General features: G+C 44.1%; 2 protein-coding genes across 6 annotated transcripts; both read left to right on the forward strand.

Moving 5' to 3' along the window:
• Nucleotides 1-2,483: 2,483 nt before the first annotated feature.
• On the forward strand, nt 2,484-40,689 carry EGFL6 (EGF like domain multiple 6). Of its 2 annotated transcripts, none has more exons than XM_035029719.1 (11): nt 2,484-2,650; nt 7,002-7,094; nt 11,099-11,218; nt 13,830-13,949; nt 16,303-16,437; nt 18,420-18,542; nt 27,202-27,528; nt 28,578-28,658; nt 30,288-30,392; nt 32,998-33,263; nt 40,240-40,689. In XM_035029719.1, exons 1-11 carry the CDS (start codon nt 2,518-2,520, stop codon nt 40,348-40,350), a joined length of 1,614 nt encoding a protein of 537 aa, XP_034885610.1. In that variant the 5' UTR covers nt 2,484-2,517; the 3' UTR covers nt 40,351-40,689. The 2 variants fall into 2 exon arrangements, with proteins under 2 accessions (XP_034885610.1, XP_034885611.1); XM_035029720.1 differs by having other exon boundaries at nt 30,291-30,392.
• A 6,064-nt stretch (nt 40,690-46,753) lies between these two features.
• Nucleotides 46,754-55,266, forward strand: TCEANC (transcription elongation factor A N-terminal and central domain containing). 4 transcript variants are annotated; one of them, XM_035029721.1, is made up of 4 exons: nt 46,754-46,791; nt 48,714-48,840; nt 51,810-51,975; nt 54,189-55,266. In XM_035029721.1, the coding sequence occupies exons 3-4, from the start codon at nt 51,960-51,962 to the stop codon at nt 55,235-55,237; spliced, it is 1,065 nt and encodes a 354-aa protein (XP_034885612.1). In that variant the 5' UTR covers nt 46,754-46,791; nt 48,714-48,840; nt 51,810-51,959; the 3' UTR covers nt 55,238-55,266. The 4 variants fall into 4 exon arrangements, with proteins under 4 accessions (XP_034885612.1, XP_034885615.1, XP_034885613.1 ...); XM_035029722.1 differs by lacking the exon at nt 46,754-46,791 and adding an exon at nt 46,792-46,877; XM_035029723.1 differs by lacking the exon at nt 46,754-46,791 and adding an exon at nt 46,873-46,893.
• Nucleotides 55,267-71,489: the final 16,223 nt, after the last annotated feature.

Below are 71,489 nucleotides of genomic sequence, written 5' to 3' on the forward strand. Positions count from 1 at the left end.
GGTGATGGTTGCATAACATAGTGAATATACTAAAAATTACTGCATTTTATTATGTGAATTATATCCATTTTAAAAATGCTACACAAAGATTCTTAAGTACATCATTCTGTGTGGACTAGCACTTACTTACTTGACACACTTTATGTTCAGTAGTCTGTAGTTTCTCGTTTGGGAATTGTTAGTTATGTGCAGACGGGGTCAAGATTGCGGTATCCCCTGCAGAATTGTTAGTAATGTCCAGATTAGATTATGTAAGGTGACTGTATTATTATGATACTTACCATGCTGTCCTCTGCTGCAATATATCTGTTTATGATGGTTTGGGAATTTAAGAGAGTAAAGATTGGGTCTTTTTCATCACTCTGCGTGCCTAAGACAGTACTTGAGATATCGCAAGTACTGAATAAATGTTTCACTTGCAGTAGAACTTAACAAGGGACAGTTGGCAGTGCCTAGAGACGTTTTTGCCTGCCACAACTGGAGAGTGGGTGCTTCTGCCATCTATAGGTAGAGGCCAGGGATGCTGGTACATCAACCCTGGCTGAGATGCACAGGACAGCCCCCAACAGCAAAGATTTCTCTGGCCCAAAAGTCAGTCGTACAGAGGTTGAAAAACCCTGTTCTAAATTGTTGAGCAGGGTGCCTATGTGGCTCAGTTGGCGAGGCATCTGCCTTCGCCTCAGGTCATGATCCCGGGGTCCTGGGATTGAGCCCCACGTCAGGCGCCCTGCTCAGAAGGGAGCCTCCTTCTCCCTCTCCCACTCCCTCTGCTTGTGCTCTCTCTCTCTCAAATAAATAAATGAAATTTTTTAAAAAATAAATGAGCAAATGACTTACAACCGCCAAATTAGTTTCATCAGAAGATGAAAAAAAAGGTCCCTTTAAGGAAAATTAAATAATAAAATCATCCTTGCATTTGGTAGTTCTCAGTTGATGAAATGTCGCAGACCATATCTTTGTGGCTCTTAACTGAAGAACCACGTGGGTGGGAGAGGCAGAGCGCAGGGGAGAACTGCAAAGCTGTGGCACTTCCCAACCTTGACTAAGGATTATTAACTTGCAGAGAATTCAGTCCTGCAGCAGAAAGCACATGGTCAAAGGTGCATCCCTTGTCTGTTAAAGAGCCCAGGAACCATTTTACGTTTAATTTAATCTGCCCAAGGAAACAATCCCAGCCCTCCACAAAATACACAACTCAAGTCTTTTCTTCCAGAAGCTGGTGGCAGCCCCGCCCACTACTAACTAGGTCAGTAAGTACGTAACTGTGCAGTGAGGTCCATTCGTGGCCCAGAATGCTGAGGGGCACTTGGTGGCCAGGTTCACTCCTTCAGGTCTCTGGATCAGGGGTCGGCAAGCTAAGGCCTGCAGGCCAAGGCTGGTGGCCCTCTGTTTTTTCATGACCAGTGAGCTAAGCCTGGTTTTACCCTTTTTTTAAAAGATTCTATCCATTTATTTGACAGAGAGCACAAGCAGGGGGAGCGGCAGGCAGAGGGAGAGGGAGAAGCAGGCTCCCCACTGAGCAGGGAGCCCAGTGCAGGGCTCGATCCCAGGACCCTGGGATCATGACCTGAGCTGAAGGCAGACACTTAACCGACTGAGCCACCCAGGCGCCCCTGGTTTTACCTTTTCAACTGGTTAAAGCTAAACCAAAGGAAGAATGATATTACATGACACGTGGAAAGTATATTAAATTCAAGTTTCGGTGTCCATAAATAAAAGTTTTATTGAACCCAGTTATGCCCGTCTGTTTGCTGTTGGCCACTGTTGCCCGTCTAGCTGCTCTTGGGCATGGACAGAGACCACTCGACCCTCTTGATGGCAAAGCCTACAATATTTACCATCTAACCTTTTCTGAAAAGCATTTGCCAACCCCTGCTCTACGGTTAAAGAGTTTAGCAAATGGTGTTCCGAGGAGGCAGTGAGGAATGAGAAGCCACCCTGGGCTGGAGTCCCTGACATGTGGTTCTACTGGGGACGTGGCTGTACCCCACTGGGCTGGCGCTTCCTCATCTGGGCACGGGGGGCTTTGCTGGAGGTTCTCTAGAGCCCTTCCAGCTCCGAACCGTCCGGGGTGTGTGGAGAGTCCAGTTTGTGTGGTGGTTCCCAGGTGGCCGATGAGGTAAACGCACAGCAGTCTTGTCAGGGACAGAGCCACGGGGCCACGGCGTCACATTACCACACTCGGCGCTGGAGGGGACACAGACCTGGACCGCCCCTGTGTCTGTACAGAGCAGATTGGAAAATTGGCGCTCGACAGGGTTTGGAGACAAGCTCTTGGCCACTTTGACGCGCCCTAGTTTTATAGATTATGTAAACGGATTCTTTTAACCCCGGGGAAGAGAGAAATGGACAACACCCATGATTGGAGAAGGCTGGCAACCCCAAATTCAGGCTTTCTGAATCTAATTGAGCCCTTAGGGCAGGTTTATTGAATTTCACCAGGTAATTGTCATCTCTCCTGTTCATTTATTGGCAGGAAAGAGTCTCTGTTGCCCTTTTTGTGTTCTCCATATTAACATGCGACTCTTTACCCACAGTCCAAAGGATCATGGGCTGTCCACGTCTGCGCTGCAGCCCGGGGTCTGTCGCTATGGGACTAAGCTGGCCTGCTGCTATGGCTGGAGAAGGAACAGCAAGGGAGTCTGTGAAGGTAATTGTGTGAAAACTCAGACCACCCTGGGATCGAGTCGTAGGCCAGTGTCCTTAGGTTTTTATCCGGGACACCGTAAGCTGTCACCAAATTGTCCACCCATTGTCACCAAATCCCTTAATCTGTTAAATAGGATAAACACACAACCACATGTCCCATACACTTTAGGTGCTACTGTGGATCATGCTGGATTATACACTGTAAAGCACAAAAATGTTAGCTTGTTTTGGTAAGAATAACAGTACTACCTTCTTTCTGTCTCTGCCCCAAACTCCTCTCTAGCTGGTTCAAAAATATCTGGATAGACCACAAGTGAAGACAGAACCTGATAATATCCAGAATCTATAAACCATTGAAAAGCACTGATAAGGCTCCTATGGGCTCAGTATCATGCAAAACCTTCCACCAGCAGTTTCCTGGTGACAAGATGACAGGAGTATCAAGATACTAGAAAAGATATTTGAAGAGCATTATTGCCTACCCAGATAAAGAAAGTTAGAACATCCCCCTGGGGCTCTGTCAATTCAAAAAGAGGGTGGGTCCTCACGCTGACTGGGTCTATAGTGTCATGATCAAGGGCATTGTCTTGGGGATGTCAGAATGACGTGGGTGACCTTGGGTGCGTAGGTAAGCTGGCTGAGGCTCCACTTCATCAGCAACGTGGAGAGATTAATCCCTAGTTCAGAGGGGAAAGAGTGTAAGCATTAAAGGGTATGCTCATTACCTGGCATGCATAGAAAATATCTCCTAAATCACCCTTGACTCAGAAAGGACAGATGACTCTCCTGTCCCTTCAAAGCACATGTGATGCAGGCATTACATGTTGCTGTAGTCTTTTTCTAGACACAGCACATTTTTATGTGAAGGCAGTCAGGTGGAAAGGGGCAAAAACCACGTGGACCGCATGATTTGGAGTCTTAGAGTTACACGAGCCTCAGCACCTCCTGCCATAAAACTTACATGTCTCTGGTGAATAAATGAGGGTGAGCTTTGGCTTTCTGGAAGGTCTACTCTGTAACTAAATCAAAGCAATTTGGCCACGCCGCAGACAGCCGGTCACATTCTTGATGTTTTTGTGGACAATGTAATACCATAGGCAGGAAAGAATTTAAAGTGAGCTGTTAAAAGAGCATGTGCCGAGGGTTCAAGCACAATCAATGCTCAGTAGGCATGTTTGGCAAGTCCAAGAGCTCATCAGCACCCCCGCTGCCCTGGTGAAATGTTCAGGTATTAAATTGCAATGATGTTTGTATCTAAAATCTGTTATTGTATTATATCCAATTTGTATGGTCCTTCTTGACGGTAAAGTCATCTGCTTCTCGAAGCACCAAGTAACGGGGTGATGAGCCCCTGATTGCCAGATCTCGGATTCCTAAGTCAGAGCGTGGGCTGTGTGGTAATGAGATGAGAACCCGTGCCCACTTGCCCGAACAGGCAGAGTTGCACCCCAGCCTGGGAGATCCCAGTCCTCCCGGACTCCTCTTCCATCCATCTGTTCACCCTTCGTTCCTCCAGAGGCCCTGACTCCATGCTGGAGCTTTCTAGATCTTGGCTCCTGCCCTGCCTAAATCTGCTCCCAGGGTGGGATGGCTCAGCTCTGTATCATTAACCTTCAAATGTATGTCACTTAGCAAGATGTGGTAAGAGTAGTCCCTGAACAAATCCCAATGAACAGCTGCAGATGGAGGAGTTAGAGGGAGGATTGAACAAGAAGTCTAGCTAAAGTACACTTAAATCTCAGGCCATTTTAGACATAAACTAAATTTCCCTGTGCTGTAGGTTGGCTGTACAAGTCACAGATCCAAGGTTGCTGGAAATTGAAAACATCTTGCTGGAGCTTTGACCTTATAGCAGCAAGGGTATTATTCACCATTTCTCTTATGTTCTATTTGGCGTTGATCCTGGCTTTCCTATCTGGCCCACATTGGAAATAACTTTCCAGGGAGCAATCAGAGGCATTCAAGGCTTAAAAAAGTAAAAAATTTATTTTTCTAACATCTAAACTTAAAGCTGCATCTCCAAGAGCATATCCATAACAAAATAGACACTGGAAAGCAAAATTCTTTTTTGTCTCCAGGAGGGAAAGAATTTTGCTGAGAAGCATTTTTTCCTTACCTTCTCACTTATGATTTATTCAGAGCCATAAAATGTTTCCCTGTTAAAAGGTCTATACCGGTTATTTTATTTACTGTTCAAAACTATTTGAGTGTCTAACATACCCACAGCACTATTAAATGCAGCAGGAGAAACAAAGATGAATGTTTAAGTCCCCGTTCTGAAGGGGCTGGGTATCGGGTAGTAGATAGAAGTGAAGGATAGAAGCCAAATATATTATTTCATAAGATGGAGCCTGATTGATTTCATGGGGGAGGCCTGCCCAAGTTCTGTGGAATTCTCAAAGTTGAGTGGAATTCTGATATGGCCGGAGAAATCACTGAAGGCTTCTGGAAGGCGGGCTCATGCAAGGTAGCTCTTGAAGGATCAGGAGGATATTAACCACTGGAGGGTGGGGAAGGGGTGCCCCAAGGCAGGGATAACAAGACAGGAAGAGGCAGAAAGGGTCCAGTTTAGAGAACAGCAGACAATCTAGTTTGACCACAGTGTTGCCTACATGTAGGGAGCAGAGTAGGCCAAAGGTACAAACTAAGATGGAAGCCGGGTCCTGGTGATGATACCTGTATGATACTCAAAGGGCAACAAAGATTATTTGGTGACTTCTGTGCAAGGCATGGCATGATCGGAGTCGTGCTCTTGGAATATCAGTTTAATGTCGTATCTGACATCAGATTTCCTAGGAGCAGAGCCTGTAAAGGGGATTCTTGTATCAAACATCTGTTGCAGGGTGCTCTGTAGAGAAATCTGTAAGGGAGTGAGGAAACTGGGGAAGGAGCCAGGCAAAGATGTAGTTTCAAGAGAAGTCTAGCTTCAGCCTGATCCCACAGGGAGTTCTACACCACAGACTTTGTCCTGCCCCGAAAGCAGGGGCTAGGCTGTTAGACCCCATATCAGTTAAGCACCAGGTCACAGGCTGTGGTGGGGAGAAGCAGGGGCGGGGGGTGTGGGGGGAGAGGTGCAGTGTAATATCCCAGATCTCTGTGGGCAGCATGATTTCCATTAGCTAGATGAGTGTCTGTCCAATGAATGACTTGGGTGGTAGAAGCAGGGATAGGATGTTCTCACTGATGAGTTTGGGGACAAGAGAAGATAGAGATGAACGGGATTTTGAGTCCAGGTGACTGGGAGATAAATGTTAACATTAACAAAGAATAGGGTTTGGGGTCAAGGGGGAGATGCTGGGGTTGAGCCAGGGACTCAACGGGAAGGGAAGTAGACAGCATTCCCGGGCCATTGCTGAGTCATCTTTTCAGGTGCTGGCTAGTTCCTGAGCTCCTACTAGATCCAGAAGCTGCTCAGGGCTCCTGACTCGCTCTAGACTCCTCTCTCATTCATTTTTCTTTTGTCCTCTCCCCTCCTTCTCTTTGGGTTTTCCCATATTCCTTTTGTCCCATCCACTGCCTCTTCTCCCTACCTCCTCCCTATGAGCCGGACTCAAACATCCCATCATCTTTGACTATTTTTTCTTGCCCCCAACCCAGTCAAACTTTCTATTCTTGGTGTCTCTCCCATCACTTCTTTCACCCAGCAAATATTTATGGAGTGCCCAATTTGTGTCAGGTGTCTGGATACAGAAGTGAAAAAAAAACAAAACCAAACCCAGAAGAAACAAATCCTGCCTTTATCACGCCACCATCCTCCTCCTCATGATGCTTCTAGTTCCCATCCTTAGGGCTAGAAGTTGCGCCTCCCTGCCTACAGTCTGTGGCTCCATTATTTTGGCTGATCACACACAGCTTTAAAAATAGAGTTTGATCATTCAAAAGCAAAATAGGAGAGAAAATATGGAAGACAAAGAAGAGGCCAGTGACAGAAAGAAGGAGGACCTTGGCACTTGACCCAGGATGGCTCTGGAGTCCCTTCCAGCTCCCACATCACAGTTCTTTTATTAAATGTTTTTGTGTTTATATGCAAAACTAGCTGACTGTGGTCTGGGAGGCTTTGTTTTTCTTTGAATGTCACTAGGAGGCATGGCAGTGCTAAGCAAAGTTATGATAAACTTGGATAAACTCGCACTCAGTTGGGGTGGAGGCGTGGAGGAGAGTGATCTAGTTCACAAGCAAAACACTCTCCAGTATCCCGAAGGGGAAAACAGACTAGAGAGGAAGCAGATCATCCTCTCTGTGCCCCCATGGATTTCTCCGCCATACAGAAGGCTGCTGAGTTTGACCTGCGTGCGTTTCTCTGTCTAACTACTCCTGTTCTTTTACCGTCAAAACACCTTTCCCTTCCACAGCTACGTGTGAACCTGGATGCAAGTTTGGTGAGTGTGTGGGACCAAACAAATGTAGATGCTTTCCAGGATACACCGGGAAAACCTGCAGTCAAGGTCAGTACTACAGGCCGGGGTCCAAGTACAGACGTACCCCAGAGCTTTCAGAAGCTACGCAATCATTGCAGCAGCGTTTGTGATAGACGCTCCCGTGCCCGCCATTTTGTAGGTTGTAAGTCGAATCTTCCAATGAAAGGGTTTCAGACCTAGGTCTCTCAATCAGTCTCTTCTAGAAAAGTATAAAAGTCATTCTGATGTTTTTGTTAAGATGCCAGATCAAAGGCCTTTTTTTCTCCCATCAAATAACTTTTATTTTCTAAAATGATTTTCATTGTGTTTTTCCACTACCAAAGTAATGCATATTTTTTACTGAAAAAAAAAAAAAAAAAAACCCAACGATGCAAAAGGATCTAAGTTAAAAAGTGGGAGTTTCTGCCCCCCTCCCCCCTCCCCAGTCCCTCCTTGAACTAGTGTGAACAGTTTGTCCTCAGTCTCTGAAGGGCCCTTCTCTGGGTTGGTCCATTCTTACTGCATGTACGGGTCAGCACATACAGAGTTAGCTTGTGCTTCTTAAGGCTATATCCTCAGCCCCGATGCAAACGCTTTTATCATTTGTGTAAAAAATACTTCGTTTAACCACTCTCATCTACTTTGTCTCCAATTTCTCGCCATTACAAGCTGTGCTAAGTCAGACATCATTCTACACATATCCTTGCACCCTTGAGTATTTTTATAGGATAAACGTCTGAAAATAGAATTGTTGGGTTGAATGACATGCATGTTTTTATTATAATTGACATATTTTAAAAGGTACTTTAGGACTTATCATAAGCTGTTTATCCGAAGATATTAAAGAGTGTATTTATACTATTAACACACAGTGGTTCTCAACTTGGGCAATTTTATTCCCCAGAAAGAGTTGCCAGACAAAATATAGATCTCAAGTTCAGATTTAAATTGCAGATAAACAACAGATAATTTTATACGGTGCGTAGGTCTTAAATATTGCATGAGACATACGTCCCACGAAAAAAGTATTAGTTAATTATCTAAAATTCAAATTTAACTGGGCATCCGTATTTCTGTTTGCTCCATCTGGGAACCTTACCCCAGGGGACATCTGGCAAGGTCTGAAGACGTTTGGGGGTGCTCCTGGCATCCAGTGGGTGGAGCCCAGGGAGGTGCTCTGCCTCCTACAGTGCGCAGGGCGGCCCCCACCGCAGAGAATGATCTGACGCAAATGTCAGCAGTGCTGAGGCCAAGAGACCCGGGCGTGAAGAAGCCTGCTGTAATTAAGAAAGTGTCCACAGTCCGATAATGCAGTTGGGCTAAGAGCACATCAAGTTCAGCTGTCCTTGGGGCTGCCAGCCTTCTGGAGGGAAGGATGGAGTCCCAGAGACGGGCAGGCAGCCACTCCACTGTGCCACCCCTAGCCTCACTGCCAAGCCCCGAGGTTGGCCACATACACTGAAATAGCTACCAGCCCTGCAGCTCAGAGGGGAACCTCTGAGTCTCTGCTGTCCCACCACCAGAAGAGGCCAGCACCCTAGGGTGCTTCTGAGAACTGCACCCACCTGCTTGATTGAGGCACGTCAAGGATCGTGCTCTCATAAGTAATGATCCAGCACATCCCTTACCAGAGGGGTTCACACCAGAAAACCTGTTTCTCTGTATCATCCTGGATTCTGTACCAACATATCTTCTGCAGAGGTTTGGAGGAGAGAAGATATTTTTCATGCTGGTTTTCAATTCCCGGTAAAATGTTAGTGTTGAGGGAGTGGTCTAGTTGGCTCAGGTTCCCGCAGCTTTCCTGGCCCCTGGGTGGCATGATCAAAGTCCTTATATATCCATAAATGGTGACAGGCCTCAGCCCTCCACTGTGGTGTCTTTCCCCCAAATCCTTCTTCCACACGACGAGTGAGTCACCTCTGAGTTAGGGCCAAGGGATGGGGTATTTCTGGATTTCCCATTAATGTCCAATTAGCTTTTTCCAGTTCTCCCTTTTGAAGGGGTTAGAACCCATGCAGGAGAAGGTAGAGTAGAGGGGATAAGCAATGGACGAAGAGCTTTCAAATGTCCCACTAAGACGTCAGAAAATTCCTCTACAAGGTTCTTGTCAGAGGTGAAAGCAGCCACTTCTTTATTTTCAAGGGTACGCTTTGCCTGTTGCCCTGCTGGATTTTGGTCTTACACAGAATTTGGCTCTTTTCTCCTTCCTATATCTTCCTTGAAGAAGTTAAGCCATGAGGCACCCACATGACCACATTTCCAAAGATAAGCTCCTCTACCCATGATTGCTTTTTTTTTAAAAGATTTTGTTTATTTGGGCTCCTGGGTGGCTCGGTCAGTTGGGCGTCTGCCTTCGGCTCAGATCAAGATCCCGGGGTCCTGGGATTGAGTCCCTCGTAGGGAGCCTGCTTCCCCCTCTGCCTCTGCCCCTCCCCCTGTTTGTGCGTGCTCTCCCTCTGTCAAATAAATGAATAAAATTAAATTAAAAAAATATTTTTATTTATTTGAGAGAGATAGCACATGAGTGGGTGGGCAGGGGCAGAGGGAGAAGCAGACTCCGCCCGAGCAGGAGCCAAATGTGGGGCTTGATCCCAGGACCCTGAGATCATGACCTGAGCCGAAGGCAGACGCTCAGTGACTGAGCCACCCAGGTGCCCCAAAAAGTCATTCATTCTTAGTATTTAAATTCTTTTTAGGAAGCACTGAGACACACAGAGAAGAAAGTCACCCTCAATCTTAGTCCCTGGAGATAACCATTATTGGCATTTAGAGCATAGCCTCCCAGGCTTAAATGGCGTCCTACAGCCTCACCACCGATACCTGCCTGTCAGGGCTCCCTCTGGAAGGGTGTGAGCCCACACAAGTTAGTCGATGTGGGGCTGCCCAAAACAGGAACAACTGAAAGGAGGCATCGCTGTGGGCGCCTGTCATAGGCAGCCTGGGACAGTACTAAAGGCTAAAGTATCTAAATTGTATTTCTAGCTTTTTATTCTAATATTATACACACAGAATTGTGCATATATCAACAATGTACTGCTTAATGAATTTTCAAATACATCCACATAACCAAGAAACAGAAACTCAGTAGCCTTCCTGAAGACCCCTCCTGCTCCCCTCCAGTGACTTGCCCCCCACCCCCAAGGAGCTCTGTCTTGACCTTCTACACCACAAATTAGTTGTGCCTGACTTTTTTTTAAGATTTAATTTATTTATTTGAGAGAGCATTAGTGGGGAGAGGAGCAGAGGGAGAAGCAGACTCCCCGACATGGGGCTCAATCCCAGGACCCTGGGATCATGACCTGAGCGGAAGGCAGACACTTAACCGACCGAACCAGCCAGGTGCCCCTGTGCCTGGCTTTTTTTTTTTTTTTTTAAAGATTTTATTTTTAAGTAATCCGTACACTCAATGTGGGGCTCAAACTCACAACCCCGAGATCAAGAGTTGCATGCTCCACTGACTGAGCCAGCCAGGCGCCCCTTGCCTGATTTTTAACGTACTCCTTTGTCTCCAGCTTCTTGCACTCACTCTTGTGGTTGTGAGCTTCATCCATTGTGGCTTGGAGCTATAGTTTGTTCAGCCTCATTGCTGTATAGTGTTCCTTTGCACGAATATACAAGTCATCTCTCCTGCCCTCTGTTGGGAGATGTTTGGGTTCTTTCCCAATTGGGGCTATTAAGAATAGTGCTACTGTGATCATTTTAGTACATGTTTTCTTGGTGGGCGCACATCCATGTTGCCGTTGGGGATCTAGTCGGGAGTGGAATTGCTAGGTCATGGGTATCCATGTCTCTAGCTACAGTAGATTCTGCCAAACAGTTTTCCAAAGTGGTTGTGCGCATTTGCCTCCCCTCCGCCGGTGCATGATTGTCCTGTTTGCCCCACATCGTCATCAGTCCTTCAGAATGGGGTTTTACTGATGATTGGAGAAGAGGTGAGTCATGCCCCGTGTACCCACCCCCACCTGTGGGATCCAGGGAAGCCAACCCAACTCTCCATCTTGATGTTTCCTGATCCAGTTAGCCTCTCTTCATGTTCTGCCTGCCCCCTGCAGATGTAAACGAGTGTGGAGTAAAACCCCGGCCATGCCAACACCGATGTGTGAATACGCACGGGAGCTACAAGTGCTTTTGCCTCAGCGGCCACGTGCTCATGCCGGATGCCACATGTGCGAGTAAGTTCCAATGGCCAGGCTGCTCGCGCTCATCCTTTGAGACTAGATGTTTGCCATAGGAACAATTTTTTTTTTTAAATCATGGTAAAATAAATAGAACATGAAATTCACCATTTTCAACCGTACAACTCAGTGGCATTTAGTACACTTACAATGCTGTACAACTATCACTGCTGTCTAATTCTAGAACATCCTCATCACCCCAAAAGAAAACCCTGTGCCCATTACCAGTCACTCCCCATTCTTCCTCCCCAGCCACCCCCACCCACCCCCCACCTCACCCACTAATCTGCTTTCTATCTCTCTGGATTTGCCCATTCTGGATACCTGCTTTTTAAAGAAAGAGGCTAATTGGGGAAAAATAAATTCTATATCTCTATATATGCAGGGCGTATGGGGTTTCTTCATGAAAATAAGCATATTGTTTTAGGGAGGTGATAACGTTTAAATTCCATCTTGGGACATCAGTTCTTCCCACCAGCTGCCTTTCTCACGCCCCTTGCCCCATGCTCAAAGATTAGTGACTCTTGTTGGAAATACATTCCGATTCACGTTCCTGAAAAAGAAAAGTCCTTCTGTGATAGAGAGAAACCCATGTCCCGTGGGAGGTAAGAGTATATCCAGTCATTTATCCAGAGGGAATCAGGTTTAATATTGCAGCTGAAAGGCAAACCCATCCTCCCTGCCTGTCTCCCTTCCTCCCCTCTTCCCCGCTCCCATCTCTCTTTCCTCTGTACCATAGCCCCCACCAAACCTGGAAGCTTATGGCTTTTGCTAGCTTCCTAGGGTTACAGAGTTAGGACTCCCTAGCCCATCTGGGACTTTGCCACAGTCACACAGTCTTGGCTAGTGCATAGTTTGCTGCTCCCCTGGCTTGTCCTTGTGTTTTCCATCCTTGGCAAAGGGCCCCAACACCACCAGTCACCTAGATCCTCTGTTGGCAAGAAGGCTTAAGAGATAAAGCAGACACTCGAAGTCTTTTTAAAAAATCCTTATTGTCATAAATTAAGAGACAAATATGTATATAATATATATGATATATATAACATAATATGTAGTTGAATGAATTCTTATAAGGCGAGCACCCGTGTAACCACTACCAAGGGGAACTTTACCAGAACCCCCCCCTCCATACCCCATCACGGGAACCACTATCTAGGCTTTTGTAGTGATCACTTAACATTTTTAAAAAGATCTGTGCTAATGGATGTTTTGAAACATTCCATGAGAGCCTAGTCAATGCCAAAAAAGGTATGTTTTCCTAAATGCAAGGATAGGATTAGGTAAATATTGAAGACTAATTTTAAAAGAAGGCAACTAAAGAGAAAAGAGAATAAAGGAGAAATGTTATCATTGGTAGGTGTTTGTTATATTACCTGGATGTCTGTGTCTATTACCTTGATGTGTGTACCTTCTTTGTCTAGTTCTATACGTGGAAGGGTTGCTCGGGCCTCCCTGTTTAGAGCTCAAAGTGTGCAGGGAGTCCTGGACCCCTCTCCTGATTTTATTTCACTTGGTTCCTGGCAGTTTCTTTCATCCCGCTGGGTGATCGGCATGTTATGGATGGCTCTGGATAAAGGGAGCGTATTCACTGCACTTCCCTGTTGGAGGCACCTGTGATCCATATATAGTAGACTTCTCCTAAGGAAATGCATTTTTGTGAGATAAGTTGTGTTTAGCAACAAGTGACAAAAAGCCACCTAAATTATCTCATTTACCAAAAAAGCTGGAGGCAGGCAGTTCCAGAACAGCTCAGCAAGGACTTACTCTTTGCCATTTTCAGGGTACTGATTTTATTCTCACGCTTGTGACCTCAGAGCCACAAGATGGCTGCCCCAGCTGCAGACATCACACATACATTTAAGGGAGGCCTTACAAAGGGGAGAGGAGTAATGCCAGTAAATGAATGACTCTTTCACGCTTGTCCCTTTCATCATGCAGCAGCATCTTTTCCAGAAGACTCGCTCCCTCCATCAGACTTATCTTTATATCTCTTTGACCACAGCTGGGTCCTATGGCCACCCATTGTTGCTGCAAGGGAAGCTGGGATGAAGACAAGTCACTGACTTTAAAGCCTCAATGATGGGAGTGGCGAGAGGAAAAGGGGTCCAGGATGGCTTTGGGGTAGCCAGTCAGTCGTATTTGCCACGTTTTAATACAGGCATGGAAATGACCAGGTCTCACGACTTGAGTGGCTCTCATTGAAGCTAGGTATGTATGGAGAGATCTGTAGAATGGATTTTGTCCCCCTGATGACTCGGATTGATCATCTCCATCAGAGGTTACATTTCCTCCTAGAGAGGCCAGCCGGGTGACATAAAGGCGTGATGAGAAAATGTACAAGAGGCGAGAAGGATGCAGCCTTTGGTAACTGAGGGGTGCCTGCCCGACCTAAAGACAGGCAAATTTAACACACTGGCCCACAGAAGAGACCGTGGCGCCACCAAGACACCACCCTTGCCCAGATTCCATTTGGGTCTCAGACAGTGATGCTCATCCTATAATACATCCCATATATGACACCAAATGTCCTAGAACGCAGAGATCCTTTCTCAGTGAGGGCTTTTTACTGGCTCAGGAGGAGAAGGCTAACACTTGCATACGTTTTCAGACTCCAGGACGTGTGCCGTGACGAGCTGCCAGTACGCCTGCGAAGACACGGAGGAGGGGCCGCGCTGTCTGTGTCCGTCCTCGGGCTTGCGCCTGGCCCCCAATGGAAGAGTCTGTATAGGTAGGGCAGCCCGGCTCGCCTCCACTCCTCCTCCTTCCCCCTCTACTGAATTCCTTCTCTGTCATTCCGCACAATCTGCTTGTTGACTAGACTGAAAGCTCCTGAAAGTAGAGATTTCTGCCCATTTCTGAGCCGATTGGCCACATAGACTCTAGACACACTTTGGGATGCTAGAAAGAACACTTCTCTGTTACTTTGGGATTGTCTAATGCCCTAGTGGAAAAAGGATAAAGGTAATTTTATTTTAGTATATTTACCCTGCATGTTTCACTTCAATTACCATAGAAACCTGCTACTTACTGTCATTCAGTGAATGAAATCCCAAGGGCCATTGGGCTCCGTTTTGGGTTCCAGCTAATATTTTCCTACAAAAATGTATTTACGTATTTTTCGTTTTTAGATCTAAGACTATTGAGAATAGTATATCCTTTCTACGTTGTTTAAGTTAGCAAGTAACCAGCTTCCCATTGTCTTTAAAGGTTGCTCTGAAGTATTCCAAAATCATTTCTGCTTGGAGATGGTGAGCAAATTAAATCCATGATATTAAAGGAGGAGATAGAGCCCTCCTTTATAGCTTTGAATTTAATCAAATCAATGGATTAGAACTTTGTCTCTTGCTCTCCCCCGTCTTATTTTGTGTCTTAGTTTTGGGCCCCACAGAAGCTGACCCTGAGCAAGTAGTTGATTTGGGAGGTGATCCCAGGGAACTCTGGTTGAAGAGGAGGGTGGGGGAAGGCCCCAGCGCAGGCTGAGTTCAAGGAGCAGGTTAAGCATCTGTGCCCCTCTAGGAGACAGGGGAAGCTGCTTCCAAGTTTTCCTCCTGGGTCAAGGGCGCTGGGGATTTATGCACCAACTCCTGTTCTTTACTGACTGGGGGTGGGGCGCTGCTCTGGAACATTGACTCCCCGGCACACCCAGCCCAGCCCGGATGAGGGTCACAGGTGCAGCCTTAGGCAGGTACGGACACACTGAGTGCCAAGGGCGATGGGTGGGGCACCCCACGAGGCGCCCTCAGTGACTGATGCAACACTTTCGGCCTTAGTTCCCTGGTGGATCTGAATTATGTTCAGTAACCAAACTGTATATACTCATCCTTCTGTACTTATATGCAAGTGAGCACATAGCATTAATAAGGGATATCAAGCCAAATCAGAATGTTCAGCGAGTTGTTAATCTTTTTTATTTAAATAAGCAAATATCTGTACAATTTAATATTCTTACTCATTTACTGAAGTAGAACCATTCTCAGTGCTGGACGTTTATTTATCCCAAATGTGCATACCTTGATAAGCTGCATTTAGAAAGTTCAGCCAAATAGGTCCTAAATCAGTTAAATACTTTTTAAAAAATCCCTGTACAATTAAAATTTTGGCCCTGCTCTTTGAGAGTAATCAGATTTAATTAGATTCACAGGGTTTAGCATTCCTCGGTGAAATAAGATTTATATGACAAGGCTCATTCTTGACCCAACTGAAGTCAATTTTTACCCAGCTCTGATTTGAAAGGTGTCATTTTTATTGAAGGGAAAGATGATCTACACAAAAGTGGTCCCTGAAAAATTATTTTCACGTATTTAGTATTTTAAGAATGCAAAGAGAACAATAAGCCAGCACCAACTTGCATGTTTAACCACAGGTCCAAATTAACAACATAAAACATGTATTCGATTTATCATTTTAAAGTAAAAGCAGAGCCTGAGTCTGGATATTTGGGTCAGCATAGCTGCCAGCCCCTCAGTAACCTGACTCTCAAGGAAAGCAGGGAAGCCTCTCGTCTGCTCAAGTTGCATCACAACATCATTACACTTGACCCACAATTTATGTTTAAGTGCGGTTGTAGGAAACCACGTCTCTAGTATTTGGGTCAGTATCGTGGGAGCCTTGGGGGAGCTGACCGATGAAATAATTCTTCCGTAGAAGACAACATCGAAGGTGTGTATCCGGTTTGTTTAATGTGTAGTTACCTGACTCAGTTTTCAAAAGTTGTATACGCCATACAATACACATAGCCAGAGAAATATTAATTCCATCAACACGCATGTCATGTCTCTGTGCCAAGTGCCAGACATCCGCTCCCTGCCCCAGGAGAGATGGGGATGTGAGTAGTGACAAGACAGTGAGTTGATGTCTCGAAAACAATATGTACAACGTGACAGAAACACGTAAAGGAGGAGCTGTGAGTGTGCTGAGGGCATCTAGAACACTTCCCGGGGGGCGTGATGTGGGCAGCAGAATAATCAGAGTTTTCCACCAGAGAAACTGTGTATGTGTGCGTGCGCATGTGCGTGTGTATGTGTTTTCGAGGGAGAGTGCTTTTCTTGCTATCACTGACACCTTTTGGTTCTACCTCCTAGACATCGACGAATGTGCCTCCGGTAAAGCTGTCTGCCCTTATAATCGAAGATGTGTGAACACATTCGGCAGCTACTACTGCAAATGTCACGTTGGTTTCGAACTGAAATATGTCAGGGGCCGATATGACTGCGTAGGTAAGAGTGCATGGCACATTTTCCTTTTGCCCTCTCCCTGCCAAACCTGTAGGCTTTGTCTACAGGTATTTGGATGTCAATTCAGTCTAGTAGTTGAACAATCTACTGTACTGACCACTTGGACAATACAGAAGAAGTCACTTTTTTTGTTTGTTTGTTTCTGGCTTTTAGGGAACTCTGGTGAGATGAATTAGGTGAAGCCAGGTCAGTAAAAGTTTAAAGTAAGGGGCTGTCAGGGATATAGTTTTGCTTTGTGGAAATACCTCAAATATCTTGAGATGATTTTTGTGGATTTGTTGAAAATTCGGTTGGTTTTCTTTTTAATGTTTGATTCCCTGGATACATATCTAAAAATGGGAACAATAAAGCACAAAAGGAAGAATAAAAAGGTCTGTTTGATCTTGATCTCACTGATCTGTTCATAACAGCATCCTTCAGGGGAGGCTTTAGAAAAATGTGTGAGGGAGATGAAGGTGCATGCTCTTTCCTCGTTCGGCCCTGTCATGGTTCAAGGTCCAAATCCCCTAAAATATGCCCTTTCCAGGTCACCGAAGCTACTCTGATAAGATTCTGTGTCTCAGTGTGAAATAAAATATTTTGGCCTTCAGTGAAGGGATTCCAAGCCTGAATGAGCAAGTGAAGGGGGGGTGTTTGGGAGCCCTGGGACGCATTCACATTGCCCTTGATGTAACGCAGGACAGGGCCTGCCCTACCGTGAAGGGAGATGCAGACTCCCTGTAGATGCCTCTTCATGTAACGTGGAGCAAATGTGTGTACGATGGGGAACGCTAATGGGTTGGGGGGGAAGTAGGATTTCTTTCAACCCTCCATCCAGAGCATCCCAGGACATGTCCTGCGAAACCATGTTGTGGCAACAGTTGGTTCCAGGGTTTTGAACCATCTCGTGAAGCCTCCACAGCTCTTCACTCAGATCTTTCTAAACACAAAGGCTGGCCTACACGGGCTCATAAAATCCATGTTTCTCGTGGGCTCGGCCCCCAGGCCCTGCTACAGACCCATCGGGAGAAGAAGCCTGTTCGCTGATACCTAGGAGGTTCCACTGGACAGGGCGGGAATGCACATGGAGAGCTTCCAAGAGAAACACATCTTGTGATTCTAAGTGATTAAGATTAGCATCTGAGCTCCTTTGGTGGCTAAATTAAAAACAATGGACTATTTTGTGTGCATATGTCTCCCAAAGCGTGGAGAGCAGGTGAGATGGAGAAGAGCTTCTGGCTAATGAACTTCTCACTAGGGTAGGATTCGGCAAACTTTCCTGGTCTCCATCCAGCAGACGAGCTCAGACCAGCCTGACCCTGCTCCTGGCAGCCGTTGAACAAAATGCTGATGAATTCAGATGATGTCAACGGTTCATAGCCCACCTTATCCTTTTTTTTTTTTTTTAAAGATTTTTATTTATTTCAGAGAGAAAGAGCACAAGCTGGGGAGACAGGCAGAGGGAGAGGGAGAAGCAGGGTCCCCACCGAACAGGGAACCAGATGTCGGGCTCGATCCCAGGACCCCGAGATCATGACCCAAGCCGAAGGCAGATGCTTAACTGACTGAGCCACCCAGGCGCCCCCTTATCTTTTGTTGGTTAGGAGTCCCAAGCCCTTCCACGTGTAGAATTTATTTTCTGGTACTGTTATTTAGTTCTGAATTAGACGGATGAAAAAGTTAAGAAAAAACCCTGAACGTCTTACAGATTTCGGTAGTGTTGATGAATAGTCGAGATGCCATGGGGGCGGCGGGCTGCAGGGAGCCCCCCGCTCCCCGTGTGCTGGTGTCAGGCAAAGGCCGGGCTCTGGGCCAAGGCCTCGGGCGTTTTGAACACCTCTCCCTTCTCAGGCCCCACTCGGTTTGTTTGGCAGTGTTGAGTGGTCGGCCCTGGAGTTGCCCAAGTGGTAGTCTTATAGTAAGGGATAGTCTTTTAGCAAGCCCTGCTGCCACAAAGTTGTTCACGGGAATGTTCACATTTTTAGATATAAATGAATGTGCCGTGAATACCCATACGTGCAGCCTCCACGCCAATTGCCTCAATACCCAAGGATCCTTCAAGTGTAAATGCAAGCAGGGATATAAAGGCAATGGACTTCAGTGTTCTGGTAAGTAGCATTTGCTCATGGCGTCTTAGCTATTCTCACTAAAGCGTTCTCTCCATATCTCCTTCCTTCCTCCCTTCATTTCTCTCCCTGTGTCTGTCTATCTCTGTCTGCATACATGTGTGATAGTGTGTGCATGCAGTATTCGAGAATTTTCACTCTGCCTCAGTCTTGTCTTTTCTGCTAATCGGACTACATCTTCATTACTCACCGAACTTGTGGGCACTAAGCTTAAAGACCAGCAAAGATTCTGGATATTTCTCTGGTCACAACTTACTTTCAAATACTGAAAATAAGCTTTAAGGACAAATGGTGCTCTGCAGATGTTATCTGTCAGGATGGGGTAGGTTATGGTGGCAGTAACAAGCAATCCTAAAGCATCAGTGCCTTAGAACACAAACTTTTTAACCAAACTTCCTCCAGAATACACAACCAAAAGAAAGTATGATGAAGCTAACATCACTTTATCTGTCATCCTCAAACCTACATTCACATTTTTTAATTTTATTTTTAATTTTTTTAATTTTTTAATTTTTTATTTTTTTAAAGATTTTATTTATTTATTCATGAGAGACAGACAAAGAGAGAGCGAGAGAGAGAGGCAGAGGGAGAAGCAGGCTCCCAAGGAGCAGGGAGCCCGATGTGGGACTCGATCCCAGGACCCTGGGATGATGACCTGAGCCGAAGGCAGACGCTTAACCATCTGAGCCACCCAGGCGCCCTCACATTTTTTTTAAAGATTTTATTTATTTACTTGAGAGAGCACGAGCAGGGGGAGGGGCAGAGGCAGAGGGAGAAGCCGGCTTCCTGCTGAGCGAGGAGCCCGACGCGGGGCTCCATCCCAGGACCCCAGGATCATGACCCGAGCAGGTTTATCTGGCTGCTCTTGTCCCTTTTATTTTTTTTTAAATATTTTATTTATTTGACAGAGAGAGACACAGCGAGAGAGGGAACCCAAGCAGGGGGAGTGGGAGAGGGAGAAGCAGGCTTCCTGTTGAGCAGGGAGCCCGATGTGGGGCTCGATCCCAGGACCCCGGGATCATGACCTGAGCTGAAGGCAGATGCTTAACAACTGAGCCACCCAGGTGCCCCTAGATTTGTTTTTTTCTTTTTAAGATTTTTTTTATTTGACATTTTAATATTTTATTTATTTTTAAGATTTTCTTTATAGCAAGAGCAGGAACACAAGCAGGGGGAGTGGGAGAGGGAGAAGCAGGCTTCCCGCGGAGCAGGGAGCCCGATGCGGGGCTCGATCCCAGGACCCTGGGATCATGACCTGAGCCGAAGGCAGATGCTTAACGACTGAGCCACCCCGGTGCCCCTGCTCTTGTCCCTTTTAGCACTGACTCATCGTGTGCCTGGATTTGTTCACTGACCCGACTCCACTCTCCTGTGGACCCCTTAGCAGAGTCCCCACGTCTTCCAACACGTATGACTGCAGGTTGTGCCTTGACCTGTCATGTGCCCTTGGGCAGCCAGTGCTCCTGACGACACAGCAGAGCAAAAACAGAGTGTCCGCTCCGTGACAGACATTGAGCAGCGGAGGCGTAAAGGTTCACAGTACCCTGTGGGCTGTGGTTGAACGCCACTGGACGAGAGTGTGTAAAGAAGGAAGAGGAGTCAGGAAATCACATTCTCTGAGGAATGCCAGAAGAACTGGGCAGCATTTCGTCTGGAAGAAACAGTGTGGAAAAGTATAAATGGTGCCTATAGATCTTTGAAGGACTGTGAAATAAAAGTGACTTCCCAGGGGCCCCTGGGCATCCTTCAACCAGTGGGCACTAGGGGTCTGGATAAATACCCCAGATGGTCGCAGGATGGGACAGTTCTGAGCTGTGTTCTACATTGGCCCCCAGATGTCCCCAGCAGGACTGAGCCCCTTACCGACGGTGATTTCCTGCCCATTGAGGCACCATCTTTAGCTTTTCCCCCCCTCCCTGTCTTGCTCTCCTCCTTCCCCCACACCTGCCTCCTGGGATCACCTCCCAAATAAACCCCCTGCACCCAAGCCCTTGTTTCAGGTTCTCCTTGGGGGAACGCTCATTAAGACAAGTACCTCTCAAGTGCATTGCGAGATTCGAATTGAGGTAATATAGGTAGAGACCTTAGTTCACCTGAGCGCGTAGTAGATGCTCAATAAAGTTAGTTATGGTTATTGATATTCGTGCCATTTCAAAGAGCTGTGTGCTAAGGGCCAGCTACTCTGTAATCTGAAATTCTGTGAAGGTAGATGCACACATGCTGTGCATACAAAAGCCTCAGGAAAACACTTGTCTCAGAAAGCGAGCAACTCACCTCTGCATACCCACCCCTGGCCCCAAGCCTAAGAATCAAAGCAAGAAGTGCCCAGAATAAACCTGGAGTCATCTTCCTTCCTGATCATTGAACCCCCTTGAAACCACAATGTGTTGTTTTTTTTAAGATTTTATTTTATTTATTTATTTATTTATTTATTTATTTTAGAGAGTGTGTGAGCTGGCTGAGGGACAGAGGGAGAGGGAGAGAGAGAGAGAGAGAATCTCAAGCAGACTCCCCTGCTGAGCATGGAGCCCAACGTGGGGCTCAGTCTCCTGACGCTGAGCTCATGACCTGAGCCAAAATCAGGAGTCAGATGCTTAACTGAGCCACCCAGGCGCCCCCACAATGTGTTCTTCGTGTCCAAACGAAGGCAACGTCCCTAAGCATGCAGCACGATAGCTCTTTGCAGCCCACGTTTTCTGTATTGTCCCGCAGCATTTTGAAATTATAAATCCCACATCAACACAAACATTTCTTATGTCAAGAAGACTTCTGTTTTTCTTTGACCCTCCAGCTTTAGGCATATTCTTGGGTAAAACAAATTTTTCTTTATTCTTTGAGACCTCAAATTCCTCACAATGTTCTGTTTGATACCTTGAAACCATTCGTTTTGTTACTGCCCATTCTGCAGCTGAATTTTTTTTTTTTCATCTCTCACCAGAGTGTTTATTTAAGAGAAAACTGTGTTTGGGTCGTTCACTGTATATTTGTCCAGCCCTTTCCATTCTGCTTTGATTCTTTGTAAAATAGATAGCCATGTCTCTGTTGAAAATTGATCTTAACAGGCTCTTTTTTTTTTTTTTTAAAGATTTTATTTATTTATTAGAGAGAGAGAGAGAGCGAGAGCAGGAACACAAGCGGGGGAGTGGGAGAGGGAGAAGCAGGCCTCCCGTGGAGCAGGGAGCCCAATGCGAGGCTCGATCCCAGGACCCTGGGATCATGACCTGAGCCGAAGGCAGACGCTTAACGACTGAGCCACCCAGGCGCCCCCCGATCTTAACAGGCTCTTAACCACACTGCTTAAAGGATGGCCCCAGGGCGCCTGGGTGGCTCAGTTGGTTAAGCGACTGCCTTCGGCTCAGGTCATGATCCTGGAGTCCCTGGATCGAGTCCCGCATCCGGGTCCCTGCTCGGCAGGGAGCCTGCTTCTGCCTCTGACCCTCCCCCCTATCATGTGCTCTCTCTCTCTCATTCTCTCTGTCTCAAATAAATAAAAATAAATAAATAAAAAAATAAAGGACGGCCCCAAATTCACTCTTATGTGCACGGGAAAGTCATGCAAACAAAATTGAGAATCCTATCCAATTAGCATGCAGCATTATAAAATGTTACATTGTAAAATACATTTGTATGCACATGAATTACTGTTACATAATATACAGCACTGATATAGCAACTTTTATTATGAGTTCATTGTTTTTGCAAAAGTCCAGACTCTATGTTGCAATACAGAAAAGGAGTTAGGGGGCTCCTGGATGGCTCAGTCGGTTAAGCGTCTGATTCTTGATTTCATGATCTCAGGGTCGTGAGATCGCGCCTGGTATCAGCCTCCATGGAGCCTGCTTCAGATTCTCTCTCTCCCTCTCTTCCTCCCCCGTCCCCAAGGAAAAAAAAAAGAGGAGTTAGTGGATTATCCTTATGCTCATACGTACCCAGAGGAAGGAGTACCCTAAATGTAGACATGTATGGTTTTTTCCTGGTCGAACATATGTGAGTATTGGTAATACACTGTTAGATAATTTGGTCTTAATTTGACAGTAGCTCTACTCATTGTAAGCAAATCAAAACTTCAATATCACCCAACTTGGGCAGTAAGTCAATTTAGGAATGGAAACGATGTCATTTTGTTACCAGGAGCATGGCTTCTGGAATCACGTTACCTTGGCTTGACTATTGGCTCCCTGGCCTACTACCTGTGGGCTGTCAACAAACTCGATTTAAACTCTAGTGCTTCAGTTTCCACATCTGCAAAATAAAGATAATGGTATCTGGCCCTTAATATTCTTTTGATGATGACATGAAATAATCCCAACAAAATAAATAAATGTCCATATAAAGGGTTTAGTTCCAGCCGAGATTATGTTAAATGCTTGATGATCGTGCACTAGTCCTAGGACGGGTAGTGGCAAAGGCTTCTTTACCAGAATTCAACAATTGTTCCCCTTAAAAGCAGTTTCCTTGGTCATTAGAAATGTGCTTCTGATTTAATTCCATTTATAGACCACATATTCAAGATCACAGGCGTTGCTACAATGGGCCATTCCAACTTGCTTCTTTCGATCACAGTATACACATTAGAAGTTCGGAGGTATGGCCTGGAAAAAATATCTTTTTAACTCAGTAAAAGATTTTAAACATTCTGGTGGTGAATTTTAAAAAATAATAGCAAACAGGAGCACCTGGGTGGCTCAGTTGGTTAAACATCTGACTCTTGGTTTCGGTTCAGGTCATGAACTCAGGGTTGTGGGATCGAGTCCCTCATTGGGTTCTGTGCTCAGCACGGGGTCTGCCTCAGATTCTCTCTCCCTCTCCCTCTCTCTCTCTCAAATAAATAAATAAATAAATAAAATATTTTTTAAAATAAACAATAAATAAAATACTTTTAAAAATAATAAATAATAAATAAATAAATAAATAAATACATGCATGCAAATAGGCCAAATATATGTCAGGCACTAATCTTTTGACATGTATTTGCTCATTTAAACCTCATAAAAACCCTATTCTTATCCCAGCTTTACAAATGGGCAAACTGAGGCAGAGGAGTTAAGTATTAGTTTGAGGACAAATGCCCAGAGAAGGCAGGAGCTAGGAGTCAAACCAAGGGAACTGGGCTCTGGGGCTGTGTGCTCAAACACAGGCTAGGTGTGTCCATGACCGGTGGCTATTCCTTGGAGATGGAGACCTCTTGTGGGCCCTTTCGCAACAAACAGCCGTGGCTCAGCCTTTCTGCCATCCTAGCCCCGCCCTGTTTCCTGGGTCCCATGGTACAGTACCTTCCTCACCCATGATTAAGCCTCTCCTCCCAGCACTGTGTGCAAAGTTCAGACGAGAGGAACGTTTCTCCTGCCAGGCTATTAGAGATCATCTGATGAACCAAGCCCAGGTGAATGAAATGTCAGAGTCCTGTTCCTCTTGGGAAAGGGGTTCTCACATCATAGTGATCTTCTCTAAAGCTAAGATTTTCAGGTAGATAGAAGTTTTTGACAAAGTGGATATTTGGAGAGCTCTCAAATCTCTCCCAAGAGAAACTGTCAACTTCATTTACAGAAGACTGGCCTGTGATTCTGAAAACTCTGGAATTCCCTGTTTTTAGGTCAGCGATCCCCAAATGTGCCAATGACCCTCCTACTGTAACTACTCCCACGTGTTTATATTCTCACAAAGATGATGCATTAATCAAGAAATGTCTAAGAGGAACAATCACCAGTTAAGTTTCAAACAGCAATTTCTAATTTTAGTGTATGTGCTGCCCGAAGCGAGCACTGAAACGGCAATATGTAGATAAAGCCACATCTATCCATTCATAGTCATGCACACGCCTAGCTTTTATCCCTTGCCCCAGCTCTTTTTACATACTAAAGCAGTGAAATTGTTGACACCACAAAGGTTGTGATGGTTTGATTTTTTTTTTTTTTCCAATTGGAAGAAATCGAAACTTCAAAGCAGAAACTGAAAGCAGATGTTTAGGTTTGCCTGATGTGGGTTGAAACCCTCTTCCCATTATTTAGTAAAGGTCCTTAGTTTTAGGTTACTGATTGCATGAAGGAAATTTCCAGAGAATGGGTGTTTCCTGTTAATTTTTCATGTGAGGTCTTGGGAAAAGACTCAGGGAACCGTTGACAAAATTACACAGTGGGACCTCCAGAGGAAGGTCCATATGATCAGCACCTTGGGCCATTCCAATCAAAATTTAACAAATCAAAACTTAACATGCAGCCTCTTGCAAAGAAGCTAAAACAGGCCATCGGAAGGTCAGGAAAATGAGTAATGATGCATTACTTGTATTACTAGTAGTTGGTTTCCAACCAATAACTACGGACTGTCACACTGACAAACAGCTAGAACATTTTGTTGAAAAAGGAAATGCAGCTCTTGCCATAACAGCTTTAGATTGATTTCAAAGTAAAAGCAATGTGTTAATTAAGACCATATATATTTTCAAAGCATTGTTCCTTCTTCTTTTGATTATCCCAAATATTGGAGACTTCTCGTTTATTTTTCTTTTTCTTTTTTTTTTTTTTTAAAGATTTTATTTATTTATTCATGAGAGACAGAGAGAGAGAGACAGAGGCAGAGGGAGAAGCAGGCTCCCCGCGGAGCAGGGATCCCGATGCGGGACTCGATCCAGGGACTCCGGGATCATGACCTGAGCCGAAGGCAGTCGCTTAACCAACTGAGCCACCCAGGCGCCCTTCTCGTTTATTTTTCTACCACTTTGGTACAGATTGAATCAGGCAAATGATGGAGAAGGAACTGAGTGGGAGAAGAGATTAGAAAATTGCCAAGAAAAATATTCTAATAAAATCCCAATCCAGTTTATTTTTCTAGCATTGTTTATAGGCACTGAACTTAATGTCTACTCCCTTATTTCATTTTCCTATAAACTATGTCCAAGTAGTAGAATTGAGTGAATTGGTTCAGGTGTTATTAGACCCTTTCTTGCCTAGTCTTAGACTGGCACATGCCTAGATATTTTATAAAAAGACAATATATCTGATTTTAAAGATCAGTGTTTTTAATTCTTTAAAAATTACCTTTTTTGGGCACCTGGGTGGCTCAGTTGGTTAAGCATCTGCCTTCAGCTCAGGTCATGATCCCAGGGTTCTGGGATCGAGCCCCACACGGGGCTCCTTGCTCGGCGGGTAGCCTGCTTCTTCCTCTGCCTGCCACTCCCCCTGCTTGTGCTCTCTCCCTTTGTCAAATAAATAAAATCTTTTAAAAAAATACAATAAAAATTACTTTTTTTTATATCAGTTGGATATTCTTAATTATCATGAGTAGATCCCTGGAAAAAGGGCATGTATCTTTGGACTCTAGATCTCAAGGAATTTGAACCAGTCTGTAGAAAAGTAACCCTTAACCCTAAAGCAGGAATAAACCTGCCATGGAAATAGGACTGGAAAAGGAGTCATTCATCTTCTTGACCCTCAAATTCTAACTTTGCCCCTGGTAGCTGAGTGACTTTAGGCAAGTGACTCAACATTACCCAGTTGTCTCATCTACAAAACACAGGTGTTGGGCTAAATGACCATTCTTCTACCTCTTGCGTTCTTCCACACAAACATATTCTGCCCCCACCCCAGGGACATTGGTCCATGGGGGGTAAGAGGAATCAACCCGGAAGTGTATTATTTTATTATATATATATATATTTTTTTTTATTAGAAGATTTTATTTATTTGAGAGAGAGTGAGAGAACACGAGCAGTGGGGAGGGGCCAAGGGAGAGGGAGAAGCAGACTGCCCGCTGAGCAGAGGGCCCGACACAGGGCTCAATCCGAGGACCCCCCGGTTCATGACCTGAGCCGAAGGCAGATGCTTAACCGACTGAGCCACCCAGGCGCCCTATTTTATATTTTTTAGAAGTGCATTTCTAAAAGCAATTTAATTTAGTGGTGAGCAATAAAAAATGAGTATAAGATAGTAAATACAGAAGCCTCTCTAAATATTCAATAAGTAAAATAATTTAGTTTTAGATAGTAGTTGATTGAGGTGAAGACATTCAAAAGGGAGAGAGAACAGGGAAGAAAAATTGTATACATTGAACCATAAATCACCATTTTTGTAGGTTATAAGTGACCCATTATTGGCAATTTATATGGTTCAACCTATTGCTATGGTTGTAATCTTAGAACGTCAAATTTGGACAAATCAGTAGGTTGCCCGGACAACACCAGCTTTGAAGAACACCGGTATGAATGCAGAAAGAGTAGAGGACCCTGGAAAATCCATCACTGTGGGGTCTGTAGCCCACCTTGGGAGGAGCAGCTATTTATTTCATTGTAGTAATTTCTGACGCAAGACAGAAGTGTGTCCTCTAATGAAAGGTAGCTAAGATACTACCATAATATTGGAACTGCTTTAAATGGATGCAAATACAGTTCTTCCTAAAATATCAAGTGGTAGTGGGGAGTTTGGCTGGCTCAGTTGGTAAAACATGTGGCTCTTGATCTTAGGGTTGTGAGTTCAAGCCCCATGTTGGGCGTGGAGCCTACTTCAAAAACAATTAAAATATCGGGTGGTAGAGCCTCGAGTGGGTTGATTCTGGAAGCATTTGTTACTGCACTTTAAATGCTCCATTTTTCATGAGTGACCTAATTAATGGCCAATGTGAAACGTCCCACCTTTATTGTTTATTTTAGTTATCCCTGAAAATTCTGTGAAGGAAGTCCTCAGAGCACGTGGTGTCATCAAAGACAGAATCAAGAAGTTACTGGCTCACAAAAACAGCATGAAAAAGAAGGTAAAAATTAAAAATGTCATCACAGAACCTTCTGGAACTCCTGCCCCTAAGGTTAACTTGCGGCCCCTCAACTCTGAAGAGACTGTTTCCAGAGCTAGGAACTCTAATGGAGGAAAGAAACAGAATGAAGAGAGAAAGAAAGAGGGGCTTGAGGAAGAGAAAAAAAATGAGAAAGCCCTGAAAAACCACGTGGAGTGGGAGCAAAGCCTTCGAGGAGATGTGTTCTGTGAGTAAAACTTTTGTTAGTTTACACATTTTATGAAAAATGAATTGTGACTTCTCCTGGCAAGTGAAAGAAGACAGCTTCGTGCCTGAAGCAAAATTAGGTTCGGTGCTGATCCTTAAGAAGCAGGGTTGTCTGTAAGGTGTGGAAATCAACATCTGCAGATCCCAAATCAAATTTGCTGCTGTAGGAAACAAGGAGGATAAGAACTTTCCCCTTCCCCCCCGGGGGGGCTGTTCCTATTTGATGCAGACCCTCTTTCTGCTCCCCACCAAGCACACTTGCTTGCCCTACAAGCATAGTTGTCTGGCTGCCTGGCTGTCCACGCAGCGCACCCCCAAACCAGAGAGCCCCCGGATCCAGGTGGATCTGCCAACCGCTGCGTATTTACTTCCTAAAGGCACTTTTGACAGGCCCACTCATTGCAAGGGGGATTTCACAGTTCTGTGGCTACAATTTAAAAAGCCCAAATGACAGTTGTAGGGAGGAACATTCTATAGAAGAGCTTAAGTTTTCTCCATGTACTGGATGACTGCCCTTCTCACTGGTCGCTCTGTGGAACCCCACCATAAGTCTCAGCCCCTCCAGGGCGGTTTCCTTATTAATCCCCCCACATCCACACGCTGAGACTTTGTATTTCTTTCTTGCTAGGCATTTGTTGCTGCCTCTGTTTTTGGCCTTGTCTGTCCTTGGTTCCATGGCTGTTAGATTTAACCAAATGAGAAGTACACCCACGCCCACCCAAGAACTACCATATCAATGACATTGTCTCCTCTAATAGAGAGTGAAAATCTCAAGACAGTATATTTCCAAAGCCTGATGAGAAGCGACCTGTTACTAGTGTAGATGCTTGGGACATCTTTGGAAAACAATGTTCTAGACGAGGAAAGTGGAACCAACGTGAATGGTTTGGGAATGTTAAGGAAACTCTGCTCTAACATATTCTATAATTAGAATACATGATAAAACTCTTTGTTCAGTCATTCATTCATTTCCTTCTTAGCATGTGAAGGTTCAGGGTTTTTCTTAACTGATCAAGTGTTCTTTATTAGCCCCTAAGGTGAATGAAGCAGGTGAATTGGGTCTGGGTCTGGTCCATGGAAAACCTGTAACATCCAGATTTGAACACAAAGGTAAATAATACTTTCTCTCAAGTGTATGCTCTTCAATAATGTCCCATATCATTTTAATGTCTTCGTACGATGAGATGATTGTTTATGAATCACTGCTTCATTCCTAAACACCCAAGGGAAGAATCCGAACATCTTGACCCACAGTGTCAGTAAGCCTTTACATGATTAATACCCATGGTAACAATTAGGAAGGCTGTCTTCTCTCCATTACTCCTGCCTGACACCTGGAGTGATGGGTCAAGGCAGATAGTATATATTTGAAGATGGGAGAAAATGACACAATTGCTTCGACTGCAACACGTGAGGGCCCACAACATGAAAATTACCATGTACTAAATTCTGGACCCAAGTTCCAGTGTCCATTACCCATTGCCACAATAGTGCTGCATAATAAACAACCGCACACCCTCCATGGCCTACAGCAATAAATATTTATTTTTGTTTATGAGTCTGTGGATCAGCTGGGTAGTTCTGCTGATCTGGGCTGGTCTGAGTGGGGCTTACCCATGTGTCTGTAGTCAGCCGTGGGCCGACTCAGTGACTTGGCTGATCTTAGCTGTGCTCTCTCACGTACCTGAGGCCTCAACTGAGACAACAGGGCTGACTCAGCTCTACTCCAGGTGGTGTCTCATCCTCCAGCAGGCCAGCCAAGCTTGTTTTCATGAAGCAGTGGCAGGGTTCCAAGGAATCAAGTGGAAGCACACAGGCCTTTTGAGGTCTAGGCTCAGGACTGGCTCAGCTCACTTCTGTATTCTATTGTCCAAGGAAAGTTACGAGGCCAGGCCGGACTTAAGTGCTGGGGATGGTGCTACAAAGTTATATTGTGAAGAACACGGATACAGGAAGTCATTGTTTTAAGGTCATAACAGAATTTGTCCAGAAGGACTTCACAGGTTTAAATTGAAACAGAGTATCTGGTTTGACACTGTCCTTAAGGCCATTTCGTTTGCCATGATCTGTACTCCACGCAGTTGTTCTGACTTTGTTAAATTAATATTTGTTAAGTAGAGCCCCCCAGTGCCAGATGGTTCAACAAAAGACCACAAGGGAAATTGAAATGGAGAAGTTTATTACTCACAGGTCCTGGAAGATCATGGCACACATCAAGGGCCACACGGGGAAGTCGAGGCAGGGTGCTTAAAGAGAGAGAGACAGGACCTGGGGCACATGCCCTTATTAGTGTTCCTATGCGGAGTACTTTGGGGTTCCCCGGGCTGAAGCTGGATTGGTCAACTCAAACCAGAAAGGTCAGGATGTTGTTGAGCTCCAAGGGAGTCTTATCTAAGGAGTGCATCCTTAGGGTCCCCTAAAAGGATGGCCCTGGGAGACAGGGGGGACTGTTGATCACAAGAGCTGTTGGGAAGTCATATCAAGAAGAACTTACATTTCCTTGTGACTCGGCAGGCTGCTCTAGATCTATGGCTGGCACTTGCCTGAGGGATGAAGGTCAGTTTTAGGCTCCTGTAGGCTGTTTGGCCAAACAAAATGGTTGCCGAGGCAGCAACACCACGGAGTAGCTTAGCTCAGTGCTCAACAGCAACTGAAAACATGACGTGGCCTTCCAAAGCTCCAAATGTTAGGCGTGTTTCTAATACTCTTAATGATTATGAAATGTACCCTTTTTCTTAGCAGATTTAAATATCTCAGTTGACTGCAGTTTTGACCATGGGGTCTGTGACTGGAAACAGGATATAGAGGATGACTTTGACTGGAATCCTGCTGACCGAGATAATGGTATTTAGATTTTATCTTTTGTGTTCTGTGGTATGACACACGTAAAGAAGGCTCTCCAGTGATGTGGGGTTATTATTCTTCTCGCTTGTTAGGTCAGGGTTGTTTGTCATGTTTGGAAACTTTTAGACCTTCCTGAAATCTCCCCTGACGAATGGCTAAGTTGGTTCAGCATATATGCTCCGCCTTATCCCTCCTACCCCCACCCACCCACACCCAGGATGTTCCAGCAAAACTCCCATAGTCGTTCCTGCTGCTGAGAGAGAGATGTTGGAATTCATGTACATTTTTTTTTTTTAAGATTTTTAAAGGAAAACTTTTTTTGAGGTGATCTCCATGCCCAACGTAGGGCTCAAACTCATGACCCCAAGATCCAGAGTTGCATGCTCTACCAACTGAGCCAGCCAGGTGCCCCAGAATTCATGTGCGTTTAAGAGTATTGGGGGAAAGGTAGAAAGAAATTGTTCCTTTTCCCCAGTTTGCCGGCTAATGGTGCTCTGTAGCTTCTGTTTTGCTTTTTGTGGGAAAAGTAAATCTGAAAAGGAAATATGACCTCTACCTATACCTGAAGTTTTAGCAAAGTCACCCCTCAAAGTATCAACACCATAAGGAGCCATCAGGTCAGCAACCCGAACTTTCCCCTCTATTGCTTGCAGATTTCTTTCTGGCCACTTAAACTTGGATTTTTCTCAACTTCAGCTCTGAGCTGTGGCATTCCAGCCCTTTCCACTTCTTGGTTAAACACTACTGATGGGCCCTATCTTTTCCCTTGGGTAGAGCATTTGGCTGGCAGCTCCCATTTGGAGCATAAACCAAATCCTTGTCTCCTGAGGCTGACTGTGTAGTTAGAGACAACTTTGGGGACTCAGGTTCCTTACCAGTCCATTTATTAACTTGGGGACCTACAAGTTTAGCCCTCAGTTACCAGATTCTTCTGCATCCTTCCTCTAGATTAATTCCTCCCTTAGATCTTTCCTTTCAGGCCTTCACATGCAACCAGGAAACCTGGATGGATATCCCCTAACAAAAATTCCTCGAGATTAGGGTGGCGGGGATACATGCAACGCGGCAAGTTGCATGAGTGGGACTATCGCCAAAGATTCAGGGCAAGCACGGGGCAAGTTTAATCAGTCTGGAGACAGTACATCTTTGGAGAGCCTGTCTTGTCGATAGCTCACTTGAGTTTCTCCTTCCTTGCATCGTGGCATCTGCAAGTTTACGTCTGCCAGAGCTGTATCACATGGGGAGCCTGTAAGTTATTCCAGGATCTTGACAGTTCACATGGTCAGCAGTGTCTTAAGCTGGGTTTTCCAACAATGAAGTCCCCGGTTTACAAACACGATTCGCAAATGGCCCCAGGGTTCTCAGCTTTTGTGTCCCTCAAAGCGTACTTTCTTCCCTCCTGAACCCCCTTCAGACCTCTAGGTGAGCTTGTCTTTCCCTACAGAGTTAAATATAAGAAAGAAACACAGGATGAATCAGCATTTTGAGAAGGATAAAATCTCAAGGACAGATCAAAATGGGCTTTAGCTGAGAGAGAAGGAGAAATTGGCCACAGTGGGTCACAGAAGAGAGGGTGTCACTGGTAGAGTGGCTAGATAAATGTAGGATGCCTACATTTCAGATAAGCAGTGAATATTTTTTAGTGTATCTCAGACATGCTCCTTATCTGAAATGCAAACTCTCCTGAGCATCCTGTATCTTTAGTTGCTGAATCTGCAACTTTACCAGCTGGGGAAGAAGACCAGACAGTCTCTGAGTCCAGTGAAAACTAAGGCAATGTCAACCTGGCTCCTGCAGGTGTCTCCAGGAAGGTACCAGCAGAAGACTCCAGCCCCCACTCCCTGACCCCAGTGTAATCCTCCCGGCTTCCACAGGAATTCCTTCTTTTCATTCAGACCCCACTCTATGAGACCCCATTCTAAGAGAATTTTGCCCAGGTTTATCAAAGCCACAACCAGAGGATTGGTGATGAGCAATGTCCACTACCGCTGGTTAAAAGATACTCAGGAGATGGATCTTAGAAAGAGACATGTCCCTGTCATCCTAAATCGGAACTCAGAGTGATACATTGCAAGTGGTGGTTGAGCTCCATGAAACTGCTAGGACAAATTCATGTATGTTGTGGATTAAATGCCACACTACCTAATGAGCTGGCCATCATACATATCATTGACTCTGTGGGAAAATGCATTCCAACAACCAAGGTGGAAAGTTCTGGAACGCAAGTTCCCCAACAGCTGCAAATTACCTGCAGTGCTAAAAGACTATTTCATTAGATTCTTACCACATATCTGCTACCACCACGCTTTGTGAATGTGGACCAATTCCTCAGTTTCTCTGACCCTCAGTTTCCTTTTCTGTACCATAAAGGATTTCATCTTTGTGATCCCTAAAAGCCATTTTAGCATGTAAATTTTGTTCCTGTGTTGGAAATGGAGAGGACTTCAGCTTTCCCTATAGGAGACTGGCATTCATGTTCTTTTTTTTTTAATGGTTTTTAAAAATTTTTAATTCCAGTTATCATTCATTTTCTATCCTATTTTAGACACTAGAGCCAGACCCTATACAATGGCTTCATTAACTGGGCGTTTTTCTTCTCTTGCAGCTGTTGGCTACTACATGGCAGTTCCGGCCCTGGTGGGCCGTAAGAAGGACATCGGCCGGTTGAAACTCCTCCTCCCTGACCTGCAACCCCAAAGCAATTTCTGTTTGCTCTTTGATTACCGGCTGGCCGGAGACAAAATAGGGAAGCTTCGAGTGTTTGTGAAAAACAGTAACAATGCCCTGGCCTGGGAGGAGACCAGAAGTGAGGATGAGAGGTGGAAGACTGGGAAAATTCAGTTGCATCAAGGGATCGGCACTACCAAAAGTGTAAGTGGAAAGCCAGTGTTAAATGAGATCCTGACATTCTTTTTCAGTGATTCAGCAAATAAAACAAAACACTCGAGGACCTAGGCACTGGGGCCACAAACATGAGTAATTATGACTTTTTCCCTACAGTTAAAGAGTTTATATTCTGGAGCAAAATAGGCAAGGTGATGGGTCAGCACCCACTGGTGTTGTCAAGTGCACGCGCATCACATGCTATAGAAACGATCTGTCTGCGTGTCAGGTGCCTCCCCAGCAGCCTCTCACACCAGACTGTAAAATCCTTAATATGTACAAGAATGTCTTGCTCAGTCATTCTGTGCCCAGCACTTATCACAATGAATGGAAGCTAGAAGGCCATTTTTTTTCAAAGATTTTATTTATTTATCAGAGAGAGAGCACGAGCGCTCGAGTAGGGGATAGAGGCAGAGGGAGAGGCAGAAGCAGACTCCCCGCTGAGCAGGGAGCCCGACGCAGGGCTCTGTCCCAGGACCCCAAGACCATGACCTGAGCTGAAGGCAGATGCTTAACCGACTGAGCCACCCAGGCGCCCTAGGAGGTCATTTTTTTAAATGTTTTTTTAATTAAACTGAGATTGTGGCTGTTGTCTGGGGTCTCAAGACCATTCAGGTTCTGTGGTTCCCTAGAAGGACTCAGAGAATTCAGAGAAGCTGTTCTATTCATGAATATAGTTTATTACAGTGAAAGGGTGGTGAATAAGGTCAGCAGAGGGAAAAGGTGCATAAGGCAGTGTCCAGGAGAGAGTGGGCACAAACTTGTGGTATTCCTCCGCCAGTAGAATCATAGGTACAGCTCTTCATTCTCTCAGCAATGATGTGTGACAACACTCACAAAATGTTGCCCACCCTCGAAGCTCACCCAGGCAGGCCTTGGTGTTCTGGGCTTTTGTTGGGTTCAGTCTGCCCACATGACTGCCTGCATAGCTGACCTTAGTTACTCAGTCTCCAGACTCTCCAGAGGTCAGACTGTTTCTTTGTGACTCGGGGCCCCCGCTATAGATCACATTGTTAGCATCGATTATCTGGCATGGGCAAAGACACTCTTAAGAGGCAAGATATTCCAAGGACTTAGAGGTTATCTCCCAGGAACCAGTCAAGAGCCAAACGTTTCTTTAGAATGTTCAGGGTTTGGACAACCCAGACCTCCTGGATCAATCCTTTACTGTATAGTGGGTTTAATAAAGGAAAAGGGAAAAACATCTAAGAGGAAGCTGGTCAATGAGATGAAATGCTCAGAAAGAATGAATAGGATAAAAATGACAAAGAGTCTATCAAGTTTGACCATCAAGAGGTGGCTGGTGCCCCTTGCAGGGGTTGTTTCTTTGGAGGGGAGGGGGAAGGCCAGCCTATAGAGAGATGAGGAGGGAAGGGAGCAGAGCCTGGGAGGCAGCCACTGTGGACCCTTGTGTAAAGCTTGGTTGGGGTGGGAAGAGAAGAGGTAGGGTGGAAGCTAGAAGGAGATACATGAAACCCTGAGTACCAACTAATGGTTTCAAGAGGAAGAGCAATTAGTAGATCCATAAATTGGGATTCCATTTACACTTGGCTTGTGAAAGATAATGATTCATGAACATAAGGAAAATCCCGTTTTTTGATAATAGGCAGTAATAGAAAGCCTGGGGTCTGGTGTCGGACGTTATATTCAGTATCTCTTTATTTACTTGTCCCACTTAAGCAGAGCATCTTATTTAAAATACATCCTACAATATGACTATAGATAAAATATACATTGGGCTGTAGTTGAATTTTCTCACCATTCTTTCCCTCTTGCCCATGCTTGTTTAGTGCTGACGAACACATTGATTCTAGTTCATGCTGATTGCAGCATATTTGCATTGATCCAAATCCAATCCACATATTTACATCGTTGTGTTTGTAGCATGGTTTGGGGACCGTGACACTGAGCTGTGCTACGTATAGTTGACATCCTGTTGGAGAATTGAAATACGCCTCGGCACAGCATTCATAATTACCTCCATGACTGAATTTATATACTGAGAAATACGTTATATAACATGGTAGCTTGGGGGTGGGTAACAGCATGTGCCATCAAAACAGTGATTTTTTTTTTTAATACACATTTTTGCAAATATGCCTCCAAAGAGCCTGGCCAGCAATGGCCCTATAACACAACACAGCTCTGTCAAGAGGGATGCTCAGGCCCAGCCAGGCCCTGATGCAGGCACCTATGCCCTGAACTTTCTCAGTATGAGGGGAACCCTTGCTGGGGCATACTGGAGGGTGGGGATGCTGAATAATCTAGACTAAAGCATGCATACCAGTTTGTCAAGGTCGCATTGGCCGTGGATATTTGTAGCAGATGCAACTCTTCTTCCATGAACACAGGCATACAAGGTAAGGCACGTTGCTTTCTCTAAATCAAATTATATCTGAATCTAAAGCTGCATCCTTCATGTAGCAGGGGGATGGGGTGGGATTCAATCTCGGCTATTTGCTCATGCAGGATTGAGGGAGGGTGCCCCTCCCTAGGGTGGCCTGCGCTTCTGAAGGGCTAAAAGCAGCACAGATATTAAGAGAGGGCAGCACATTTTTACTTCATCATGGGGGCCATGGATAGTCTATGTACCCATGTTGCACGTAAAGTCACTCACTCATCTCTTCAACTTCTATGCATGGCCAGGACACACAAATCTTTACTGAGGCTGGAGTCTTGTTGGCTAAGAATCTAGCCTCAATAGAAACCTCAGACAACCATTTGAACAAACTGATTACCAGTGATGAAATTGAATCAGTAATCAAAAATCTCTCAAGAAACAGAAATCCAGGATCAGACAACTCCACAGGTGAATTCTACCAAACATTTAAAGAAGAGTTAATACCTCTTCTTCTCAAACTATTTCAAAAAATAGAAGAGGAAGGAAAGCTTCCAAATTCATTCCATGAGGCCAGCATTGCCCTGATACCAAAACCAGATAAAGATACCGCAAAAAAAAGAGAACTACGGCCCAATATCTCTGATGAACATAGATGTAAAAATCCTCAACAAAATATTAGCAAACCAAATCCAACAGTGCATTTAAAAAAAATCACTGTTCCATGATCAAGTGGGATTTATGCCTGGGATGCAAGAGTGGTTCAATATTTACAAATCAATCAATGTGATCCACCACATCAATAAGAGAAAGGATAAAAATCATACAATCATTTCAATAGATGCAGAAAAAGCATTTCACAAAGTACAACATCCATTTATGATAAAAACCCTCAACAAAGTAGGTTTAGAGGGAACATACTGCAACATAATAGAGGCCATATACGAAAACCCCCAGCTAACATCATGATGGTGAAAAACCAAGAGCTTTTCTCCTAAGATCAGGAACAAGACAAAGACGTCCACTCTCACCACTTTTATTCAACATAGTACTGGAAGTCCTAGCCACAGCAATCAGACAAGAAAAATAAAAGGCATCCAAATTGGTAAGAAAGAAGTTAAACTTTCAGTATTGGCAGATGACATGGTACTACATGTAGAAAACCCTAAAGACTCCACCAAAAAACTACTAGAACTGACAAATGAACTCAGTGAGTTCACAGGATACAAAATCAATGTGCAGAAGTCTGTTGCATTTCTATACACTAATAACGAAGAAGCAGAGAAATTAAGAAAGCTGGCCCATATATAATTGCACTCAAAATAATAAAATACCTAGAAAAAAACTTAACCAAAGAGGTGAAAGAACTGTACTCTGAAAACTATAAAACATCGATGAAAGAAATGGAAGATGACATAAACAGATGGAAAGATATTCCATTCTCATGGATTTGGAAAACAGATATTGTTAAAATGTCCATACTACCCCAAGCAATCTACAGATTTAATGCAATCCCTACCAAAATACCAACAACATTTTTCACAGAACTAGAACAAATAATCTTACAATTTGTATGGAACCACAGAAGACCCCAAATAGCCAAAGCCATCTTGAGAAAAAAGAACAAAGCTGGAGGTATTATAATCCCAGATTTCAAGATACACTACAAAGCTGTAGTAATCAAAACAGTATGGTACTGGCCCAAAAATAGACACATAGAGCAGTTGAACAGAATAGAGAGCCCATATATGGTCAATTAATCTACAACAAAGGAAGCAAAAATACACAATGGGGAGAGGACCGTCTCTTCAACAAATGGTGTTGGGCAAACTGGACAGCTACATGTAAAAATTAAACTGGACCACTTTCTTACACCATACACAAAAATAAACTCAAAATGGATTAAAGACCTAAATGTGAGACCTGAAGCCATAAAAATCCTAGAAGAGAGCAAAGCAGTAATTTCTCTGACATCAGTCACAACAACATTTTCCTAGATGTCTCCTAAGGCAAAGGAAACTATTGGGGCTACATCAAAATAAAAAGCTGCTTTCTGCACAGCAAAGGAAACAATTAACAAAAAGTTAAAAGGCAGCCTACTCAAAGGGAGAAAATATTTGCAAATGACATCCGATAAAGTGTTAGTATCCAAAACAAAGAACTTATGCAACTCAACACCAAAAAACCCCAAATAATCCAATTAAAAAATGGATAGGGGCACCTGGGTGACTCAGTTATTTGAGCATCCAACTCTTGATTTCAGCTCAGGTCGTGATCTCAGGGTCATGAGATCAAGTCCCGAGTCAGGCTCCAAGCTCAGCACAGAATCCGCTTGGGATTCTCTCTCTTTCTGCCCCTCCTCCCCAGTTCGAGTGCTCTCTCTCTAAAACAAACAAACAGAAAAAAAGGGGTAGAAGATACTTCTCCAAAGAAGACATACAGATGGCCAACAGACACATGAAAAGATGCTCAACATCACTCATCATCAGGTAAATGCAAATCAAAACCACAATGAGATATCAACTCACACCTGTCAGAATGGCTAAAATCAAAAACACAAGGAACAACAGGTGTTGGTGAGGATGTGGAGAAAGCGGAACCCTCTTGCACTGTTGGAGAGGAATGCAAACTGGTGCACCCACTGTGGAAAATAGTATGGAGGTTCCTCAAATGATTAAAGACAGAGTTACAGGGCGCTTTGGTGGCTCAGTCAGTTAAGTGTCTGCCTTCAGCTCAGGTCATGGTCCCAGGGTCCTGGGACCAAGCCCTGCATTGAGCTCCCTGCTCAGCAGGGAGCCTGCTTCTCCCTCTCCCTCTGCTGCTCCCCCTGCTTGTGCTCTCCCTCTCTGTCAAATAATTAAATAAAATCTTTAAAAAAATTAAAGACAGAATTACCATATGATCCAATAATTCTACTACTGGGTATTTACCCAAAGAAAACAAAAATACTAAATTGAAAAGATATACACACCCCCATGTTTATTGCAGCAGTATTTATGATAACGAAGATATGGGAGCACCCCAAGTGTTCATCAGTAGACAAATGGGTAAAAAAGATGTGGTATATATGCACAATGGAATATTACTCAACCATATAAAAGAATGAAATCTTGCCATTTGCAGCAACATGGATGGAACTAGAGGATATAATGCTAAGTGAAATAAGTCAGAGAAAGACAAGTACCATATGATTTCACTCATATGTGGAATTTAAGAACCAAAACAAATGAACCCCCCACCCCCAAAAAGAGCGAGACACACACAAACCAAAAACACCTAACTATATAGAACAAACTGATGGTTACCAGAGGGGAGGGGGGTGGGGGGATGCAGGAAATAGGTGAAGGGGATGCAGAGCACACTTATCATGATGAGCACTGAGTACAGAATTGTTGAATCACTATATTGTGCATTTGAACCTAATGTAACACTGTATGTTAACTATACTGGAACTAAAATTTTTTAAAAAGTTGTAATGGGAAAAAGAAAAACATTCAGCTATTTTAATAATATTTCTTGTAAATATTTTTGGATGAATGAATATAAAATAGTAACTGTATATCTTTAATTTTGTTAAATGAGTCACTCCTGTCATTTTGTGTCCCAATTTCTTTTTTTTTTTTTTTAAAGATTTTATTTATTTATTTGAGAGAGAGAGAATGAGAGACAGAGAGCAGGAGAGGGAGGAGGGTCAGAGGGAGAAGCAGACTCCCTGCCGAGCAGGGAGCCTGATGCGGGACTCGATCCTGGGACTCCAGGACCATGACCTGAGCCGAAGGCAGTCGCTTAACCAACTGAGCCACCCAGGCGCCCCTTGTGTCGAATTTCAAGATACATTTTTTAGTATTCATCTTCTATCTGTTCTCTATACATTAGATATTTCTAAAATATAAAGAAGTTTGCTGCTCTTTTGATTATTAATAGGTAATAGATATTTTATTTGATCTATTTTATCATGGATAAAAATGATCATAGCCTATTAGGTAACAGTTTTCAACACATAAAAACAACGACATTCCCAATAATTTCCAATATTAAAGCCAATATTTTAAGAAAAATAACTATATTAGTACAAACTAACAGAATCTGAATATATCAAAATAATTCCCTTTCAACTATATAGTTTTATGTTAGATGTTCACCAGGAGTGTTAAATTTCTTCTAGCCTGGTTTTTGAAAAGAAAACCACATCATTCGTTTATCTTTTCTTTTCTTTTCTTTTCTTTAAATGGGAATTCCAAAATTTCCTCTTCAGCCATACCTTTCTCAGCTTTTCAGGGCTGTGCAGATACTTTTAGGAATTGCAGTGACCCTGTTTTCTCTGAATATAATCCAGTCAGTGCAAGATACTGGCATCTGGAAAATACATTACTATATATGCAATGTCAGCGCCTGTTCGTTTGCAGTAGGGGCTGATGAGTTCGGTCCATTTTTTTTTTTTTTAAGTGATCTTTATGCACAGAGTGGGGCTTGAACTCATGACCCAAGATCAAGAGTCTCATGCTTCGCTGACTGGGTCGGCCAGGCGCCCTGAGTTCAGTCGTCTTTAATCGCTATTAAATAGTTTGTTTCTGTCATTGACTTGAATGGTTTGAAGTAATATTTTTTTATCTTCTCCATTATTAGATCATTTTTGAAGCAGAACGCGGCAAGGGCAAAAGTGGAGAAATTGCAGTGGACGGCGTCTGGCTGCTCTCGGGCTTGTGTCCAGATGGCCTTTTATCTGCGAATGGCTGAATGTTACTATGGTCTTTTGTGTCTTTATATTTGGCTTCTTATGTCCGTTCCCTATTTTCTGATATTACATCATAGATTGCCCCACTTTAGAAATACAAACTGAAAAATCGTAATATACCAACAGAAACATTATTGTAGGGTGCCTTTCTTGTATAAGATGTGCCAATATTTGCTTTCAATATAGTACCACTCATTCATTTCTGAATTTATAAAATGTGGAAATGTGGAAAAAGCTCAGCTTTCCACCACCACCCCCCACCTCCAGTGTATCTGATTTGTCTCTGTGAGTTGATGAACCTTTATATAACATTTTTAGAATTATAAAAAAACAAATAACAAGAACAAAAACCCCACAGGGAATTGTTTCTCTGTTTGACTTTTCTGGCACTTCTCGGAAACTGACATCACAGGTAGATTTTTATCTAAGTGGCTTATTAGCCTGATCTTTTATAGCCAAGCTTGTATATTTAAATTCTTTGTAATAATATTCAAATAATCACCTTTGTCATGGTTTAAGTTTTTCTAAGTAAGAAAATGTGTTGTTAATGCTCTGTTTCATTATGTGTATAATTATTTGTTTTACTGGAAAATGTGGGTTTTCTTCTTTTTCCTTGGAAATACTCTATATTCTTAAAAATTCATGAAATTCTTTTTATGGGAGCACACATGACTGCTTTATTAGACCTCATAAGTGTGATACAAATTAGCTTAAGTTGTTGAATTTAAGGCCTAAGAGAAATACCTAAAACTAAATCACGTGTCAGGATTCAGAAGAAAGACCAGTGCCTTCTTTTCTCTGTTTCTCTTTTCTTCCAAATTCAACAACAGCTTTGTGTGGTAATGAATCTTGAGTATATTCCCTGAGGATGAATGTATATAATGTTTTAAGATTCTGGGTCATAAACAGAAGGTTCTCCAGATATTTGCCTGTTATTCCCTAAAGCAATAAAGGCCTTCAGCTGTAGGAGGAAGGAAAGAGAGAAGGTAGTCCACTTACTAATCTTTAATATTTGTAGCCTCACTCTTAAAGTTTTTTTTTTTAACTGAAACTCTTAGTGATCCTTTTTTTTTTTTAAATTTAGTAACCTTTTTTTCAACAATGTTCTCTTTAATACAATGAACACATACAACCTTTTAAGATTGAAGGGGAAAAACATTGTTTTCCTTTAGTGTGAAGTAATTTTGGCATACAAAGTCTTGTCTTCAACAGCTGTAATTGTATCTGTTAGGATAACTGCTAGTTATAGAAACCCAAAAAATAGTGTTTCTAGGGAGACCAGATGAAGAGGTGCCTAGCTAAGTCAAATCAGCCTACAGGTGGTTTCTAATACTGTGATAGAATGTGAAGAAAAACCCTCTATTTCTGCAGTGACCAAGGAAATTCGAGAGCACAGTTATGGCTTAGAATAAAGGAAGATAGAAGGGAGAACTTGCAATGAAGGCCAGTGCCCCAGTGATCCAGGTTAGAGGAAGAGATGTTGAACCAGAAATGAAATAGGGAAGCCTGGGAATCATGTTATATCTGGGTAGAAAATCATTGCACAAGGCTGAGTCAAGTTGAATTGAATAATAGTATTTCATTTTCTCTAATATCTGTAGCAGAGATTTCTAGTTGCCTACCCAATATCCATCTTGAATTTTTTCCTTACTTGTATAACCATATAAATGTCTATGGTTTTCTTTTCTTTTCTTTTCTTTTTTTTTTTTTGGTGGGTGAGGAGTGGAATGTGCTGAATTAGAAGGAGTAGGAGAGCACTTCCCAACCTCTTTCAGATGGAGAGCCTACTGAAGTCATTGGTGGGGCTTTCAGGAAGGCTCATTAAAGAGGGTTGTCAGTTGGCAGCCTCTCTTGCCATTGCTTTTCCTCCTCCTTCCTTCTTGCAATGTGGTTGGTTGTGCAGGCAGGAGCTCTTTGAACTACCTTGTGATCATGAAGTCAAAGACCATACCTTACGGAGGAGTGCATAGCTGGAAGAAGCCTGGGTCCTTGATGACATTGTGGCATTGCTGTCCCTGTCCCAAACCGGTCACTGTTCAACATTTTATTAAGTGAGAGAAAAAATGAACCCTCTCTTGGCCTATCTAGGATTTCAAACCAAGCACAATCCAGACTCAGGTGATGACTACTCTTCCCTGACCCCTGGGGGCTGCCCCTGCCATTTCCACCACATGACCATAGTCTTCGGGGACTAACTTTTTGGACCCTTAAATACCAACATATTGTTTTGAATTCCAGTCAACAGGCTATCGTGTCATGGAACTCTAGCCTGCACTAGCACTGAGTCATACTTGGGTTCCTTTGGGGAACCTAAGGTCAGATAATTTATCCAGGATGCATATCTCTTGTCCCTGGCCACCACTCAACATGAAACCCCCTTGTCATCCACCCTCTCCTACTCTCCTCCCCACACGGGCTCCTTCCTCTGGATACTAACTTCTACTCTTTCTGCCCTCTCCCCCATCACATACACTGCATTGTCTGGTAAACAAACTCCCCTCCATCTTAATTCTGCCAACGACTTCTTCCTTAGCTGAGCTCTCTCCTGGGCGACCTCTCCCCTTGCAGCCTTAGCAAATGAAAGCTGCTCATCCTTCCATGCTGCACACATACAGGGTCCGGTTGAAGGTGGCAGCCTGGTTGCTCCACTCTTGTTCACAATCTCCTATTTCTCTATTTCCATGTAAAAGCCACTTGAGGGTACAGTTAAACAGCTCTACAGTCCTCTCGGCCCTTCGTTGCCATTGTCATCGATCAATGTGACATCTATGCAAATGACCCATCTGATGTCCTAGCCCCACAGTTCTTTGACCTCTATTCCAGTTACCATCATCTCCCTGGTCACTGCATCATGGCCACTACCTTGGACTTGATCATCACCTCTGAACTTGAACTCCAACATCAAACTGTCTAGTTTATCTGGCTTTCTCTTAATCTCACATTTCTCCTTTGAAAGCTCTGTTCCCTTGACATTTTCATTTTCTTCCCATCTCTTGGCTTCCTATCTTGACTCTCTAATAAAACATAACCTAGATTCTAAGGCCCGCCATCCCTTCAAAGACACTCTTGCCATTGCCCCCCAAGGCCCACGCTCTTGTGTTCTTCCACCACGGCCACTGTACAGAGCCCCAATCTTGATCACTCCACTGCTTTCTTTTCTCTATCCCATCACCAGACTGCTGAGCAGTGTTACAAAAAATGACACATTGTGCAGATTGGTTCTTCAACAAAACTATGATCTTCAACCTTGCACAGACCCCCGAATGCCGCCCAAATTACCACGGAGTGGTGCTTGCCTATTTGCTGGCATAGACTAGGTAACATTCACAGGACGTCCCACATCCTCCGGCCTCATGGGTTTATATTAACACATTGAAATAACAATGGCACAATTTTTGCCCCCCCATTTTTGCCTCCTCTCTGGGGCTGAATGTCAGTGGCTGACTAAAGCACCAAGTTGATTTTGAAAACACATCTGGGCCTTTGTCATAAGCAGGGAGGGGTACTGAATGACACTGGAGTTCTCTGCTCTAGGGGTTGGGAAAAGCCTCCTTGTGGCCAGGGAAGTCTCTCCTGTCCCTCCCTTACAGACTTCAAGAGACTTCAGGTAGAAAAGTCATGCAAGAGACTTTGTATCAACAACTTAAGGTCATGTGTCATTTATGGCCCCAAACAGTATTACCAACCCAGAATTCCACTCCTAGGTATACACTCAATAGAACTGCACAGAAGCACTATTTGTAATGGTCACAGTGGGACCACTCAGATATCCATAATGTCCCTTGTGAGTAGGATGGAAACATAAACTGTGGTATAGTCATCCAATGAAATACTATCAGTGAGCATGAAGAAACTAATGCTGCCCACAGCAAGACAGATGAATTTTAAAATATGGCATTGATCAAAAGAAACCGGAAAGGACATACTGTGTGGCTCTGGCTACGTAAGCTTCAAGATGAGGCAGGATTAATCTATGCTGGAGAAATTGAGGTTGTGTTTACCCTCTGGGGGGGCGGTGTGCTAGGAGGAAGCACGAGGGGGGACGTCTGGGGGCCTGGGCATGCTGTTTCTTGATGCTTTTTGGATGGACATGTTCACTTTGTGAAAATCGTTGAACAGTACACTTAGGATTTGTGCACCAGCATTTCTACATATGGGTTATACTTCAATGAAAATTTACTTTAGAAAATGAAAGTATTAGCCAGCCCCCTCCCCCCCCCCCCCCCCCCCTGAGCCTCATCTATCTGACTGTGCCAGTTGACTTGGGACCCCTCTAGTGAATTCAGCTCTCGATACCGGGCAGGCTGTAACTGAAGTTCCACAGATTCATGTATAATCCAGCCACCAATGACTCTGACACTGGGGATGTCCCCTGGCTTGCCCTCCAGGATACCGATGGACTCCGGACATCAAGCGGGTTGCGGGAGGTCAACGGCATTGGAATTTTGAGGGGGCTGAGGCCTGAGGAAATGTGCCTGATGCTCAGAAAGCCTGAACCCTCTCCTTCCGCAGATCTATTTGTCTTCCTGGACACCCATAAAATTTCTACAGCCCCGTTTCTTATCGCTGTCACTGTCCCTTTACAAATCTTTTTCCTCATGGGTCCAAGCTGCAGTCACACAGCTCTCCTCCTGAAGGTGAGGCACTGGGTGCTCGCATTCAGTTTTTGGACCCTTCTCAGAGCTCTGGCAGTGCCCTCTTGTGACGGCCTACGTGCCCGTGTGTGGCTGCCACCTGGCAAACAGCAGAGAGGGCTGTCTGAAGCATCTCCTGCTCCCGCTTGGCTCCATTTCTCCCTTCCCCCGTGTCCTGTGAACTCATCCCTTTTTCTGGATACCTAGAACCTTCCAATTCAGTGACTCCTGAGATCTCAAAGAATCCAATCTTGCGGACCTTTCATTCTTTCCCATTTACCCGGGTCAACATTTACTTGTCCTCTGTCCCATTCTGTTGGTCTCTCTGACAGGTGAAGAGAGGCGACCCTTCTAAGATAACTCAGGTGTAGGGAATAAAGAGCGGCAAGTGTAACCTTTCTGATATTTGTTCTTTAGAATAGCAGGTTCCAGTGCTTTAATATGAAGGAACGAGTAAGAAGGTAGTTTCAGCACCATCAACGATCAGGGATTCTCTTCAGATGGCCCTCAAATCACACAGCTACATTAAGATGGGGGCTGTGTCAGTTAGAGTTTGCTGGTAGCAAGCAACAGAACCAGACCTCAGCTAACTTATGGCAAAGGGAAGTTATGGTAAGGAAACAGGAGTGTGCAGGTGCATGGGAAGACCAGCAATCCAGCCTTGGAAATGGGCTCCAGGGCTGGAAGCAGAGCTGTGGAAAGAAGCCATTGCTGATCAGCATGCCAACGTTACTGGAATGATCTCTCACCATACTAGTCTCCACACTACTAGGCTCAAAATTCACATTCCAGGGAGGGGTGTGCAATGGGCCCAGCTTGTTCCTGTGGCTGGCCCCTGGCTAGGGCAGATGGCGGCACCCAATTGGCTGTTCAGAAGGTGGGCTGAAAGCTGAGTGGCCCAAACCCACCAAAGTCCACCACCTGGACCCCATTACATAAAAGCTGGCATCGGGTACATGTAATTGCCCCAGCCAGCCTACCAATTCAAGAGATTTACTTTTTTTTTCAAAGATTTTATTTGTTTGAGAGAGAGAATGAGCAGGAAGAGAGAGAGACTCCCTGCTGAGCAGGAAGCCTGACCAGGGCTTGATCCCAGGACCCCGAAATCAGGACTCCAGCCCAAAGCAGACGCTTAACTGACTGCGGCCACCCAGGCGCCCCCAAGAGCCTATTCAATAAATTAGATTTATAGGTGTCGCACTTTGTTCTTGTGATAGAAACGATCTTAAAGCAATAGCCTTTTGAAAATAAAGTCTCTAGTTTTACCATCACTTTGATTTTATTGGACCCTTGCAGGGAAACCATGTGTACAGGTGAGAAGTGCAGGACGCACAAGGCCGCTTAATGAATGTTTCCTACTTTCACATCAACTGATGTGTGTTAGGGGTGCAATAAATAACTTATCGAATTAATTACTGCGTTCAGTATATCGCATTTTTGGCCAAAGTTTTGTCAACATTCCGCTGAGCAACGTCTTGAATGAGAGCCGAAAGCGTACGCCGTAGAATAGTTCAACAAACTCTGCAGCTGAAAAGCATTACTGGGGGTAGTTGCTTTCAAGTCAGGCCCGGCCGCCAGACCGTCAGCCAGGCCAGGGGCCGTCCCGCAGCCAGCGGCGGAGGCGGATTCGCCGCTGCTAGTCGCTCTGCGCAGACACCATTTACCTGGCACGCATGCGCCGGGGCCCGGGAAAGCGTTCTTTGGCCTGCGGGCTTGGATTGGTTGAGCCTTGGTGGTCCCGCCCCGCGTGCCGGAAACTCTCTCTCTACGGGGAGGTCTCTCGAGTTTCCGGGGCTCCTGCGCATCTCGGTGAGCGACGCCCTGGGTTGGGTTCTCCGGTATCTCTGCGCACCGGTGCTCTGAAAAGCCCACCGCTGCCCCGGGGGGTGCCCTCGGTGCGTCCTGGGTCGGGTAGGCCCAGTCGTGCCCTCGCTCCTCTTCACCCGAAGTCGCCGGGGTGGGCAGATCTCTCGGGACCGCCGCCGCTTCTGGGCTGGGTGCCAGGCTGGCACACGGGGACGGCTTGCAGCAGGCTTCGCTTGTCGCCCTGCCCCACCCTGCGGAACCCGAACCCGGGCCAGAGCGGGCCCTTGGGCTGGTCCCTTCCACTCGCTGCACCTGTGCTGGGGACCGTCCTAACATGAAAGGGCCCTAGCGCAGTGTTGAGGGCCTGTTGAGAAACTGCGGCCCCCCAACGTGTGGCATCAGTTCTCTCCATGGAGGAAGGGCCTCCCTGTGTAGCTGGAGAAGTGTATGTGGCTTATGACCAGAAACAGAATTTCTCTTTGATCTCCCTTCTCCCCGGGGTTTAAGCCAGATGTGGGCAGATGTGTGCAACCTGCCCATATTAGTTAATATTCGCGAGCTTTTATATGCATTCAGTCAACAGATATATAGGACCTGCTCTTGCCGGCCCGGTATAAACTCTTTCTGATACGTATTCAGAAGCTGGGGGTATAGGGGTGTGTGTAAGCATTACCCATTTTAGCATATGCTCTAGAACTGTGTTGTCCAATAGGTAGCCACTAGCTACACAGGCTAATGAACACTTGAAATGTTCCTAGTCCTAACTGAGATATATCAAACAGTGAATTCTGGAGAATTAGAATGAAAAAGAGAATGTAAAATACCACTAATTTGTTTTTGTCGATTCCATGTTGAAATGGCAGTATTTCGGATACACTGGTTAGGTAAAATGTCTTTAATTTCTCCTGTTCATTTTTTAACGCGGTTACTAGAAAATTTTAAATTGTATCTGTGGCTTGCATGATATTTCTGTTGCATAGCACTGCTTTAGAAAGGTCTCAGCAAACTAGGGCCTGCAGCCAAATCCAGCCTGCCTGTCTTTGAAAAAAGATTGATTGGAGCAAAGCCGTACTCATTCTTTTATGTATTGTCTCTGGCTGCTGCGTCTGCCAAAAGAGCAGCGGAGTTGAGTAGTCCCTACAGAGATCGGATGGCCTGCACAGCTGAAAATATTTACTGTCCGCCCTTTTACAGGAAAAGTTTGCCGATCCCTTGCTCTAGAACAGCGCCTGGTATGATAGATACATGTCATGTAAATCTTTTCATTATAGTCCTGTGTAATTGTCAGTCAGGTTTACTGTGTGACAGGCCTGGTTCTAAGGAGTTTATAAGGACTATCTCATTTATTTCCCATGTTAATCCTAGGATGTGGAATTTCCCCGATTTTGTAGATGAGGAAATCGAGGCCCAGAACGGGCAAGAAACTTACCGAACATGCTCAACACCCCTCACTTCTGTGAACTATACCTTCTTGACCCTCCTTATCCCCAAACGTTTGATTCCTGGAGTCTACTTGATTAGCCCACAGTGGGCACCATGCTCCTGCCTTTATTATTACTATTTTTTAATTTTAAATGACTTTTTGAACTAGAATTGAGATGAGGTCGGCTCCCGTGGAAGAAGCTGAGGGGCACTGGGCTTCGGTGCCGTGGGTACAAGCAAGCTAGTCTGTACTGAAAACAATGAAGCGCACGAGCAGAGAGGAGAGGGAGCACTCTGGATGCTCTTTTCTCATTTAACAAAAAAACACTTGTTGAGTAACAGTAAGCACTGGCCAGGCATGTCTCAGTGCATGAAACAGACATCGTTCTTTTACGGTCTTGTGGGGAAGGCAGACAATAAAACAATTTTTAATGTGATACACACCATGAAAAAAAACCACTGCAACTATTTGATGGTTTTTTGTTTTGTTTTGTTTTTAACAGATTTCCTCATCTGTAAGTTGGAGATAAGCCATATACCTGACTCGGGCTCATTGTGAGGATGGAGATGACGTGAATGTGTATGGCACATGGACTTCAATAAATGTACATTGCCTTCTGCTGTTAAGAGGTAAGGAAGGGAATGAGTCCAGGGCATTGGGTGCATCGTGACACTTAACACACTGCAACCACCAGTTGTCATTGTAGAGAAGGTTCTCAGGTGGGCGGTGCACGGCAGGTGTTTTTAATATTTCCCAATGGGGCTCATCCGGCCGAGTCTGAAAGCAGAGAGGTTCTACGTATTTGGTCTAGGAGCAGGTCCGGAGCTGTCTTCGGGGGGTGGCAGCGTAACTGAGACGGTCCTGCCGCGGCAGGGCCTCGTGCCCGTGTGTACAGGGCAGTTGTGGCAGCTCTGGTTTAAATCAGAGTCACTGGGACAGCTGGGAGGATACCCAGGCCTGCCCTCAGGGACTCTGATCGCTTCCGCCTGGGACGAGGCCCTGGCGTTGTTTTTGTTTTTGCTGTTTAATTTCGCCAGCCGATTCAGGTTTATAGTCAGGACGGACAGCCACCCATGGTGAGAATTAGGCTGGGCCCAGGGAGCTACTGACACAAAGGCACGGAGCTGTGAAATGGGCAGAGCCTGTCGGTGGCAGCGAGGTCATGGAGGAGGGTCACGGAGGAGGCTGGAAGGGGGCCTTTTATCACCTGGCCAAGGGCCTTGGGGCTCCACCCTGAGAGCACAGGGGCACCTCTGAAGGGCTTTAAGTGGGAAGTTGAGGGGATATCTTGGTGAGCTCTGTAGTAGAGGATGATCCCTCTGACAAAGTGCCGTGAATCGGAAGGAACGCAGTGAAGAAGCAGTTAGAACCTGCCAGATGGTAGGAAGCCCAGATTGGGCTCCAGCATTCCTCCTGTGAGTGTCCTCTAGCAGCCGTGTCTATCCTTTGGAGACACCCTGTGTTGTAAGTGGCCACTTTCTTGTCTGTATTCCTTCCAGTGGACTGTCAGCTCCCTCAAGGCAGAGAGGATCTCTTTAGGCTCAGCATCTAATGTGTACTTAGATGTGTAATAAATTATTTATTGAATGAACTCTGTAGAGCTATAAACTGGATACACAACTTTCCTTGTCTTCTTATGGCAATACTCAAAATTTTATATCTCAGTTGCTTTCACAGTATCTCCTAGGGCAATAAATGCTTTATATCCACATCATTGTCCCACAGGGGGAACAGAAGGTTTGACAGGATTTAAATGCTGTTAGACATATGGAGGAGGATGGAAAACAGTATGGCGGTTCCTCAGAAAATTGCAGATAGAATTACCATATGACCCAGCAATCCCACTTCTGGATATTTACCCAAAAGCACTGAAAGCAGGGTCCCGATGAGATATTTGTATATCCATGTTCATAGCAGCGTTTCTTCACAATGGTCAAAAGGTAGAAGCAACCCAAGTGTTTATGATGAATGGATAAGGAACACGTGGTCTATACATACAATGGAATATTAATAATCCAGGACACAGGCTACAACACCAGTGAACTTTGAGGACATTATGCTGAGTGAAATAAGGCAGACACAAAAGGCCAAATACTGTATGATTCCACTTACGTGCAGCACGTAGTCAAATTCATCAAGACAGAAAGTAGAATGATGGTTGCCAGGGGCTGTGGGGCAGAAAGGAACAGGGAGCTGTTGTTTCATGGGTACAAAGTTTGGTTTGCAAGAGGAAAAGTGTTCTGGGAGTTGGTTGCACAACAACGTGAATGTACTTAACACTACTGAACCCTGCTTTAAAATGTTTAAGATGGGGAAAAAATGTTTGAGATGGCAAGTCTTATGCTGTGTGTATTTTACCACAATTAGAAATGAAAAAGAAATACAGAGGAGAGGTAAATGAAAGGACATATGAAATAAAGAGCAGAGTGCTTATGTGTGAATACATTAACGTCTGTGGATTTACAGAAGTGAAGAGAAAGTTTTGCTGGTAAGACAAACTGCTGTTCTCATCGTTCTGAAGCTCCGAAGCTGTAAAGTCCCCTTCAGACTCTCCTTGAGACTCTGACCGACCGTTGAGAAATTCTGACCTGAGTTAAACATTGCCTAACCTCCCTGTGGGCACTCTAGACCTGTCTCTTACTAACCACCTTGCCAGCATCTGGCAAACTTCAATCCTGATGTCTTCGGTAGCGGTGCCTCTAGAATGGATGAGGAATGCAAGCAAGATGAGTATTTCCTCTTTGTTAGGAAACTTCCCAACAAGTTGGGGAGGGTTCAAGTATCTTAAGCAGCTTGAACCCTTATCACGGTGACTTGGCTGCGTGACTTCCTCCAGATGCTAGGATGTCAGGCAGACAATTTTGAGAGAAAGTTCAGCAATGGAGGCCATGTATTTTTAATTTTTCTGCATTTTTACCTTGCCTCTTCTTTGTTTACTGAGCCTCTGATCCTTAGGAAGACCTCCTTCACTGTTTTCAGTCTGGAATTGTAAAAAAGGTAAAACAATGATCTTGAAGTACTGATTCTTGATAATGATAAAAATAGCCTCTTAAGGGCACCTGGGCAGCTCAGTCCGTTCAGCATCTGCCTTCGGCTCAGGTCATGATCCCAGGGTCCTGGGATCGAGCCCCGCGTCGGGCTCCCTGCTCGGTGGGAAGCCTGCTTCTCCCTCTCCCACTCCCCCTCCTTGTGTTCCCTCTCTCGCTGTGTCTCTCTCTGTCAAATAAATGAATAAAATCTTAAAAAAAAAAAAAAAAAAGCCTCTTAAGACCCTGAGTTGCTGCCTCACAAGTGACTGCCCACGTTGTCCACGTACCAGCCCCCTCTGGTGGCACAGCTGCCAGACCCGCAGTCTCGGTCATCCCTGAGCTGGCCCAGCAGGGAAACACCCACAGGAACCTCACAGTTGTGACCCAGGGTGCTTAACTCTTCCTGTTTGAGAGGAGATGCAACTGGTTTAGACCCAGCAGTAGACTTCTCAGGAAATTGTGAATGCTAATGTGAAGGCAGAGCCACACGTCATGTAGCACCGTCATGATATTCTGATTCCAGAGGGAAGGTAGAAGACTGATCCATTTACCGTGCCATTTTCCAATAGGCCAACATTATAAATATGTGGAGTTTATCATGAAATGATACTGGACAAGTCACTTTTGCGGTTATGAAAATAATACATACTCATCATACAAAATACGAGAAGGAATAAAAGAACAAACAAAAAATCATCTAAAATCTTGCCATTCAGAAAATGTCACTGTCTAAAGGTTTGTGTATTTGTTTTTGACCGTTTCTCTTCACATGTGATTCTTAAATAAAATTTGGATCAGACTCTATATGCTGTTTTTATTTTTTTTAAAGATTTTATTTATTTATTTGCAAGAGAGCACAGCAGGGGAGCGGCAGGCGAGGGAGAGGGAGAAGCAGGCTTCCCGCCGAGCAGGGAGCCCGATGTGGGGCTCGATCCCAGGACCCTGGGATCATGACCTGAGCCGAAGGCAGACGCTTAACAACTGAGCCACCCAGACGTCCCTATATGCTGTTTTTAAATAACAACTTTATTCAGATATAATTTATATACCCTACAGTTCACCTCCTCAAAGTGTACACTTCAGTGATTTTTAATATATTTACAGTTGTGCAGTTCATCACCACAGTCAACTTTAGAGAAGTTTGTTCACTTTCCCCAAGAAAAACCCTGCACCCGTTGGCAGCCACCCCCCTTTCATTCCACCCCATTGGTTCCCTGCATCCCTCTGCCCCAGCCCTAGTCAACCACCAAATAGATTTGCCTATTCCGGACATTTCATATAAATGGAATCATACAATATGGGGTCCTCTATGTTTTTAACTTAGCATAGTGTTTTCAAAGCTCGTCCATGTTGTAGTATATATATAAGAATTTCACGGGGTTTACGGGATTTTTTTTTTTTTTGCCAAATACCATTCCATTGTATGGATAGGCTACATGTTGTTTCCCCAGTTGATGGGCATTTGGGTTGTTTCCACTTGTTGGCTATTAAGAGTAACGCTGCTGTGAACATTTGTGTGCAAGTTTAACCATTTGGGACCTTACAGTTTCTTCAGAGTTGGAAGAAAATTCTTACATGGACAGCTTCCACATTTCTTGCTTCCCTAAAGTAATTTTATAGAAATGGAATCACTGACTAAAAGAAAAAGACATTGCATTTCACAGAACTTGTCAGATGGTTTCTAAGAAGACTGCACTGATCGTCTCTGTGCTCGCTTCAGTGTTACTAGACTATGTGCTTAGTGATGGGCATTTTTTTTAAGATTTTACTTTATTTATTTAGAGAGAGTGTGTGTGAGCAGGGGGAGGGGCAGAGGGAGAGGGAGAGAATCTCCAGCAGACTCCCTGCTGAGTGCAGAGCCTGACACGGGGCTCGATCCCACGACCCCGAGATCATGACCTGAGCCAAAACCAAGAATCAGACGCTCAACCTACTGAGCCACCCAGGTGCCCCAGTAATGGGCATTTAATATAAAGTGCTATGAAACGGAAGTCCATGAGTTTTTGAAAAGACAGGGTCCCTGCTATCAAGATGCATAAGTCCATATTTAGACCAGATGGGCAGATGTAGATCCAGGGGTATTAGGTAGCAAGGTTATGTGCATTATGTGGAGAGAAAAATAGACTGGTTAGATAAAGTAAATATTTACCTGCCCAGGATGAGATAATCATCAAGCAACTTTTTGCACCTCAGAGTTAAACAGAAAAGTTAATGGAACCAAAGTGGCCTAGGGACTAGCTGGTCCAAAGTTGTAAATGGTCCGGATCGCTTAGTATGAACCCTTACCCTGCTTTTCAGAAGACTTGGATGTCAGCACAGTGCCCGTTGACTCTTGGGGCCCATCAGATCTGGTTCCGGCTGCCTTGCGACCTATACTGTCTCACAATTTCTTCAGATTCCTTGGGACATCTAAACAGCATTCCCTTATTGCCCTGTTTCTCATTCTGTTATTCAGAAAAATACCACTTAAAGATGATAAAATCAGCAAGTAGTTCAGCTATATAGCTGAATATGGGGGTAAACAGTCCAGCCTTGCTCAGACTTACCCTGTTCATGCTGACACTGGCATGATTTCATGCCCAACATGACCACCAAATTCCATCCAAAGCAATTGACCGATCGGGATCCGGAAAGAGCATTGATTTGGAAAATTTGATTGGAGAAAGTTCTAGAGCTCTTCCAGTAAGCTTCTTTGAAGCAACCATTAATGCGGAAGCTGGTTGCAGTGCTTTTTTTTTCCCCCCAACTACCCAGACTCAGCCTTTTGAAATTGAACCATACCACATTGCAGATTCCATTTTCTAACAGGTCACGCCCACTTCTGTTACATAACTTTCAGAATACGCCGCGTAGGTAACTGGCAGAAAGCGTTCTGCTACTATCAGGAAGCTGCAACTGTTAAGCCCAAGCTTAAAGAAACAGAAACCTCTTTTCTCTTTTCTTTGCAGCTGTAAAGATGTCTGACCAGAAGCAGGTAGCTGCCAAAGCCTCCCTTATTGAGCATCTGATGTCTAAAAGGAATTTTGAGGATCTTGGCAACCACCTTACTGAGCTAGAGACTCTTCACGTGACTAAAGAGCATCTCCAGGAGACCGTCGTGGTCAGGGCTGTGTACAGAGTCCTCAAAAACTGCCCTGTGGTGGCTTTGAAAAAGAAAGCCAAGCGTTTGCTGTCAGAATGGAAAGCTCTTTATAAGGATCTCCACTTCAAACCAAGGGACAGCCCTGAATCATTCCCTACGGGCAGAAACTCCAGACTTTCTCATGACCCAAGTCAGGATGAGATATCAGGCGGCTGCAGTTCTAATTCATCACCCCACGATGTTGCAGGAGCCATTGAATCACTTGTGCCTGAAAATAGCACGAGTCAGATGGAGCCCGGGGAGGAGCATTTCAGGGGTGGTGACCCAGAATCCACTGACCAGAGATCCACTGAGTCGCTGGATCCCACAGTACCTGTGAGAGCTAAATGCACAGAGCTTCTCTATGAAGCTTTAACGAGTTCTTGCACAGATCAGCCCAAAGCTGATTTGTGGCAAAACTTTGCAAGAGAAATTGAAGGGCACATTTTTACCCTTCATTCGAAGAACCTCAAAAAGTACAAAACTTGTGTTAGAAGCAAAGTTGCCAATCTGAAGAACCCCCAAAATTCTCACTTACAACGGAACTTGCTCTCTGGGACCACGTCTCCGAGAGAATTCGCCGAAATGACGGTGCTGGAGATGGCGAGCAAGGAACTGAAGCAGTTGAGAGCCTCCTACACGGAATCTGGCATACAGGAGCATCGCCTTCCCCACACCACTGAGGGCACGCAGACAAAGAAAATAAAATGCAGACGCTGTGAGCAGTTCAATTGCAAGGTCACCGTAATCGCCAGAGGAACACTTTTCCTGCCAAGTTGGGTGCGGAATTCAAATCCAGATGAAGAGATGATGACCTATGTGATCTGTAACGAATGTGGGGAGCAGTGGTATCATAGCAAGTGGGTCTGCCTGTGATGGTAAATAAATGTTTTCTTAACCAAGAACTGGAGTGACACCGGTTTTTTTTTGCTGCCACCCTTTTGTGCTTGGTTTTAAAATCTTAACACGCACTATATCCTTTTTTTTTTTTTCCAAGATTTTATTTTAGGGGCACCTGGTGGCTCAGTTGGTTAGGCGACTACCTTCGGCTCAGGTCCGTGGTCCCAGAGTCCTGGGACTGAGCCCCGCATGGGGCTCCCTGCTCAGCAGCGAGCCTGCTTCTTCCTTTCCCTTTGTATTCTCTGTCACTTTCGCTCTCTCTCCAATAAGTAAATAAAAATCTTTAAAATTTTATTTTATTTATTGGAGAGAGAGGGAAGATAGCGAGAGAGAGCACAAGCAGAAGGCAGGGAGAGGGAGAAGCAAGGCTCCCCACTGAGCACGGAGCCTGATGCAGGGCTTGATCCCAGGACCCTGGGACCATGACCCGAGCCAAAGGCAGATGCTTCACTGACTGAGCCACCCAGGCGCCCCCTCCCCCTACTATATTCTTAATCCTAAGAGGAAGGAAAGTCGTTCATTGAAGTTCACGCCATGATCACTAAAAGTTGACCGTTTGGGAAGAGAGTGGATGACTGTCTGCTTAGTGCTTTGTGGCCACTTAGTCCTTTGCTGTACTCAGAGTGTGGTTGAGAGCAGCTCAGCAGGCCCTAGAGCCTGTTAGAAATGCGCAGTCCCAGGCCTCATGCTCCTGGATCCCCGGGTGATCCTGTTCAAGGCAGTTTAGTGCTGCTTTCTCAGTAGGCCAGTAGTCCTTAACAGTGGCTGCATATGAGGATCATCTGGGGAGATTTGACAACGCACTGATGCTCGGGCGGGGCGGGGCGAGGCGGGGGGGGGCTCCCCTGAACAATTGAATCTGAATGCATGGGATGCAGCCCAGGCTTTTTTAATGCCTCAAGTTACTTTGAGACAGAGTTGAGAACTACTCACACACAGGCTCTCACTTGATGGTCTCGTGGCTCTAAGAAAAGAATGTCACTGTACACTTTACACCTGAGGAAACAGGTCCCCAGGGGTGCTGTGACTTAGCTAGCCCAGCTGGAACTGCTCCCACACCGTCTTCCTCCAAATTCACCGTCCAAGACCGCTTCAACATTGACTTCTGAGAAAGGTATTCCTGGCGATGTGGGACAAGATGAATAATGTCTTTAGGCTCTAACATTGGATAACTAGGGCTTTGTTACTTTCCCCTCTCTTTTCTCACTTGTCTCTCCCTTGAACCATGAAAATTATCCTCTAATCCCACAGGTAGAATTTTGTTTCGAGTCCTTTTGCCTAGTCAGAGGAGTTGCCTATTTATTTGTTTGTTTTTTTGTTTTTTCTGCACAAGTCCCCCAGAGTATATAAAGTGTTTATGAAATTTGGTTTCTGATGTTAGGGAGTCTTCATGTTCTCGAGGGCATGTGAGTTTAGATACGTAGGGGAGGATAAAAGCTCTCCTAGGCTCTGTAGCTGGGACCCTGCAAATTAGACGGACAAAAGACAGACTAACGAGAGAAAAACCGTTCATTAACACGCCGGGCATGATACATACAGGAGAAACTCAGTGATGAAGAATTCAAATGGGTGGTTAGAACTTGGGCTTGTGTAATAGCATCTTAAGAAATAATGATACATTTGTAGAGAAATAACAAGAGGAACGGGGCTTTAGGCTTTTAGGGCCAGCAAACTGGGAGGGTAAATATATGGGGGGACTAATGAACATAATGGTTATTTAGTAAGGTTTGTTTGTGTAGACTCTTCTCGCTGCCATCCTGAGGAGGTTGTTACCTTCTTCCTGGTACAGAATTCATAAGGGGAATTTACGTTCTGCTTTCAGGCAGCTCATTCCGTGTCTGCCTTTTCTCATTTGTGTTCAGCCCAGAATGATCCTCATGCCAGGACGGCATATTGGGGGTCCCATACTCAACCCTTTTAGGTCTGAAGTTCCAATTGTGCTAATGTAAAAACAGGCCTTGATCTGTCAGAGGTCGTCCATTGCCTGAGTCTTTGAATCTACCAACATTTCTCTAATAAATGAATTGAAGAGGAAATTCCTTCTTTAAGGCTTTTGCAGTGTTGAACCAACCTGTGCAATTATTTAAGCACAACACACCTTCTGTGTGATTATAGCTGATTTTGTTCTCTTTTGAGAACTTGTCGAATGTTAATGGTTACAGTTTTAATAAGTTTACTTCGGAGTTATACACATTTTCACCAGTTCTTTTCTCCCACCGTTCCTAACTTCCTATGTCAGAGCTCTGAAAGCTTAACCAGACACACAGTTTACCTGCCTCCTGACACAATTCCCCAAACAGTGCCTAAAACTAGAATATGTTCGTGTGTTCAAATGGGTTTGAAGTAATCAGAGGCCATCGAGTGTGAATTCTATTTTGATATCTTTTCTCCTGGTGGCTTCCCAGGGCTGCCTATTTTGATGTAACATGCTAGTCTTTTAAAGAGAAACTTGCAAAGTCACCTAAAACTTGAAGTTTCACAAACTGGTTTCATGTGACTTAGGATGATCTTAAAAACTATTCAGGGGTTCTAAAAGGGCACATCACATGAAAACCAAGTGTTCGTGTCATTGTTTGTTTTTTGTGTGTGGTGGGGTTTTAAAAAAGTTTTTATGCTGGAAATGTGCAAACTTCATTTGCAGACAAATAAAAGCATTTGAAACGGAAATTCCTTCACTCTCCAAAATGTAAAAATCTGGGTAGTCTTTTTCATTTCCTTTAGACTTTGTCAGTGACTTTTGGAACCAGAGATAGGCAAATAGCAGTGTGGGTTTTTTTTTTTTTTCTTTTAGCCAATGAGACAGCATTACATTTTTAAGTATAATCATCCTTTCACATTCTATGTCTCACCCACTAAAAAGAAAGTGTTTTTCTTTAAAATTGCTTCTGGGGGAAAGGAGCTTTGTTTAATTTACAATCACCGTTACAGAAATGGCGAGTACAATGGCCCCAAGGTCCGGGGGTGGGGGGGGAGAGGCACGACAGGAGCTGACCAGAGCTGAGGTGAAGTCACAAGAGCCACTGGGTTCATTAGGGCCCTTGTCAATCATCATAAGGACTGTGGGTTTTTTCCAAGCCCAATGGGAAGCCATTGAAGGGAGGGAGTTGGTAGTGAGACAACTTCAGTGGCCTTTAGGAAAGTTCCCTCTGGCTGCTTTGTTAAGTTAGATGGGGAAGGAAGCCAGGATGGATGCAGAGACATCCAGTCAGGTGGCCATAGCAATGGTCCCATTGTCATGTGACTGGTTTCAAACAAGAGTACACCAGATGGTCTCCCTGCATCTTTACAGTTGACGGAGTCCTTGGCGATGGGGTTCAGGAAATGCTACTCCAAAATCTGGTACCTTCTCATACAGAAGAAGCTGAAGGAATCTAAGTAAGGGCCTGTAGGTGGAGGACTCTCTGCCTCCCCCTGCTCCCTTGAGGCAGGTCCTAAGCCCCTCCTCTGAGAGGTGCCCTCCTCCTACCCAAGGAAAGGAGCATCCCTGATCTCTGCAGAGGTAGGCACACAGGGGAATCTGAGCAAAGAGGACTTTCTAGGTTTTCCCCTTGGCTCATACCCTTCCGTTCTATCACATTCCTGCCTGACCTTCCACAAAAGCACACCGGTTTAACTCTCTTTGGGGCTTCATTTCCTTATGAAGTCTCCTGTGTCATGTAGAATTTATATTACATAAATGTGAATGCTTTCCTTTTGTTAATCTGTCTTTTGTTACAGAGCCCCAGCCAAGAACCTAGATGGGATAGAGGAAAAATATTTTTTTTCCCGTCCTTATATAGGCAGTTTTGCAAATGGGTGTTTCATCAAATCCAACAACCGCAAATTCCCTACCCGTGACCCATAATAGAAATGAACTAACAGCACAGAAATTCAGTACAATACAAGTATAGCCTGGATCTTGGTTGCCCTGGTTACGAGGAGTAACTGCATAGGGCATAAGCATCAGCTGTTATACCTGAATCTAGAAGGGCTCTTCATGCCTTTTCCCACATCACCCTCCTTTTGTCCGTGTTACTTTTTTTAGATAAAAAGTTGGATACAATTGCAGCTCTGTCTCTTCCCCAGCACTTCCTGGGATGAGAGGCTCCTTTCATTCCCTATTTCCATTTCTAAGCACCAGGCAGGGAGCCTGCAGCTGGCCACGCTCCACTGCTTTTGCGAGGGCGGGGTCTTTGGCTTTCTGGTCAGATTGCTTTATTTATAACTTCCCGGTAAATGCAAAATATTTTACACAAATATTTTTATATCTCTCAGAGGTATTTACTGTAAGTGCCTAGATTATAGAAGGTGTCATCTTGCTTTCAGAAGAGCCCACAGTCCAAAAGGAGAAAGGATGGCTTCATATGATTCCATTTGCATTACTATTCAAAATGAGGTTTGCGGAGACATTGCTGCGCATTATCAGAAATGCCGTGCCGCGCAGTAGCAAGTGCCCATTGCTGTATTGCTCGGCGCTCGGGCCAATGAGGTGATCGACAGCCATCCCAGGCCTCCGGACCCGCAAAATGCAGAGGAAGCACCAATGACGTGGCCAGCCACCATTTTACATTTTAAGAGCTATGAGAGAAACACCGGCTGACTGACTGACGAGGCAGGGGTGCAGGGTACCCGGGAGGATCAGGGAGGGCTTCACGGAGGCTGTGACGCTCAGGGTAAATGTTGAGATGAAGTTAGCCAGGCAGAGGAAGGGGGAGGGATATTCCATCACTGCATTTGCTAGATTCCTGGCACTTCATCTACAATATCTCATTTAACCTTCACAACTACCCTGCCAGCATTTTAGAGGTGAGGAATCTGAGGCCGAGAGAGATTAAGTTAGTTATGCAGGGCTACACAGAGCCAGATTCCATTTATCTATTTGACAGAGAGATCATGACCCGAGCTGAAGGCAGACAGTTAACCATCTGAGCCACCCAGGCGCCCCTACAGTTTTGTTTTCATGCAACAGATGTACACATATCCCCCAGCTTTGTGAAATCTCACAAATTGCTGGGCAGGAAGTTTGCAGACATTTTAGTGGATTTCAGTGCCATTGGAAAATGAGGCAGTGGCTAAAGGGCCTGAAGGTTCCTTTTGGGGGGTGATGAAAACGTTCAAAAATCAATTGTGGCGACGGTGACCCTACTCCGCGAATGTGCTAAACACCATCGAATCATACATTTGGAATGGGCGAATTGTGTGGTCTGTGAATTAGATCTCAGTAAATAAAGCTGTTATTAAAAAAATCAAACAAACTGAGGGAGGGACTTAGAAATACTCTATTGGGTATTTATCTCAGCGAATCATTCTGAACCTTTAGTATATTCATACGTGTAATGGAGAGAGAACGGCAGTCTTTCTCAAAGGGGCCTTGCAAGGAGCCTTCCCCGCCAGCTCACACTGACCCAGAGAGAGGCCGCATCCGCACCCCGCGGCCTCTGTCCAGGCAGTTTGCTGGGCCCCAGCCTTTGTATTTCTGCCTAGAAGGCCCCTCCCTCTTTCAGTCCACAAAACAAACAGGGCTAAAGTTTCCACCCACAGTGATCACTCCTTGTGTTTCTGACCCCTTTCTCAAGCCGCAGACTTGAGCTGTACTATGAATGACATCAAGCCCCCTAGAGCATAGAAAATCTTCTAGAGTCAACCCAGAGCAGTTGCCATTTACATCCCTGGTTAGATCTGTACTTCGAAAAGAAACTGCAGATAAATTCACTACCTCAGAATGAGGCCCTGACGTCAGCGGCATCAGCCAGACCTGGGAGCGAATACAAAAATGCACCCCCCCCCCCGCCCCCGCCGGCCCTGTCTCAGACCAGTTGAATCTGAATGTATGTTTTCACAAAGCCCTCAGTGATTCCTCACAACGCATATTACAGTTTGTGAATGCCCTCTTGTCCACAGCAACTGGGCCTGTGAACTCTGCCTTCCCTCTTATGCTTTTGGATGAAATGCCCTAGTTTCTAGCTAACAAGGATCTCTCCACTTGTCTTGGTCACCAACCACCTCCACTCTCCACACTACTAAATCCAAGGGACAGGGGCGCCTGGGTGGCTCAGTTGGTTAAGCGACTGCCTTCGGCTCAGGTCATGATCCTGGAGTCCCGGGATCGAGTCCCGCATCGGGCTCCCTGCTCGGCAGGGAGTCTGCTTCTCCCTCTGACCCTCCTCCCTCTCATGCTCTCTGTATCTCATTCTCTCTGTCTCAAATAAATAAATAAAATCTTTAAAAATAAATAAATAAATAAATAAATAAATCCAAGGGACAGTTCTCAGCCCTGAAACCTGTCAGCAGCATTTGACACGCTGGCCTCCTTGGGAACACTCGTCATGTGGTTTGCAGTAGATTGTACTCTCTCTGGTTTTCCCTCCTCCTGGCCACTCTGTCTCAATATTATTGCTGCTTCCTCATTATTTTCCTGACCTCTTAACTTTGGAGTGTCCAGACTTTAGTCCTTGGACACCTTCTATATCTACACTCACTCCTTTGTTGGTGTATCTAGTTCCATGGCTTTCTATACCATCTATATGCTGATGACTCCTCCTCTTTATCTTCAGGCTTGCATCTCTCCTCTGAATTCCAGGCCCCGAAATCTAACAGCCTACTTGAGAACTCTACTTGAATGTCTGACAAGCATGTCAAACTTCATATGTTTAAAATCAAGCTTTTGATCTCTCCAACACTACTTCTCCACTTAATAGCAACTCCATAGTTGGATAACTTAAGCTAAAAACCTTGGAGGTATGATCAAGTCCTTTCCCTTCCTTCAAACTTCAATCAATCAACAAATCCTATTGGCTCTATTTCAAAGATTAAGAAGCCCAACTTAAAAATGGACAGAAGATTGGGGCACCTGGGTGGCCCAGTCGGTTAAGTGTCTGACTCTTGGGTTTTTTTTTTTTTAATTTTTTATTGTTATGTTAATCACCATACATTATGACTCTTGGTTTTGGCCCAGGTCATGATCTCAGAGTTGTGAGATAGAGCCTGGCGTAGGGCTTCATGCTGGGCGTGGAGCCTGCTTAAGATTCTCTCTCTCAGGCGCCTGGGTGGCTCAGTTGGTTGGGTAACTGCCTTCGGCTCAGGTCATGATCCTGGAGTCCTGGGATCGAGTCCCACTTCGGGCTCCCTGCTCGGCAGGGAGTCTGCTTCTCCCTCTGACCCTCCTCCCTCTCATGCTGTCGCTCATTCTCTCTGTCTCAAATAAATAAATAAAATCTTTAAAAAAAAAAAAAAGATTCTCTCTCCCTCTGCCCCTCCCTCTCTCTCTCAAAAAGAAAAAAAAGGTCAGGTCATGATCCCTGGGTCCTAGGATCGAGCCCCACATTGGGCTCCCTGCTCAGCAGGGAGTCTACTTCTCCCTCTGGCCCTCCCCCTGCTCATGCTCTCTCTCCCTCTATCTCTCTCAAATAAAATCCTTAAAAATAAATAAATAAATAAAATTCTATCTGTTCATTGTTTTACTTTCCAGAAGGCCCTACAAATCTTAGGTAAGGAACATAGTCGAAAGAGTTGTTTGGTGATGTTGCTGCTGTTGAGTTTTTCTATGTATTACATATTGTGCTTGGCTGTATGTCACTAATTCTAAAAGTGCCTCTTTGAAAATAATCATCCCCAAATCACATATATAAACATTATTTGCAACTTATGAGGTTTTTTTTTTAAGTGGTTTTTAGTATATTCACAAAGTTGTACAACCATCACCATCATCTAATTCCAGAACATTTCCATCACTGCCCCCCCAAAACAGCTTAAATCCATTAGCAGTCAGTTCCCATTCTTCCCTCCCTCGAGTCCCTGGGAACCACTAACCTGTTTTCTGTCTCTAGGGATTTGCCTACCCTGGACATTACATATCAGTGGAATCATGTAATATATGGCCTTTTGTGTCTGGCTTCTTTCACATCGGTTTTTTTGTTTTTTTTTTTAACTCGAGAAGTAAAGCATATTTTACTAACCAAAGGGACTGTACTGGCCTTTATTTAAGGTGCAGCTTTAATTGAATTTACATAAATAATTTAACATTTACATCTGTCATAATTGCACTTCAAATTTTTATGTCAATAATTTTTAGTAATCACATGTTAAAACTTGACATTTTGAAAGACAAAAAAACCCCACTCATCTACAAGATAAAGGTCACAAGATTTTTTTCCTTAAGAAAAGGGAAATATGGATATTTCCCCCTACTTATTTTAGTTTGCTAAGTAGAGTTCAATCAGATTTCATCACTATAACCACTGTTTCAGTAAAGACTTGTAGCCATTGTTTAGTAAGGACCAAAGACAGGAATTCTTAGCAACATGTTGGCTCAGTTTTTCTTCCCCTGCATGTCTTCTTCCAAACACACAATACAGTGTGGTATAAAATTATTGTGCCTTTGAATTATATGGCTTGAAAAAAAAAAGAATTATATGGCTTGTTTTAAAGTAATCAGTTCCTCACACAACTCCATTTTATCTCTAGGCTGAGAGATTTCACACTTAGCTCATCCTATGAATTTTCTCTGTTCTGTCTCTCCTCTGTTTTATCACTGCTTCATGTTATTTGTGGACATGTTTTTTCCCTTTAATTGTCCATTAAGTTCCCTGTGCACATCTTAGTTATGTTTGTATCCCTCAAAGCCCCAAGATTAACTCTGGGCATGGTAGATGCTTAATGCAATTTTGTAAAATAGGTTTTTACTTAGAGTGGAATTTCAGTGAGTTCATATGTGTTTCTGTTCTACGTGTGCCACCCCATACTTTGGAAACACTGCATCTAACTTTAATAAAACTGGATCAAATGTTATGATTGTTAATGTTTCAAACCCACTCCCCCCAAAAAATAATTTATTCAAAATAAATTTATTTCATTCATGTTATGGCATTTGAAACTTACCAAATTAATGAAAGAGAGCCCTGAATCATAAGGGTTGTGTTAGATTGTATTATTGCTCAAGTATTTGATGACCTTCCCAGTGAGACAATTCTAGAATACCATACCACTTAGATCAGATTTGCTGTGTGACTTGCACTGCCCCTCCCTTTAGAAGGATTGTACATCCTCATGTGTAACTCGCTTTGGCCAAGGACATATGGGTAGAAATGATGCATGTCACTTACAGGTAGAAGCTTTAAGAGCCAGCCAACCAATGAGACCTGCAGTATATCAGACAGGCTTCTCCATTAGCTCAGGTTCATCAGCTTGGGCCCAGAGGGAATGTGACATGGAATGGGACCACAGCTGACCTGTGATAGACATTAAGATGAGAAATCTTTTTTTTTATAAGCTGCTGAGATTTGGCGGGGGTTTGGGGCGGGGTCATTTTTTTCTTTTCTTTTCTTTTTTTTTTTTTTTTTTAAAGATTTTATTTATTTATTTGACACACAGAGAGAAAGCACAAGTGGGCAGAGAGGCAGGCAGAGAGAGAGGCAGAAGCAGGCTCTCCACTGAGCAGGGAGCCCGATGCGGGACTCGATCCCGGGACTCCAGGATCATGACCTGAGCCGAAGGCAGTCGCTTAACCAACTGAGCCACCCAGGCGCCCAATTTTCTTTTTTTTTTTTTTTACCACAGTATGGCTAAGCCTAGACTGATCGGTAAAAAAGTGTTAAGGGAGGTATAATTCCAATTACCTGAATTTATATTATGAATCACAATAAGTTTGCACTAGATGATCTATAAGATATATTCTAACTTTGTACCATTCAGAGTTTGTACAGTTGACCCTTGAACAACACAGGTTTGAACTGCTCAGGTCCATTTATACATGGATTTTTTTTTTTTTTATAAATACAGTACAGTATTGTAAATATATTCTCTTTCTTATGATTTTCTTAACATTTTCTTTTCTCTAGCTTACTTTATGATAAGAATACAGTATATAATACATATAACATAAAAATATGTGTTAATCAACTGTTTATATTATTGGTTAAGGTCTCTCTGGTCAACAGTAGGCTATTAGTAGTTAAGTTTTGGGGGAGTCAAAAATGACATGCGGATTTTTGACTGTATGGGAGTCAGTGCCCGTAACCCCCACGATGTTCAAGTATCAACTGTAGTTTCTTTTTTTTTTTTTAAGATTTTATTTATTTTTTGACAGAGAGAGAGACAGCAAGAGAGGGAACACACACAAGCAGGGGGAGTGGGAGAGGGAGAAGCAGACTTCCCGTGGGTCAGGGAGCCCGATGTGGGGCTCGATCCCAGGACCCTGGGATCATGACCCGAGCTGAAGGCAGACGCCTAACGACTAAGCCACCCAGGCGCCCCTCAACTGTAGTTTCAAATAAAGACATCAACTCCTTCTAACTTAGAGAAGGCATTTCTTAGGGAGATGTTGAGTAGTTCTTGGAGGCAAGGCTGGAGTATTGAGTTTGGACAGTGGACAGGAACAATGAGAATCCACACCATGAATGGCCTGATTAAGATGCTGTTACTGCTAGGCACTAGGTACTGCCACTGGGTTCATGACCACTGGCACCCTCTGTGGTCCCTGGATACCAGAGGCCACCACTACACATGCCAGAATGAACTTTGAACTATTCCAGCATCTCTGTGTTCCTTGCCTAAGATTCAGATCTTCAAAGAGAGTATCTGATTGTCCAGTCTTGGGTCTCATGCCCTGTATCCTTGTTGTGGGGGTTCTGGAAGAGCAAGTATCTAAGTAGCTGGCCTTTAGAGCTGTTATAATGAAAAGACTCACAAAATAGTTGGCTCCCTAACAGAAGGGCCTGCAGGTGCTAAGCAAAACCCCTTCTCCCCAACCCCCCGAAACTCTCAGAAGATAAGAAAACTTTACAACTCCTAATGTGTATTTCTTACTAAGTCAGGCTCCCCTTTATGGGGGTATAACATAAGCAGTGCGGTATAAATGACTATACTATAACTGAAAATTTATAAGGTGAATGGACATATTCTAGTCTACTTCAGTAGAATTTTCTGTGCTGGTGGAAATATTCTATATCTACACTGTCCAGTGGGCTGGCCACTCACCACATGTGGCTACTGAGTCCTGGAAATGAGGTAATATGACTAAGGAACTGAATATTGAATGCCATTTAATTTCAATTGATTTATATTTCAATGTAAGTAACCCCTATAGCTAGTGGCTAGACAGCATATTTCTAGTCCTTTTAGGCACCACACCTACTTTTCTCCACTAAGTTCTTCACATTTTCTGTTATATTTATTTCTAAATGTTTTATAATTTTGCTATTGAAATTGGTATCTTTTTAAATTTACATTTCCTGTGTTTGTCGGTTATATAAATGGAATTTATTTTTGTTAAACATTTTTTATCTAGCCAATATCTTGGTCCATTTGGGCTGCTATTACAAAATACCATTGACTGGGTGGCTTATCAACCACAGAAATTTATTTCTCACCGTTCTGGAGGCTGGAAGACCAAGATCTTCCAGCAGACTTGGTGTCTGTTGAGAACCCACTTTCAGGTTCATCGATGGCCCTATTTTCACAGTGTCCTCAGATGGTGGAAGGGATGACGCAGCTCTGTGGGGTGTTTTTTATAAGGGCAGTGATCTCATGGTGAAGGCCCCACCCTAATGACCTAATCATCTCACAAAGGCCCCACCTCCTGATACCATTACATTGGGGGTTAGGATTTCAACCCCTGGATTTTGAGGGGACACAAACATCTAGTCTACAGTAAGCTGCCTTGTTGAACTCTTTGAATGATAAGTTTTCTATAGAGTCCTTTTGAATTTCCAAGCATATTGTCTGTGCTTAATACAGTTTTGTTGCTCCCTTTGCAATCCTCATATTTGTTCTTTCTTTTATTTCTGTGTGCTATGACCTCGAGTGCAATGATAAATAGAGTGCTTGCTGCAGACACACTTCTCTTTTTCTTGTTTTAAAGGGCATACTTTATAGGGCACCTGGATGACTCAGCCAGTTAAGCATCTGAGTCTTGATTTTGGCTCAGGTCATGATCTTAGGGTCGTGAGATTGAGCCCCACAACAGGCTCCAGGCTGAGAGTGGAGCCCACTTGGGATTCTCTCTCTCTCCCTCTGCCCCTCCCCATCTCTAAAAGAAAGGGGGGGGGCATACTTACAGATTTTAACTCTTAAGAATGATATTTGGTATGGGTTTTTAGTAGATACTCTTTGTGAGCTTAAGGAATTTCCCTTCTATTCCTAGTTTGCTGAGATTATTCATCACGAATGGGTGTTGAATTTTGTTGAACGCATTCTTTTCTTCATCTATGGAGTTGATTGTATATTTTCTTTTCCCTTTAAGCTATTAATATTTTTGTTTTGAGAGAGAGCACACACGCATGCTCGAACAGGGGTGGGGTGGGGCAGAGGGAGAGGAGAGAGAGAATCTTAAGCAGTCTCCACACCCAGTACAGAACCGAAGCAGGGCTCAATCTCACAACCCTGAGATCAGGACCTGAACCAAAATCAAGAATCAGATGCTTAACGGAGCCACCCAGGTGCCCCTGAACTGTTAATGTTAAACTATCCTTGCATCCCTGAGATACACCCAAATTGTCACGACATTAAATTATATTGTCTTCTTTTCTCTTGATTATTATTCACTTTTTGCTGTCTCTTTGCATGTCAATATTTTTTGTTGAATGCCGGACATTGTGTGTAAATGCAACATAAATGCTCTAGATGATATCTTCCACCACTGAGGGTTCCCTCTGTCCTCTATTAGGCAGATAGGGTGAGAGATCTATCACTTTAATCCAATCAGGGATTGGGTTTAGGCTGAGCCAGGCTACAGCTATGGCCAGGAGCTTGCACAAGCTTGGATTATTATGGCCACTGGGATGGCCATGGGGAGAGGAGATGAGAGAATGAGAAGTTGGTTCTGTGAGTGCAATAGTGGTCTCAGGTTTTAAACCAAAAGGGTCAAGAAAGCTGCTGGTGGGCATTGGGTACTCAGACATATGGCAATGGGGAGGTGGGAAGAGGAGCACTAACATTCCTAGCCTGAGTTCTAAGAGCAACGTGGAGTTTTGGATGTGTCTGTGGATTTGGGAGGGCTTCTGTTTAAAGGAAAAAGTGGCTAAGATAACTGAATTTTTGTCTTCCCTGACTACTATAGCCTAAGGCAAAGATTACATTTGGATGCCATAGAAAGTAGGGTGCTTAAAATTCCTTTGTTAAAAAATGTCTACTTATTTCTCAAAAAAATACTATAACATGGAATTCACATTTTAAATAAAAATTCCCCAGAATCCTGCTGCCCTAACAATTCAACTATTTTGATTTTCCTTGCTGCTTTCCATCCTTTTTTAACTAAACACTCTTATGCAGAAACACCCACACCCACCCCCCACCCCCACACACACAAATATACTTTTTGTATAATGTAACCACGGTGTGCCTGGAATTTTCCTTCTACTGCCTCTAAAGATGAAGTTCAGTTTATGACTAACATTCATCAGGAAATCAGCAAAGGGATCAAATTGCTCACTTCAGTCCTGAATTGTAATGCCTGTTCCGTTCTGCCGTCTGTAATTACCTGAGTTAAGCTATGTTTAGAGTGTGGTAGAGAAAGAGCATCACTCTTCAGAATGCACTTAATATTTTTTTTTTAAGATTTTATTTATTTATTTGAGAGAGAGAGAATGAAAGAGAGAGCACATGAGAGGGGGGAGGGTCAGAGGGAGAAGCAGACCCCCTGCTGAGCAGGGAGCCCGATGCGGGACTCGATCCAGGGACTCCGGGATCATGACCTGAGCCGAAGGCAGTCGTTTAACCAACTGAGCCACCCAGGCGCCCCCAAGCACTTAATATTTTTAAGAGAATACATTAGAGCTAGTTATGGCTGAAGAAACAATTATAATTTTGGTTTTTCCATCAATTATGAAGATTTTCTAATAGTTTGCATCTTTTCTTTATTTAGAATTTTTTTGAGTGCTACTATGTGCTAGGTTCTTAGTGAACTGCTGTTCTCTCAACTGGTACCCCCCGCCCCCTTCCACAGCTCTTCCCACTGCTGCTTGCTCATCTTGAGGGCTCAGCAGAAGTCCCCTGATTCATGCCTTGTGTGGTACCATCCCCCTGTACTCCCGCAGACTGCACCTTGTTTATTTCCTTCAAGGCCCTTAATCCAATTTGTAACTGCACGTGTGTTTAGTTGCTTACTGAATGTCTCCCTCTCTCTTCTGGGCTGTCCTGAGAAAGGGATTGAATCTATTTTATTCACCAAGGTAAGATCATATGATATAAACACAGCTGGTAGATGGGAGCAAAAATTCAGGGCGGGTGCTTGGGGACACCCCTTGAATTGCTCCTGCATCTTGTCTACCACTGTATTCTCGGTACCTGGCACAGTGTGGGCACTCACTATATATTTGTTGAATAAATATTAACATGAAATGACTTTTCACTTCCTGGAAAGTCTTAAAACCACCCAAGGGAAGAGGGTAGATGTGTTTCTATACTACAGGCATTGGAAGGGTGTGGTGTGGTGTGGTGGTTACCCGCAAACTTGGGAGGTGCCAGTTGCATTGGCTCCTGACTCCCATGTCGCCTCTCTTCTGACAGTGGGCAGGCTGGTGGAGGAAGCGTGTTGGTGGCTTTTGATTCCCAGGTAGCCATTCAACATCAGCCACTGTACAGAGCTCATGGGACCCATGACAGAATATATGTTCTATTATGGTGGCAAGTCAGACTTTCCATTTGATTGTATCAACCTGAAGATCGCAAATCCTGAAATTTTCTTCCTGTTGATATATAGATTAAGGATGATGATGCTCCTATTCATTTTTTGATTTACTACTCCTTTTTAAGCTAAGGAGTGAAGAAATCAGATTTCTGATATTTTCTCATATTGAAATTTTATCTGACTTAAGGATCAGGATAAAAAGTTAGTATTAGTGTAGGAAACATGCTGAATTTAGTTTCTAGCCAAACAGGAAGGGTGTGACATTGTTTGAAATATTGAAAATGTATATATTATATAAATATATGAATATATAAAGGAATATATGAATTAAATAAACGAATATATAAATATATACTATATATAAATATAGATAAATATTAGATAAATATTTCAGTATCAATATTTATTGAAATATTTCAATATTTATTGAATATTTATTTATTCAATATTGAAAATTATTCAGTATTTATTTATATAAGAAATGTTTCCGGGGCGCCTGGGTGGCTCAGTCAGTCAGTTAAGTGTCTGCCTTCAGCTCAGGTCATGATCCCAGGGTCCTGGGATTGAGTCCTGCATCAGGCTCCCTGCTTAGCAGGGAGTCGGTTTCTCCTTCTTCCTCTGCCCCTCCCCCCCAGATCCTGCGCTCTCTCTCTCACGTGCTCTCTCTCAAATACATAAAATCTTATTAAAAAAAGGTTTCCTCCACTGAATTGGGATTTTTTGCCTTCATATACTATTGATAACGTTCTTTTTCACTTATTGTATGTTGTTACGTATTTTTACTCTGACTTTAGAGCCAAATATAATGGATTTCGAATTACTTTTTATGCTTTTCTCCCTTAGTACAGCTATGCAAGTACATCTATGTAATATTGAGAACAAATCTCTTATTTTGGTCAATGATTTAGGGAAATTATCAAATTTCTGATTATTTAGATATGTCATTTAATGGTCAAGTTGCTTACCATTGAGTTCTATGTTTTTCCTTGTATGTGAAAAGTATAATCAATTTAACTAGATCAGTATTTATGATACCTGAGTCTGGGGCCCACTTATTTGTAATTTTTCATCAGAGATACCAGAGATGATTTCTTTCAGACTCCAGCTGGAAATGGGGTATTAACTCCCAGGGCTCACAGTAATAAGTAGGTGTCATTTAACGAAAGAAAACATTAATGCTTAGCAACCTTGACCTCTTTTTCCTCCATGAGTGATGCAATGGATGTTTACAGAATATAAAGACAAAAACCTTAATTAGATGAAGTGAGTCAAATGAGGTCAATTTTTAAATGTTTTTCGTCAGTAAACAAGGTCATGGAGCAAGAGAGACAGAGACCAGCTATCTAACTTGTGTCAGCTTGCCAACCACACACATCTGACAACAAAAATCCCCCAAACTTGCCCTTCAGGGAAAAATCTTTTGACCCACCCTACTCTTGCACTGGCAAATCAGTTAGGCAAAGAAAGGAATATATACCTGAATATATGAATATTCTTAAGTGTCAGTTGTGTAGTGTCTAAGTAATAGTTATTTCAGAAAAAGTAATTCCTTATTCTTTCTTCAGGTGCTGACCATAAGCTATACTCAGATGTTTATATGCCTTGCTTACATTTTGGAACAGCCTA

Source organism: Mirounga leonina, unplaced genomic scaffold (assembly GCF_011800145.1).
Source record: "Mirounga leonina isolate KUSES-001 unplaced genomic scaffold, KU_Mleo_1.0 Mir_276, whole genome shotgun sequence".
In the NCBI taxonomy this organism is placed as follows: Eukaryota; Metazoa; Chordata; class Mammalia; order Carnivora; family Phocidae; genus Mirounga; species Mirounga leonina.

Coding starts and splice junctions, on each gene's coding strand:
- EGFL6 (XM_035029719.1), top strand. CDS start 2,518: ATGCGACTCTTTACCCACAGTCCAAAGGATCATGGGCTGTCCACGTCT. Junction 27,529..28,577: donor CCTTCGAGGAGATGTGTTCT/GTGAGTAAAACT, acceptor GTTCTTTATTAG/CCCCTAAGGTGAATGAAGCA. Junction 28,659..30,287: donor ATCCAGATTTGAACACAAAG/GTAAATAATACT, acceptor CCTTTTTCTTAG/CAGATTTAAATATCTCAGTT.